Raw genomic sequence first — 72,089 nt, forward strand, 5'->3', positions numbered from 1 at the left:
TTTCCCTCCCTCCCTTCCACCCATACCCCCACTCCCTCCCCGCTCCGGGCCAAAGAGCCATCAGGTACCCTTCACTATGTTAAGTCCAAGTCCTCCCAACTCCCCCCAGGTCCAGGAAGGGTGAGCAACCATCTGACAAGGCTCACACGAGCCCATCCATGCCATAGAGTCCAAGCCCATTGCCATTGTCCTTGGTTTCTCATCATCCCTCCACCGTCAGCCACATTCAAGAGTCTGGTTTGGTCTCCTGTTCCATCAGTCCCATTCCAACTGGACTTGGTGAGCTCCCGTTAGTTCTGTGCCACCGTCTCAGTGGGTGAACGCACTCCGCACGGTCCTGACTTTCTTCTCATGTTTCTCCCTCCTTTTTGCTCCTCATCAGGACCTTAGGAGCTCAGTCCGGTGCTCCTATGTGGGGCTCTGTCATTTTCTCCATCCAATGCCAGGTGAAGTTCTATGGTGATATGCAAGATATTCATGAGTATGGCAATAGGATCTGGACATTTCTGGCACCCTCTCCTCAGCTGCCCAAGGAACTAGCTGGGGGCATCTTCCTGGACACCTGGGAACCCCTCTAGAGTCAAATGGGGCACTGAACTGAACAGAGAATTCTCAACAGAAGTTCGAATGGCCAAAAGACACTTAAGGGCATGCTCAACCTCCTTAGCAATCAGGGAAATGCAAATCAAAACAATGTTGAGATACCATCTTACACCTGTCAGATTGGCTAAAATCAAAAACACCAATGATAGCCTTTGCTGGAGAGGATGTGGAGTAAGGGGTACACTCATCCATTGCTGGTGAGAATGCACACTTGTGCAACTACTTTGGAAAGCAGTGTGGCGGTTTCTCAGGAAATTTGGGATCAACCTACCCCAGGACCCAGCAATCCCACTCTTGGGAATTTACCCAAGAGATGCCCAATCATATTACAAAAGCATTTGTTCAACTATGTTTATAGCAGCATTATTTGTAATAGCCAGATCCTGGAAACAACCTAGATGCCCTTCAGTGGAAGAATGGTTGAAGAAAGTGTGGAATATATACATATTAGAGTACTACTCAGCGGTAAAAAACAATGACATCTTGAATTTTGCATGCAAATGGATGGAAATAGAAAACACCATCCTGAGTGAGGTAACCCAGGCCCAAAAAGATGAACATGGGATGTACTCACTCATAATTGGTTTCTAGCCATAAATAAAGGACATCGAGCCTATAATTCGTAAAAAATCCTAGAGAAGCTATATAAGAAGGTAAACCCAAAGAAAAACATATAGTTATCCTCCTGGATATTGGAAGTAGACAAGATTGCCGGACAAAAAATGGGAACATGGGCCGGGCGGTGGTGGCGCACGCCTTTAATCCCAGCACTCGGGAGGCAGAGGCAGGAGGATCTCTGAGTTCGAGGCCAGCCTGGTCTACAAGAGCTAGTTCCAGGACAGGCTCTAGAAACTACAGGGAAACCCTGTCTCAAAAAACCAAAAAAAAAAAATGGGAACATGGGGATGGGGTGGGATGGGGGGATGGGGATGGGGAGAGAAAAGTGTGAAGTGGAGGATGGGAAGAGCTTGGGGAATAGGATGGTTGGGATATAGGAAGGGTGGATATGTTGTTACATTTTTTAACAGGTTATCAGGTGTCCCTATGGGCCTTGGAAAGAATGATTTAAAAATCTCTCTTACTCCACAAGGCTTGCCAGGTTGAGGAACACTAGTCCACATAGCCCATGTGTCATGGCTGTCCAGTACATCCTGTGTGCTCACTGATTTATGCACCAATAAATGTTTCATACATGGTTAGAATTCCAAATGAACTTACGACAACCAGATCACAGATGTATTGGTTCAGTCTGAGAGTACTACAGGATGTCAGTCACAGGAGGCTATAATAAAAATTTCATTAGGGAGGATATTGAAGATCTGAGGGTGATGCTGCTATAATAGATGTGATACTGGATTAGAAAGAAGGAAAGTGAAACTTTCACCCACAGCTACTTGAAATCAAGTTCAAGTGCCCAACTCTTCCATTTCAACTTTTATGTTTTAGTGAAGCTACCACCATGTTATCTTGTATTCTCTGACTTTACTGGAGAATAGGCCAATATATTGAGACAAAGAGAATTCATAAAATATTGATTTATTTGGAAGCTTTGTACATGTTTCCTGTTATACTAGGATAAGCTAAAGTTGACACCAACCAAGGCATGGTGTTGAGGATGCACCCAGCACGATGACTTCTTTGAGACCATTGGTTCAGTGATGCTCACAGAATCAAATGATTTTGATTCTCAATCATGGTTTTTCTTCTCAATCCTTTCAGTAGAATGCACTTCATTCACTTGTGGAAGAAAGATTGGAAAATGCAAAGTAAAATGGAAGAATATGAATGTTATTTCTAAATACCTTTAACAAAATGAGCTTTGTTAAGGTAATTATCTCATCAGAATGTCTCAAGGTATCTTTTAATATTCATAGAAAATGAGATTCATCTTACCTTGGCTAATTTTGATGACTTATATTTTATCTTCCTTCCTCTGTTGTATGTATAACTGCTAAGTGAATTATAGTCAAATCCATCACTAGGAACATGAGTGGGATTTATGCCTGAAAAATCAAAATCATCTGTAAAACCCCAGTACTTACATGGAATATTTCAAGTGGGAAAATACTGCCTTTAGCAAGGGCAGAGAATACAATAAGAGTTTGGGCTATGGAAGATGAATCATTTTAATAGCATGATTTTGGTAAATATAATTGTTTAAATATAGATATATATGCATATATAACAGATATAAATATATGTATATATAAAATATAAATATATATACAGAAGATCAAAATGAAGTCTCTAAAAAAGAAGTTTATAAATGTGAAAAATAGCTTAAATAGGATTCTATGTGAAATACTTGAAATAAGTAGTTTCTGAGCAATAATAAGATTCCTATTGGAGGTGTGTGTGTAGTGGACAGATGTTAGATTACTAAAAATAATGAGGTACAGGAGTCTGGAAAAGAACTCAGTAGTAGAGCATTTGCCTAGTATGTGCAAGGCCTTGAGTTCAATTCTAATATCCTTCCCCAAATGTATGAATAAAACAACGCCTCCAAAACAAAATTTAATTTACCCAAACCACAAACAAAATGACAAATACAGAAAAAGAAAAGATAAGAGGTACCTGGCAGGGGAAGGCAAAAAAATTAATAAAAACGATCTTGTTAAACTAAAAATTTGTACATCAAAAAGAACAGTTAATCCAATGAAGAGACAGCCTACAGAATGGGACAAAATCTCTGCAAGAAAAACCTAAACAATAAATAAAACCTGGTCAATATATGGTTTGACGATTTGAGCAAACATTTTAAAAATATAGCATAAAAATAGCCAATAAACATGCAGAGACATTCAGTTTTACTAGCCATAATAGAAATGCAAATACAAATTACCTTGAGACTCCATATTATCTGGTCTGAAGAGAGTCACTAAGCGACAAAATGACAGCAAATGCTGACCTAACTGTAGACGAAGTGGGACCTTTGTATACTGATGGTGGGAATGAGTTAGTCTAGCCACCAGGCATTCCCTATGAAGGTGCCTCAAAAACCCAAGTAAAAATCTTCCACATGACCCCACTCGAGTAAAATACAAATAGACAAAAATGCAAGGAAAGATTCTTCTAAGGAGGAAAAGAGGCCTGGGAGAAAGAAAGCTTTCTGGAAAGTCTGATAAATTCCTTTGCCTCTTTGGAATTGACTTTCTCCAACAATGCCAACCTCATTAGGATCTTATGAGAACTAAATGAGCTTAGATATTGCAGAAGTGATAAATTGTCAACTCTTATGGATTTGAGATATAAATGGAACCCCAAAAGTCAACAATTATTGCTATCTGGATGCTCAATGGCATCCACATCTACCCATTTATGTTTTTGTCTGTCTGTTGACCTACTGTCTGTCTGTCTGTCTATTCATGAAAATCAATGACTGTTTTGGCTAAACCCCACTTGGGAACAAGAATGTTCTTTAGTGCCAACTTCCCTCTTTATTTTATTCTGTGGCTAAATCCCAAGAATTGCAAAGGAGAAACGGGGCCAAACAAGGCTTTCTATTAAAATAAGAGGTCCAAAGTGATGAATGGCGCCTTGGAGCATGTTTTAATGGCAAATACGGAAGCCAGAAGTCAGCTTTAAATACAAGCTTACGAATTGGGGGCATGTACTGAATCTCAAATAAAATATTGGTACTAATTTTGTGAATTAAGATGCATCTTGTCTTAGACAGTCATGATTCTTGTTCCAGAAGAGTTCAACTTGCTTCTGGATTGGCCTGTACATTGCTGCCTACTAGCCTTGAGTCATTGAGAAAATGCTGACGAGGATACGCTAGAGGGTAGATCCCGCATTAAAATTCCTCCAAGTTGAACCATTCCATTAATAAATCCTCTTTGGCACTGCTATTTAAAGAATTATAGAAAACCACTTAGCTATACTGCACTGCTGTTTTCTTACTTCATCTGGTCTTTGTGGGTAAGTAGGAAACTGTTAAACTCTCCATGAATTTCAGGAAAACTGTGTCCCCCCCCCCCGCCCATCAATGATTCTATCAATGAAACCTCAAAATGCGTGTTTGGAAGAAAACAAACAAAACAGACTTTAGGTCTGTGTGATTAGTTTGAAGTTACTGTGTTTCAGATGAGCTAGAGCGGGTCCCATCAAGAATGCCCTTCATTTTCTGAGTATTCAGTAATGACCTCAGTAATGCTGGGGGGTGTGGGAGGCATTTATATCAAACTCAAAGACTTTTTAAAATTAGCATCTTGTAGTCCAGCTGTAAGTTGTTTAAAATGCCTTGAATGATCACTCAAGCATAAAATATCATTTAGAATGTTATCTATTGTGTGTGTGTGTGTTGTGTGTGTGTGTGAGAGAGAGAGAGAGAGAGATAGAGAGAGAGAGAGAGAGGTGCAGACACACGCTTAAAGTTGTATGTGTGCACACACGTGTGCGTGCGCGCATGCGTGTGTGTTCAGGCCTCAGCCAAACTTTCAGCACACCTAGATTGTCAGAGGACATCTTGGTGAGTCGCTCCTCTATTTCCACTCCTGTTAAGTAAAAGGTCTCTTCTGCTCTGTGTAGAGCCCACGCTAGCTTGTCTGAAAGCTTCTATGTTCTTCTGTCTCTGGTCTCCACATACCTTTTATTATTGCCTTTATTCTTTCTCTCCCCTCTTGAAGCCTTAGATTGTAGTGCTCTGTTTAACACTGTATTTTATGAAATGAAGAAATCTAAATGGTTTATGTAAGATTTGTCCCTAATGAAGTTCAGCCTTCAATCTCTGATTCTTATTAGTCACCTCAACAGAGAACACTGGTGGAGAAGTCAAATTGGATTTCATCTGTTAGTATTAGAGCTATCTGACCCAAGTCTTTGGCCTGTCTCTTCCTTTTTAATTGTTAATAACCTTAAGATGGCCTGAGTCTCTTGTTTATTCTAAACAATTCTGAGGTGCCTCAGTCACGTATCTACAGCCTATCAGTTTCTCAGACTAAAGTTTCAGAGGGATCCCTTCCCAAAATCCAGTTGTTAAACCCAAACATTTTCTTAATACATTCTTTCTGCTATCAGTTTGTATTGAAAACACTGCCATCCCTCCCAGTCCTTAGATACCACACATAACGACGTAAACTTACTGCAGAGTGTTGGACTGTGGAGAGGAAGATCAAGAGTCCTGTCCCTTCTTAACAAGATAAAGTTATTGAAACAGGCCTTGAATTCATGAGCTCGTGGCCTCTGCCTCTTGAGGGTCCGTATTAGTTATTGAAGGGTGCTCCTATGCCAACTATGAGATGTCATTTTTCAAACTACTTTGTGTCATTCTAACTCTTAAGGACGTCTATCTGTCCCTCTTTTTATTGTGTAATATATGCCTAGTTTGTAGGGGAGCACTCATTCACGAGTTATAAATAAAAATTAGAGGCCAGGCGTGGTGGTACATGACTGCATTTCTCGCTCTTGGGAGTTCAGTTTAGGAGGATCAGGAGTTCATGGTCAGCCTTGGCTACACAGCGAACTCAAGGCCAACCTGGGCTACGCAAGAAGCTGTCGCAAAGATCAAAACACCAGAGCTTAAAAAGAAAAAGAAAATTAGATTTTTCTCCTCTGTTGACACATATTCATAGCCTGATGAAAAACTGGTGACTAGTCAGTATACTTGTGTTTGTGCCCAAACTCAAGCCATTTGGTTACTCAAGTAAATGGTTTAACAATGATGCCAGTAATAAGGAAAATGGATGTGAATTAGGGGAATTTTCTGAGTTTGAGTATTTTTCTTGCAGTCTCCAATTCTGTTGTGATTGTTTTTGTTGGCATGCTCAGTGATCTTCATGGGAGATGTATTTTACAAATATAATTAAGAAATATAATTGAGGAATATGATTTTGAAATTCTTGTCTAGCACAGGGGTAAACAACACAATGTCCTGTCTTAGTGGCTCTTTTTTATCATGTCGCTTCTTATTAATTATATCTAGAAGCAATTTTATTTTGTGATTAGTAATTGTTTTACTAGATAGCTGGGTACAAGCTTTCTCTGGGGCTGGTTTAGTGGCTAAGAGCACTCGCTGCTCTTCCAGAGGACCTGAGTTCGATCCCCAGTATCTACCTATATTGGGTAGATTATAACCACTTCTAACTCTAACTCCAGGGGGTCTGAGATCTGTTCTGGCCTCTCACATGCTTACAAAGACACATAAAACAAACAGGCAAAAAAAGATATATATATATATATTTACACACATATATACATACATACATATATACATACACACATACATACATGTTGTTGAAATGAAAGAGAGCTGCTTCTTTTTGTTTTTAAGACACAGGATAAGTTCTAGAAATATTTGAAAACTTTGGGAAGACTAGACTTTGAGTATACCCAACTGTCTCCAGCCACCATTTTCTTCTTAAATATCACAGTTGCTTGTCTGTTTTTAAGGAGTCATGCTGCATATAGATGATTAGGCAAGATGTCATTTGATACTAACAGTTGTTACACTTAATAAACACCACTACCACCACCAACAGCAGTGTGCTTGCCACATACTGTCCAAATAACTTACTCCTTATTCTAATCATACAACAGCCTCATGGATTTTATTTTGTTCTCTCTATTTAAGACAAGCAAGCTGAAAGTTAGGTGTTAGAAGACACATAGTCGTTAGCAGAGGTGCAACTACCTCTGTATTTTTGTGTTTCCCAATCAATTTTATATTCTGCTTTTACTGGGATTCTTAAGGGTAAAAAAGCGAAGGATAGCACATGGTGTGACTGAGGCATTAGTATGAATCCATATGGAATGTTTGTAAATGAGGCACTTAGCGACAGTCTGAGCAATCACTTTCCAAACACTGGTAAGGTTGGCAGGAACTTCAGTATGATAGCTGAGAAAGGAAATCATGGTGGTGCCAAACAGAGAGAATACTATCATTTTTAGCATTTAGTCTCTGGAAAGGAGGCTAATTTTGCTGCTCTTTGCTCTTTCGGTCACTGGGGGAGTAAATACTAGCTGGAGTTTAGGATTCTGAAAAACAAAAATGGACATTTCAGCCGGTCGGCACTCTTGCTGGATGGGAATATGGCTGGAAAGAACAAATCCTGACGCACAGCACGTGGGGGCTTCTGCTAAAAGCACCACAAAGTCCCTGTCACTTTTACCATCCTCCTTAAGTGCCTGTGATCTTGCAGGGGCAATAGGACCACGCATGGTCAACAACACCCGGTGGCTTTGAACACTGGTGGCAGCGACTGTGAGGGCTGGAGGAAACTGAGGGGAAGAAAGGTCACTTTTCTGACAACTTATAACTTGATTCCACTTACAGCCATTTGTTTTCTGAAATAAGTAATGGGGTGAGGACATAGGCCAGGTCTACAATTTGTGCTCTTGAGGAGATTAAGGCTCCCTGAGATCAAATTACTACAGCAAACAGACCAGAGCTACTGGGGGATGTTTGGGAAGGATACAGGCAGAAGAGGGAGAAGCCAGAGACCTTAGAAAAGAGACAGGAATAGATTTTGATGGAATTACTTCCCACTCTGCACCCTTGGTGGAACAAAGAGGACAAATAGGCAGGATAGGAGGGAAACTAGCTTCACTTAGAAGAGCTCGGTTAGGTGTGGACTGCTATTGGTGAATACACGTAGCAGGTTGGCCCTGGTCAGCTTGTCCTCTCAAGGAGGGAAGCATGCCAAATGTCAGGTCTCACTGGGCTTCCTTCCAGTACATAGCTAGAAAGTTACCCAGGGGAGAGCTATGTAGCACAAGGATACTGAGAGATGAGGGGAAAAAACAATGTTTCAGCGAATGGAGTTTGCACAGGCGGATGTAGTTTCAAGCCTTCGTGGGAGAGATGAGAAGGCTGGGAAAGCTGACTGTTAGGAAACCGGGAAGGCAATGACACAGCACAGAACGGCCTTCTCTACTCCTTCAGCTTTCTTGCTCACTGAAGAGCAATTTAACGGGAGTCTGAGGAGGGCACAAAGGTACAGGAGCCCACCGGAGTCGTGTATTTACAGAGGATGAGGTGTAACACAGTGAAAATTTCTGCTACTGAAAGATAAATCCCAGCTGCCTACGTTTTGCTTAATAAAAGCAGGGTGGTATCTTTTATTTCTTTCTGCGAAGCATTAACGAATTCAAATTCCAGCATGGCTGGGCAGACCGAGAGAAACTCTCCCGATTTAATGGCTTTGTAGGCTCTTGACGACATTGTCATCCATTAAAGAAAAAAAAATTAATCACTTTTGAAAGAAAATGTCTTGAGCGATAAATGAGAAAGGGTTGAAGTAAGATTAGAGAAAACACGAGGGAAGAATCGCCTGAAATTTTACTGAATTTTTTTTTCCTACTGTGATGGAACAGCTTGAATACGAGTTTTTTTTCCTGAAGCTTTACGGAGTCAGTTGTATAAGAAGAGAATTTTAAACCCTGAAATATTGGTTAATTGTCAAAATACACACTGAAAGTTAAGGCACGTGGCTAGGAGCGAGACAGAGTGCTGCATTCCAGGATGCTTGCTTTAGACTTGCTCCCCAGAAGACCGGCACCAGTCACTTCTTTGCCCTTTGGCCCAAGGAGTTAAAGGCTTTCTGTACTTCTAAAGAACCGTGGCTGGGAAGGTGAGGGGGTCAAGTAAACAACGGGTCTGCATTTCAAAAGCCCCAAAGCACCTCCCCAGCATTTACTCCCCCCTGACTGTTAAGGCACCGCCCCGTCCCCCAACAGTTTATTTTCCTGGATGGCGCTTTGAAATCTTGACTTGGAGAGCTGACAGAGTTCTAAGCTGCTTTTCTCAGGCTAATCTTAAAAGACGCGTTAAGCCTTCTGGGGAGCGTGGAGACTGGATGAACAGGACCGTGGGGGCAGGGAGAAAGGGAGTGGCCGTGTTCCCGCGGTCTGCTGGGATTCGGCGGATGGAGGATGAAGGAGATGGGGCTGGAGTAGGTGGAGTGGCAGGGCGGTGCACGGTCGCAGTCCGCCGCCACTTGGGTGCGGAATTCGAGCTGGACTTGCTGAGCACCCCCTCCCCCTCCGCTTCTCCCTCCCTCTCCTTAAAGCATCATCTAAAGCATCATCAGCGGCGGCGGCGGCAGCGGCATAGTCGCAGAAAATCGAGATCCGTGGAGCGCCTGGAGGCGAGTGGAGGAGCTGGGGATATGGGGAGTCAGTGGGGGCGGCAGGGCTCGGAGCCCTTGAGAACGCCTGGGAGGGGAGCGGCCTCGGGCGTTTGTAGCGCGTGAGCCGTGAAGAGCCGCGAGGGCGGAGGCGGGGCCCGGCGAGGAGCAGGCTCGCCAAGCTGCTGCCTCCTGCCCTGCCCCGGCTGCCTCCGCCAGGGCCGGCGGCTATGGAGCTGGCGGGCACCAGACCTGGGGCGACAGAGCATCCGCGACCCCCTGCGGCCCCTTGCCCTGGCTGTTGTTTCTGTCTTTTCGGCTGGCTGCTGGTGCTGCTGCCAAGCCCAGCGGCCTCCCAGCTACGATACTCGGTGCCGGAGGAGCAGAGCCCGGGCGCGCTCGTGGGCAACGTGGCCAGAGCCTTGGGGCTGGAACTGCGGCGCTTGGGACCCGGCTGCCTGCGCATCAACCATCTGGGTGCGCCCAGCCCGCGCTACCTGGAACTGGACTTGACAAACGGAGCGCTCTTCGTCAACGAGCGCATCGATCGCGAGGCACTGTGCGAGCAGCGGCCTCGTTGCCTGCTTAGCTTGGAAGTGCTGGCGCACAACCCGGTGGCAGTGAGTTCTATCCAGGTGGAGATACTGGACATCAATGATAACTCGCCGCGCTTCCCGCGGCCGGACTACCAGCTTCAGGTAAGCGAGTCTGTGGCACCTGGAGCGCGGTTTCACATTGAGAGCGCACAGGACCCCGACGTTGGCGCCAACTCAGTGCAGACCTATGAGCTCAGCCCCAGCGAACATTTTGAGCTGGACCTTAAACCCCTGCAGGAGAATAGCAAGGTGCTGGAGCTCGTGCTGCGGAAGGGCCTAGACCGAGAGCAGGCAGCCTTGCACCACTTGGTTCTCACTGCGGTGGACGGGGGCATTCCACCTCGCTCAGGCACGGCTCAGATCTCTGTTCGCGTCCTGGACACTAATGACAATTCTCCTGCTTTTGATCAATCTACTTACCGTGTCCAGCTGCGGGAGGACGCTCCCCCAGGCACATTGGTAGTGAAGTTGAATGCTTCGGATCCGGATGAGGGTTCTAACGGTGAACTCAGGTACTCCTTGAGCAGCTACACATCTGACCGGGAGAGACAAGCTTTTCAGCATAGATGCCATTACAGGGGAAGTCAGAGTAAGTGGGACTCTGGATTATGAGGAGTCTTCCTCTTACCAGATCTATGTGCAAGCGACTGACCGGGGACCAGTACCCATGGCCGGTCACTGCAAAGTGTTGGTGGACATTATGGATGTGAACGACAACGCTCCCGAGGTGGTCCTCACAGACTTGTACAGCCCAGTGCCTGAGGATGTTGCTCTCAACACTGTTGTGGCCCTTCTCAGTGTGAATGACCAAGATTCGGGCTCCAACCGGAAAGTGAGCCTGGGTCTGGAGGCTACACTGCCTTTCCGGCTCAATGGCTTTGGAAACTCCTATACACTCGTGGTGAGTGGCCCACTGGATCGGGAGCGTGTAGCTGCCTACAACATCACAGTGACAGCCACTGATGGGGGAACTCCACCACTCACCTCTCAAAAGACACTGCAGATTGAGATCTCTGACATCAATGACAATCCGCCGAGCTTTCTGAAGGACTCCTATTCTATCTACATCCAGGAAAACAATTTGCCGGGTGTGTTGCTTTGCACGGTGCAAGCCACAGACCCAGATCAAAAGGAGAACGCAGAGGTGACTTACTCACTCCTAGACAGGGAGATCCAAGGGCTGCCAGTCACCTCCTATGTCTCCATTAACAGTGCCAGTGGCAGCCTTTATGCTGTCAACTCCTTTGACTATGAGAAATTTCGAGAGTTTTTTGTGACCGTGGAGGCCCAGGACAAGGGGAGGCCACCACTAAGTAGCACTGTGACCGCCAATGTGTATGTGGTGGACGTGAATGACCACGCCCCTCATATTCTATACCCTACCTCAACTAATTCATCAGCAGCCATTGAGATGGTGCCTCGGACTGCCCCTGCTGGCTACCTGGTCACCAAAGTCATAGCCATGGATTCAGACTCTGGGCAGAACGCTTGGCTCTTCTACCATTTAGTCCCAACTTCTGACTCAGACCTCTTTAAAGTAGAACTTCACACTGGAGAAATTAGGATTACCAGAAAGATAGGAGATGAGAGTGGTACCACTTTCAACCTGACTGTGGTGGTTCGCGACAATGGAGAGCCACCTCTATCAGCTACTGTGGCCATTACAGTAGCTGTGGTGGACAGGGTTTCTAAAATGCTCCCGGACACTCAGAGACATATAAAGAGTGCTCGGACATACTCTGAAATCACACTTTATCTGATAATAGCATTAAGCACAGTGTCTTTTATATTCCTCTTGACAATCATTGTTTTGAGCATCATCAAGTGCTACCGCTACACTGCCTATGGCACGGCATGCTGCGGAGGCTTCTGTGGAGTGAGGGAGCGGTCCCCGGCAGAACTGTACAAACAGGCCAATAACAATATTGACGCCAGAATACCACACGGCCTCAAAGTACAGCCTCACTTCATTGAAGTTCGAGGCAATGGCTCCCTCACCAAGACCTACTGCTACAAAGCCTGCCTGACAGCAGGCTCAGGGAGTGACACTTTCATGTTTTACAACACAGGGGCCCAGACAGGGCCAGGGCCTGGGGGAGCCCAAGCCTCCGTGACTGACAACAGGCATCTCACAGGCCAAAGTGGGCAGAGTGCCGGGAACCTGATTATCCTAAAAAATGAGGCTGTCTCTCAAAATGAGGTGAGATAGTGATCAGGGTGTCTTCCAGAAAGGCCTGCATTTGTTTGTTTGTTTGTTTTCACATGTCCCTTCCCCCAGCCCTCTGTGTTTGGCATTATTGACTTATTATCACCAACAAGGTTTATCTGGTAGATTGAATAGTAATGGTATCTCTGATCTTATTATAACCTGCTGTTTGCTCTCTAGAAATAAGCCCTGGAGAATTAGTTTACTTACCACTTCCTAGTGGCACATTGAAAAATTAGCCATAAAAGTTCTTGAGGAGTGAGAATTAGTTTTAGGTACTTTTGGTTGAAGCACAACTCTGTAGAAATAGAACAGGTCTGGGAATAAGGGTGCTCTGCTGGGAGGTAATGTGAGGTTTGAGGAGAAATGACCTCTGCTATATCATCTACAGGCTAATTGCTTTGGGCTTTAACATAATCAAATATATACGCCCTCAGACCTCCAGAGGTGTGTGGCTTCCTCTGGGAACTGTTGCTGTTTTTATCTTAGAGGTCCACAATAAAAAATTACTGACAGGTGGATCTCTGTGAGTTGGAGGCCAGCCTGGTCTACATAAAGAGTTCCAAGCTAGCTGGGGCTACATAGTATGAGACCTCGTCCCTAAAACTTACTGAACTAATTACACAAGACTAATGTGATAGGCTTCTATGGACATTCACATTGAAAAGGGAAAGTGCGGAGTGTGTCCTCACTCTGAAGCTCGAGTTTGCTGCGGCTGGATGATGTGGTCACTCTTGTGGAAGGCCGAGAGAGGAAATGAATGGTAGTGAGCCAGGTAAAGGAGTACACACTGGGCGGAGAGAACCCGGAGAAGGAATGGGCGAGGAGTCTGTGGAGAAGGTGAAGACCAGAACAATCTGAGGCTGGGGAATAAGAGACAAAGACCTCCAGCCTAGCCCCCCTTCCTTAGCATGCTCTGATGTCATCTTAAGATCAGGTCTCAGCATTTGCTTTAAATATCTTTAAGATCAATAATCTTCTGGTTCCATGTTAATTCCTGTGCTTTTGATGAAATGTAAAGTATAATTTTTAAGCCTTCCATGTCTTTAAGTTAAATGACAACACTCTGAAAGTGTGTGTTTATTTTCTAGATCAGAAATTAGTCCTGCAATAGTATAAAAGGCTTAGAAAGTGGCTGGTTTACTGTACATGATGGTCAGTATATGTACTAGTTTTGACTTTTAAGTATCCACAGGCCATATTGCTCAATAAAATGAAGAATGCATAGAAATTATTGAGAAGTACATTAATGTGTAGGTATATTTGGGTATTTGGGTAGTAACTCTCTCTGCATGCTGGAAATAATAGAGGCCTGCCTTGTGAGCCTTTAAACTTGAATTTCAAAGCAAAATCCTGTCCTATAAATAGGGAGGCATTTACTTTCCAAAAAGCTACTTTGTAGCTAGAATTCTGAGAGTCGGCACTAAATGAATTAATAATATTTGTTTTTCCTATAGCTTGTGACTTTTCATTAGCATATTGGTATGGTTTACTAATGTCTATATTTCCACATTCAAAGTTCACGCAAGCTTAACGAGTAGTGCATAAGCCCCAGAATCTCCCCTCTCGATTGCCAGGAGATTGTATTTTTTCCTTTTCCTCTGGCTATTCGTCACTTATCAGAAGAGCCTGAAAGTAAGTAGTCAATGCTGAGTCGCCAGGGAGGCAGATTGCAGAGGAAGGAAGAGATCGGGAAAAGAAAGAAGGAGGGAAGTGGAGCAGAGCATTTCTAGAGTTGTTACATTGTAGGATTTAGAAGCCTGTAAAGATGATTTGTCTTTAAATAAGGATGCTCTTTGACATTTCTTTAATAGGTTCAGGTGGTGTCCTTTGGGGCTGGGGCAGCCTGCAGGTGGTGAAGAGGCATGGATAGTCAGCTAGGCCAGCTCAGCTCTGCCACCAGCTGTGTGCTGGAAGCTTAGGGAAATGACATGCTTGTACTTTCTCCATTGATCCAACGCTTGGGGCACTTTGACCCATGAACTGTTTCCGTCTTACACTGACCAGTATGTTAATAGTTACTGTGGTACACAAACCTTCAATGGAGGGCTAAAATTATGTCAGGAAGTATTTGCTTTTGTGGGACTTTGCCAGGAGAGTGCTTGAATTTAGTAAAGGCAAATGAATGCTATCTGATAGATGCCTCTCAGAATTCAGTGACGGTCTACAGCTCCTGAGTTCATTGCAGTTATGGAGAAAACGTCAGTCCCATTGCTCTAGCATGGCAAAATGGCGACAGAAGTCAATCTGTTTGGAAAATCATCATGGCTAGGTCAAGCTGGCTTTCTCAGGTAGGGTTTTCTCTTTCCTCGCCTATTACTGCAGATGGCAGGAAGGTGCTGGAATGCTACTAATGCCACGTGCCAGCACTTAAATATCTGAAGACTGAAAACGAAGAGTGAAGGAAATTATACTCATTGATCACTCTGCTGCATAAGAAGTGCTCTGCGTTGCAGTATGTGTTTATGGGATTTCATTGCTTCTTAGTTTTATACAAACAAGCATTATCAGAGAGGTTAGATAACATAGCACACTGCTAGTTGTATTTTAAGTCACATCTGTTTGACTCCAACGCCTATGTTTTCTTCAACAGAAGGAGTAGACAGAAACCCCAGTTGTATTTTTTTGCATGGGCTATTCGGGCAGAATGCTACAACCAGCTATGTACTTATTTACTGCTGTGCTATTGGCAATGCTTACTCAGAGCTTTTTTATCTTTGTCCTTCACCAAGTAAGCTTTCTTTCGTTGCTTATAAAACATCAACACTTAGCAGCAGACTTTGGTCTTTTGGTAGACTTTGCAGGCTTTTTGTTTGATTGTATGTTTTGTTTGTTGTTTTAATTTCCTGAGTTGTGCTGTGACGGCTTTTTGGCACCAGGGCCTAAATTCTCTTTGGAGCCTTCTAAAAACCTCAAGGGAGAGTAGTTGGCACCTCTTTCAGCGTCTCCATGAAAAGAGACTGCATCTAAGATTGATTGCTAATGAGTCACTTTGAGTGCGCAGTGAAATCATAAAGGAAGCGCAGAGAGATTTAAGCTTGGCTTCACTTTTACGTATAATGAAGCAATTTGCAGTTATCAGATCCTTAGTTATGTATCCACTGTATATGCATGACCAACTTAATTCAGACATGGAGACCTGGAAGAGTTAATGTAATCTTTCAGTGTTACCAAATACAATTTCCTCTAGGACTGACTTTGCCATCTGGTGGCTCTGTCTTGGCATGATTTACATTCAATGTACAGTAACGTGATGATGTGTTTTTCAAACTGAAAAATGGTCAGAATAGACAAAACTGCTTTGTTGGAGACAGGGTCTTCTATGGTCTAGACTGGGCTTTAACTCAATATGTAGTTGAGAATGACCTTGAACTTCTGGTCCTCCTAAGTGAGTATATGAATGTGATACCACAACACACAAGACCAAGAGGTTTTATTTTGTATCCATTATTTTTTTGAGTATGTGTGTGTGTCTACAACTTTATTTGTACCACAAGTGCCCACGGAGGGCAGTAGAAGGCATTGGACCCCCGGGAACTGGACTTGAGGCAGTCATGAGCCACTCTGTAGGTGCTGGGAGCTGAACTCTGATTCTCTGCAAGAGCAGCAAGGGCTCTAAACCACTGAGCCAACTCTCCAGCTCCAAGGCCAAGAAATTTTAATCATTAATTTCTACTCTAGTATTTCATCTTTGATGACAAGTTTTTAGTGGGTGGAGCTGTTTAGTGTTGCCATTTTCATATGGACTATAGGGGCTGCCCTGAGGGAAAAAGGTTATTGTCCTTGGTCTAATAGTACATACGGTGTTTTCTTCAAATAAATCCTTCCTCATTTTCCCCATAGAGACAGTTGAGCATAAAGGATTAATGAATGAGTTCTCTGTCTGTTTAGCCATATTTTTTTAAATGAAGAAATGTTTCTTGTGGTCTGATTGCCCTTGACCTACCCTCTCCTCTGACCCCACCATGAGCTATCACATGGGCATCTGGTCTTACTCAGAACACTGCAGGGGCACCACTTGGCATGTTATACACTGTCTATTGGCACTCTGTCTGCCTGACAGAATAGCAGGTTCGTTTCTGGATTCTTGCCCTGGTTGGCTATGAATTTTTGCTTTCAATGAGAGGTCGAAGGATGGAGTTTGTAAGTAGTTTTGAGGAAAATTGCCATCACCAAGATACTTTTAGGAAAATTTAATGGAATTCCTAGACGAAGAAGAAAAGAAGAAGAAGAAGAAGGAAGAAGAGCAAGAGAAGGAGAGGAAAAAGAAGGAGCTCTTGCCTCCCCTTCCTCCCTCCCTCCCAAACTCCCTCCTCCCTCCCTCCCTCCCTCTCTCCTTCCTTCCCTTCCTTCCCTTCCTTCCTTCCTCCTTCCTTCCTTCCTTCCTTCCTTCCTTCCTTCCTTCCTCCCTCCTCGATATTCTCTTCGGCTTAACCTCCTCTGTTCGCATACAAAATGATAAGTTGCATGGCATTTCTTACTTTCTTTTTATTGGTTCTCCCCCACCATGGGTCTCCTCCCTCCTTTCAAGTAGAACCCATCTGATTTCATGTCACATGTATAGTCTATTATCACAGGTGCAATATTTGGTTTTGTTTTGATTTGGTTTTTGGTTTTTGAGACAAGATTTCTCTATGTAGCCCTGGCTGTCCTGGAACTCACTCTGTAGACCTGGCTGGCCTCAAACTCACATAGGTCTGTCTGCCTCTGCCTCCAAAGTACTAGAACTAAAAGTGTGCACCACCACTGCCTGGCATTTTTTGGTTTGTTCGTTTGTTTTTACAGGTGTTTTTAAATGTGGCCCTCACTTGGATCAGAGTTTTCATGTATATTATAATATGAAATCATTTAATATTAATATATTAATATTATATAATTATATATATTATTAATATAATACTTTGACCAGTATAACCTATAGCCATGAATTAAAAATTCAGAGGTTGAGAGAATTCTTTAGCAGTGTTTTAAGTCTGCTAACCTAAAAATTATACACACTCTTTTTTTTTTTTCAAGAATTTGAACTTGGCACATGCAAAGAAATGTCTGACATTGTAAAGGTGGAGAGAAATGTCCATTTCCTTCTGGCCTCGCTGGCTGCAGGGAGATGTAACTGTGTGTAAGAGAGTAGCCACTGTTCTAGCAGGCTGTGCTTCCGGAATAACCGACCTTGCACTTTCTGTTGTACGGGAATTTATCACGCATATTTTAAAGTCATCTTAGTTTCCTTTCCCGCCCTGTAGCTTGGAGTTTACATGTTGTACTTGGAAGGCAGTTTTTTTACACAGAATCCTCAAGTTTATCCCCTTTCCAATTTTGATTTACTGAAAGACCAATATATCATATAGCCGTGATTATTCTCAGTGTTATATTTTGGTTTTATTTTAATGCATTCCTTTCCCATTGCTTTGTAACAAATTACCATGAATTAGTGGTTAGAACCTCATCCATTCAGTGTCTCATAGTCCGGCACTATGTGGTTAAGTTTTTCACTTCAGTTTTCATAAAGCTAACGAACTCAACACATTGGATAGGTACTCTTCCGGAGGCTCTGAAGAAGAATCTACATGGAGATCCATTGAGGTCGTTAGCAGAGTTCAGTTCCTTGGGGACAATCCTAGCTGGCTTATCTCTTTTTGCTGGGGCCAAGGAGAAGCATTACTCTCAGCTCAGAGAGCTTTCTTGTAGGTCTTGTCATGTGACTTGTTCTTAGGACTGGCCTTAGAGAATTTTCTGTCCCGTGGAGTCTCTCTCATGTTTCACATCTTTCTGACTTCTGTCTGCGACTTCTAGACTCGAATGTAAAAGCCTCTTGTGATTAGGGTAGTCCTCTCCACATAAGCCCACTTTTTAAAAAAAGACAGCTAAGCTGTCTAAACACAATTATGGGGGTAAGTCCACCACAGTCTGAGTCTTGAGATTACACAGGGCATGTGCCGTCCGTGTGGGGGTCTCAGCACTATTCCTATAGCAATTTAGATCAATGTTTATTAGATAGCACTGTGAAAAATTGGCTGTGGAGACGCTCTGAATGAAAAAGGAGATATTGCATCTAGTTTCGGGTTTCAAAGAGCAGTTTACTGACAAATTAAACAGCAGTTTGCATGGTAAGAAGACAGCAGGATTTTTTTTGTTGCTTTGTTTAGTTGGTTGGTTTTTAGAGACAGGATTTCTCTGATTAGTTCTGTCTGTCCTGGAACTCACTCTGTCGATCAGGCTGACCTCGAACTCACAGAGATCCACCTGCTTCTGCCTCCTGAGTGCTAGAATTAAGGGCATGCATCACTACTGCCTGGCAGAAAAGACAGCCTTTTATTTTACTGAGTATTCATGTGAGTTTATAAATAACAGGATATTTTAAACCTGTTTTACTTTAAACCATCTTAGGAGTGATTCATCCTTCTGTTGCTTAAGTTTCCTATGGCATAAATCACAAATAATTCATAACAGGATAAATTAAACTTTTGCTATAATTTTAGCAGGAACTCAAGTTGGTACTTGTTTCTTCAGTAATATTACATCACCCACATGGATTACCTAATTGACTTTTTCTACATCTAGAGTTCTGCAACTATTATTGTTTTAGAAGACTAAGCTGGAGTACTTCACCAATGGAAATTCAGCACACACGGGGTGTGTCATTAGTCTACAATCCTAGCAGTTGACAGGTGGAGCTGGGTGAGTCAAGAGTTCAAGACCAGCCTTGGCATAGTGAGTTTGAGCCAACCTGAGCACATGATTCCTTCTCTCAAATGAACAAACATGCGAACAAAACCAAGAGATGTGATATTAAAATATTTTAGAGGCAAACCATCATAGTTAGTCCAAGGCTTTAGTGTCTTGTAGCAGATCCATCAGTAGTCAGCCTTTCAACCTGAACTTTTTCCAAATTTAAATCAAACTTTCTGTGAAACCCACATACATTTTTGGATGTCAATTTTGTATTCTTTTAAGATGAATCACTATTGTAATAGTGAACAGGAATAGGAATGTAGATGTAACTGTATATTCACCAACCAGGCAAATTTAGTGTCTTTAAAGATTACTCTTTTTATAATTTAAATGCAATTATCACAATTTGTGTGACAGTTTGTTTATTCAAAAATACTCTAAAAGGCTGGACGTGGTGGCACAAGCCTTTGATATCAGCACTTGGGAGACAGAGGCAGGCAGATCTCTGTGAGTTCAAGGACAGCCTGGTCTACATGGTGAGTTCTGGGACAGCCAAGGCTGTTTATGTAGAAAAACCTGTCTTGGAAAAACCATAAAAAATAGAATAAAATAAAATAAAACCCTCTAAAAATCTATCCAGTGTCAGGTTCTAAGGATATAGCCCTGCATTCATGAATATTGTGAGAATATCTATGTGTTTTATGAGTAAAACAGATACAGTCAGTTTCACAGAATGACTGGTTAGGAGAGTATTAGGATAAAAGTGCTTATTTCATTGTGTAGCATCAGATTGCGAATTAAAATAACTAATTGCTTTCTTCCTTTCTTTGTCCCTGTCTGATATTATTGCCATAAAAAATCTTGCAACTATCATTCTGGCAAATAAATCTGAGAAGTATGTTGTTGCTGATCGACTGTTATTGAAAATAGCAACATGACAAATTAATTGTGTTGTTGAGGAAGTGAAATTGTGTAATAAAGTGAGTCTCCTGCTCAGTTCTGATAGAATTGTGCCTTTCAGCAAATTGAGCTTAGTGATTTCATCTCGAAGATCAAGTTGCAGAAATTTTCATCATGAGTGTCAGCCAATCATAGAAAAATAAGCAAGTTACTCAGCAGATGTCAGAATCTTTCTGAAAAGGTTTTCTCTGTGGGCAAGCTGACACTGGTCCTACCAATGGCAGGAGAAGACGGTGATGCTGAAAACTTAATCAGATGTATTTTAGTCATGTTTTCAGGTTCATAAAATCATATGCAAACATTCTCTTTTGTTGCCTCTAACAATACTAGTAAAAAATGGAAAGTTGTTTTGTTTTGTCTGTGGGTAATTTGTTCTACTTTATCTGGAACAATAATAGCATATTATAGATTTGCAAACCAAGGATGAAACCAGTTACACATATGTTTCTTGCCAGCAGAATACAAGGGAATGAGGTGACAGCTTGTATGGGGTGAGAGATTTTGATAATAATCAGAGTCATCACTTTTCTAGGCTTTGATTTAGGTTCTCTGGTACCACTTAGCCATCCCTAAATCTGTTAGAAGGTTGGGATTCTGGCCCCATCACTTCTCTGGGCATTTGAAGTGTGTTTATGAGAATGCTTCACATTGCTTGCATGGACTATATGAACTATGGGGTAAGAATGGTTGATTCTTTGAAATAGTTTATTGGCATTGCTGCAGCTTTATGTTGCTAACTATGATCAGGTGATCCAGAGGAAAGCACAAATTACAACTGCGTTCCATTTTCGGGCTCCACCGCACCTTGCCTGATTTTTTTTTCTTTAGCGATTCTGAGTATCTTCTAATACATAGTACGTAGCACCCCACCGGGTCTTCAGGTGCCCATATTTTCCTCTTTACCAGCTCTATGTTGGAATGACAGTTTGTGGGCTGAGGGCACACAAGATCTCTTTCTGGACACAGGTGGTGCAGAAGCGTCAGAGTCTTCATGGACTTCAGCTACTTCCTGCTAAGCAATCAGGGCCGCGTGAAGAGAAGGGAAAGCGTGAAAGAGGAGCAGGGAGCCAGTACAGATTTATGAGAAGGTTTAAGCGGGCAAACAAGGTCAAACTGCAGTGGTTTGTTTTCTTCTCTCTACAATCCCTCCTCCATCAGTAGAAGAGGCTGTTATCAGTGTCTAGTGTTATGACTGGGCCCATCCTTCCCGGGTCAAACACGCTGCAGTCTGCAAAGCCAGCAGTAGATTGCAGCCCTCTACAGTCCAGCCAGGTAGGCAGAATTTGTGTAGCCGTGTATTCTTTATAGCTAGACTACAAAATTGAAGGTGTGTCTTGGATGAGGCATTGGAGGGTAAAACAACGAAAGTTTTTCCTGACATAAGACAGACCGCTCTAGTGTTTTAAGAACATAGACTTTTATTGGGCAGGGCAAAGCTAAACCTGACGCTCACATCACCCCTAAATATGGACTTTCTTGATATTCAGTCTGAGTCATGTAATTAATGTGTGTTATAGTTTCATTTTAGCATTCCGTATGAAATGTCCCATTTGGTATTTTCGATTGGATGCATGAAAATATTTAAGGGACAACTAATCGATTAATACTCCCCTGGGAGCACATTGATCTGCCATGCTAACAGTAAACTCCTTTTGTGATTTTTGCAGCCCCGACAGCCCAACCCTGACTGGCGTTACTCTGCCTCGCTGAGAGCAGGCATGCACAGGTATGTCTGTCTGTCTGTCCGTCCTTTCTTTCTTCCTTCCTCCCTCTCTCCCTCCCTTCTTTCCTTCACTTGGGAGTAACTTGAAGTGGGGCTCTGTTAGATAAACTGTATCTCCTCAGGCCAGAAGCAGCTGCTCAAATTGAGACGCTTTAGAAACTCTGCCCAGCGAATGCAATTATTTTTGTCTCCATGATTATTTCTTGAAACATTGGAAGTAATTAGTGCCAAATGCTTATTGAGTGCTGGGAAATGAAAATGTCACTTGGAATCATCGGCAGGTTTCTGTGCTTTCATCAAAATTCCTACGAGGATGTGTCAGCTTAAAAACTTTTATATCAACTTAAAACTATTTTAAATTTCCTGTGACAATTCCAAGCCCTTCATCCCCTCTCACCTATACTTCCCGTCTCTCCCTCTCTTAAAAATTTAATTAATACAAGTCAGAAGCTTTCAGATTTTAGTGCATTATAAATGTATACATTTAAACTACATTATAATGTTTATACATTGTAACTGTACATACATTGTTTCCTGTTTCACATTCCTTGTTCTCCTGTCTCACCCTGACTATTACACACTGTTAGCCACAATAACTGATAGCTATTGTTGTTTGTGTTTGCCCCTGCCAGAATCTTCTGTCTTCTCCACCAGTTTGCTCTCTTATTTTTACCAATATCATGGGCTCTTTAGAGAGGAGCCATGTTCAGGACTTTATTGAATATCTGGAGACCAAATCTAGCTTGCTTTAGATCAACTTAGAGTAATAACATTACTCAAGACTCGGATTTAATATAGTTTTGTCTTGTCTACTTTGTCTCTTTGACAGTAACTGATTCCCAGAGCTGATGTGTCCATGCCATGGGGGCCAAATGAAAGATTCATTATTTGTGACTGTCTTTGGAAACCAGATAGGGAGGCTCAAGAAACTAATGATTGTATTAGCAAAAGGATTTAGCTTTGAAGAAGTGAACTGCAGACTTTAAGCCCCTCAGAATATCTGGGCAATTATTAATTGAGTCTTCATCAAACCTAGGCCAATGTCTAAAGAGAAAGCTGTAGAGTAGTATGTGTAGAATTAATGAAAATATAATTTTAGCTCATTAAACATGCATTAGATTAAAATAAATTAGTGCCTTCTCAAGCTTACAAATGATCAGAGATCATTATGTGGGTGCTATTTCTGAAGCAGGAGCAATCAGGGAAGGACTGAAGATTGGAGCTGGCTGGTTGAGATGTCATGCTGGAACCAGGGTCATGATTTCAAGCTAGAAGCACTCACGCAGAGGCTGTTCTGTGAGGCATCAGAGGAATTGTTTCTACTTATTAGAGATGAGCTGTGCTTTTGTCTGCAGCTGAGATGTTTGTGGAGCTGGGCGTTAGGTAAACTGAGCTCCTTTTTACAGTGTCTGCTTTTATCATTGCAGTTGAATGAAAGTTTTGCTTGAAAGGTACCAAAGCTGTGAGGTGCAGCTTTTTAAAAACCGTTTAAAATAAAATATTAAAGGAATTATCACTTTAATGTCCTGGGAGGCAGAAGCAGGCAGATCTCTGAGTTTGAGGCCAGCCTGATCTACAGAGCTAGTTCTAGGACAGCTAGGGCTGTTACACAGAGACACCCTGTCTCAAAAAGAGGGGATGGAGGGGGCATTTAAGTGGGTAAGGAAGGAAATACAATTTGAAACTAAAACATTGTGTCTTTTTCACAGTGCAGTGCACTGAACGTGTGGTAGAACTGTGAACGGAAAGAATGCCCCTTCTTCACAGCCCACTGGCTGCTTGGCCTGTCTAACCTCGGTCAGATGTCACTCTTAGTTTCTTTGTTAAATCTGCTTTGAGCTAAACTGGTTGCAGGGAAGTTATGTTTTTATATCCATATAATTTGCTGGTAGATCAAAAAGGTCACAAAGGACATAAATATTTGCAAAAATCAAATTAGAAAATTCCAGGTTAGAAATGAAGGATAACAGTGTTAAGTCACAGCTCAGTCAGGAGATTTCTACTCAGCGTGTTTGGTGTGAAAGAGCAAGGGACTGCTGGATGCATAGATTCCCATTCTGTTCTACTTATGATCCACTGTCTCATGGGACTCCTTCAGTCACTGAGGTTTTAGTAAAGTTTTTGTTTGTTTTGTTTTCGAGACAGTCTCTCTGTAGCTTTGGAGCCTGTCCTGGAACTAGCTCTTGTAGACCAGGTTGGCCTTGAACTCACAGAGATCCACCTGCCTCTGCACCACCACCACTGGGTTGAGGTTTTAGTAATTTAATTTGAGGATAAACAAAGGTCTAATTTAAAAGTGTCCTCCCACTTTGGAGGATTTTTCCAGCTACTGGGTTGGGAGCTTCTTTTCCTTCTTCCTCTGTCTGAATATATATGAAGCTCTTATATGCATTAGCTGTAGACAAACATATATAGATACAGTATTTTTCCTGCCCTTGGATAGTTTGTTTTCTCTCTGCTAGCCTCTAAGAGTCTCTCAGGTTGTGTGCCAGCAGTGTTTTATGCTGAATTAATCTCTTCTGAATGTGGATCTATGAGCCACTGGCTTTCTCTTGTCTTAGGATATGTTCGGGTAGGTCACCTATTTGTAAAACAATACAGAAAAAAATCAAAGTAATGCTAACAATTAATCAGGGCTGGTGGCAGGCTGTAGTAAGGAGGCCTCTTGTTCATCCCGGCCGCCCAGAACCAAAACAGAAAGTGTATTAATTAAATTACTGCTTGGCCCATTAGCTCTAGCTTCTTATTGGCTAACGCTTACATATTTATTTAACCCATTTCTATTAATCTGTGTATCACCACGAGGCTGTGGCTTACCTGCTGAAGTTCTGGTGTCTGTCTCCAGCAGGGCTACATGGCTTCTCTATGACTCTACCTCCTTTCTCCCAGCATTTTGTTTAGTCCTCCCCAGCCACCTAGCTCTGTTCCCCTATAGCTCTGCTATAGCCCAAAGCAGTTCCTTTATTAACCAATGATATTCACAGCATACAGAGGTGAATCCCATCAGCAGGCGATACTTTTGTTACTGTCTGTCTATTTTATTGTCTTGTAGTATATCAAATAAACTTTTCTTTCAGGAAAAAAAACTAACAAAATAGTTAGTTGGTCTGGGTATGGTAGCATCTGCCTATAACTCCAACGACTTGGGAGGTCACTAGAGAAAAACAACAACTTCAAAGCCAGCTTCAAAGCCAGTCCTCTCATGTTGTCTTTAAATTATGAAGGGATGGGAATGTAGCTCAGTGATAGAGACCTTGGCAAGCATGTATGAAGCCTAGAGTTCAGTTCTCAAGCATGCCCACCCACCCTCCCAGGAATGAGTTGAGTAGCCAAACTGATATTACTGCTGACGGTATTAGTGTGTTTAACCTGAGCAAGGGTTGGGAGTTTGGAGAACAAGCTTCCCTCATCAACACTGAGGGGCAGAAATGGCATTTATCCTCTTGTGGGAAGACGTTATTATCACTGTGGCACAGCAGGCGGTATGTCAGCAATGGTACTGCAGTTTTGCAAGGTGACTGCTCAGCAGTAATGGCTGCAGTTTAAGCATGAGCAGTGTTAGCTGCAGCCCTCCCTTCATAGTGGAGACAATTTCTGAGGGTGGGAGAAGAGTTGGAAAAGCAGTCGTGGTCTAACTGTTATCTGGGTCTCTATGTTTACTCAGCTCTGTGCACCTGGAGGAGGCGGGCATTCTTCGGGCTGGCCCAGGAGGGCCTGATCAGCAGTGGCCAACAGTATCCAGTGCAACACCAGGTAAAGAGTCAGGATCTCTCTCTTCTTGCTTGGGTTCTGGAAATTCGTCAAATACCCTGGTTTTGTAATAGATGGCTCCCTTTTGATTTCTCCATACAAACACTATCTCTGTCTATACACAACTGTTTTGATTTTCTTCTTGGAGTTCTTCGAGAGTTGAAAATAGATAACCAAGAGCCTATTACACTTATTTTCATTTTAAAGACTGAAAAACAGAAGTTCAGGAACAAACCCACATTCACACAGCTTCTGAGTAACAGAGATAGGGGTCAAACACAAGGGTATCCAGGCATATGTAACATGGCTGCAAAGCATGGTGCCTTGTAATAATCTGCCCAAATCAAAATGCGTATATGCACACATACATAACAGGTGACGTAAGAAGGTATGTATAAGGACTTCTTTCTAAAAATGACCTGATGCCTTTCAAATGATTAGGCTAAATAGCATGTGCAGCTAAGGGCCTATTTTTTGCTGGCAACTCTAAGGATTTTTCATTTATTCTAATCAAGCAGAATTTGCTACTTATGAGTGTTTCACAAGTCAACTAAGAGTAAGATTTGTTAAAAATGCACAAGTTGAAGCTATTTATCAGACAGCTAATATTACCAGATGGCAAGGATAAGAACACGAAAGAGTTCATTGGGCAGATCTGCAACCCCTGTTCATAAGAAATGAGGGAGGAGTGTGTTCTCCGAATACTAAATGTTGTAGGATGCGGAGACACCTAGACACATCAGAACTACTTGAAGTCATACATAAAGTCATGCCTGGTCACCCTCCCTACCTTTAGTCCTACTTATTGTCGTGGAGACATTATAGGTTAGTTTGGCGAGCTATGAGCTAGCTTTAAATATATCTTCTCATGAATGACATTGGTTGGTGTAAATTTCGAGTCACATGTGAAACGGGAACATTTATGGGTTATTTCAGGTTTCTTCTTCAGATTCAAAAAGATGTTAGGAATGTATGTCCCTAATGCGCGCGCGCACACACACACACACACACACACACACACACACATTTACCATTAGTCAGCAAGTAGAATGCATCTAAGTTCTTTTTTTCTTTAGTATTTTTTTATTTTTGAGCATTTCATACATGAATACAATGAAATATGATTGTATGTAATCCCCATTTACCCCTTCCAACTTTCTTTATACCCCCAACATATCTCTCCTAACTTCATGTCATTTATTTTGGTAACCCACTAAGTCCAGTTAGTGTTGCCCGTATGTGCATGGGTGTGGGGCCAGGCACTGGAGAACTGGAAACCTACCAGTTGCCACATCCTCAGGGGGAAAAAAATCTCTCTCCCCCACCATCTGTCCGTTGTCAATAGCTTCTTCAGAAGGGGTGGAACCTGGAGGTCATCTAGCCCAACTGTCCATGACCCATGTCTTTGATGGAGATGGATGATAAATTTCCATTGCTCTCCTTCCTTCCTGGCTGCTGACAGATGACTCATAGCCCTCGTGAACTGGGTAGGGCTTACATTTTCCAATTACTCCGTGGTGACCTAACCATGCTTTTCAAAGTGCCTCCCCCCAACAATTACACAAATTTAAAAGGGTTCTTCTCTGCCTCCTGCCCTGTCCTTTGTACTTTTAGGCATTAGAACTCAAAATACGTTTTTTGTTGTTTGGAGAGAAATGGTGTAAAGATCAAGATTATGATTTAGAGTGAGAGGTGAGCTGCATTCCTAGGCCAAGACTATTGAGTGCACAGAGACAAATATCCTGAACATGTATCTTTCAAATCGTTCTCTCTGTAAGCTGAGTATAACAACACCTTTGTTGTCGACTTGTCGTGAGAACAAAAGGAGAAAGAACGGCTGAACACAGCGGTTGGGAGGCAACATCAATGCATAGGAGTCAGTTTACCCCTTTCTGGTAAAGGACTTCAGTGGCGTGCAATCTGCTGTCTGGCCTTGATTTATAGCCTCCTGATTAGAACTCAGTGGTTTCCATTTGGAGGCCCAGATGCGGGTCCTCTGCGGTTACCTGGGTCATGCACACATGGACATTGTTCAGTCACCCACTGCTACCCTCCCGGACATGGGGTGAGGAGGGCTTATTCGTTGCTCCCTGAAGAAAAGGAAAATGCTTCTCCAAACTTGGTTTTCAGTCCCAAACAAATCCTGCTTTTTTGCTGGTTGTATCATTCTTAGTGGTGCATGGTGAAGGTGCAGTTGCTTCTGGAAGGTTTGTTTCTTGTGCTGTGGCCCCTTACACTTATGTCAGGGTTCTTCTTGTGCTTTGCCACTGTCCTTTTTATGCCAACATGGGCAGTGGCTGTGACCATATGCATAAAGGAGCCTGGCCCTGCTGAGCCCTGCTCCTTATTCATGTGTGTGCTTCTTGGAGTTCTTCTGCTTTGTTGGTAAGCTGTTCGTTTAATTTCACAGTCCTCAGAAGCCTAGATAAAGAAGCTGTATTCTGAGGGGGGATCAATGGAGGCATCATAGGTGATGTTTTCTGTAGGATAAACAAGTCAGGCATTAAATTGGTTAATTCTGATTACTGCCCCTGTTCTTCAGCCTTGCCTTTTGCGTAAGCAGACCTGGATCATATGCCTCCTTATTTCCCTCCAGCTTCCCATGAGACTGAGCACAGAGAAAATTAGCTCACCAGTGAATGCACAAAATACAGTTACAGCCCCTGCAAGGGTGGTGGAATGTGTTTTAGAGAGAGGGACATTAAAGGGCCAGACACAGACAGGTGGGACAACTTTGGAACTTAGCTTGGGCGAAAGCCCTGAAAAAGACTTAATGAATATTCTCTTGTGATTAATTCCCAGAGGAAATCCCTGCCTGCCAGGAAACTGGTTTGGCTGTCTGCAGCGGGTCGGGCTGCCCTTACCTATCAGTTCTTCAAGGCTCCTCTTTGTACAGTTCATAGAGTCTCAAGATGTGTGCTACCAGATGTGTGCAAGTGGACGTGATAGTGTACACATCAGCACGAGGGAGGCAGAGGTAGTAGCAGGATCTCATTCCAAACAAAACGACAATAAGAAAAAAGCCAACCCTACCCACTAAAGCAAAAGTAAACTGTATTTTAGAGTGGGAATTCCGTCCAGCTGAACGTGCAAGGGCCGCGTCCACGAAGTCAGCCGAGTCCACGGAGTCAGCCGAGTGCACGTGGAAAGTGGGCGGTGACGATGCATCTGCACCTGGCACAGACAGGCTTTTCCTTCCTCGCCACTCCTTCCTACGTAGTACGAGGTGAAAACGTGGAGAGCGTTTCCACTGTACTAGGCATTGCCGGTCATCTGCAGAGAGGACTACGGAGGGACTGGGACGTTGCGGACAGTCACTACACCATTTTGTCTGTGACTTGAACACCAACTGAGCTGGGTGTCTGTGGTGGTCCTGGAGTCCATTCCCCCATGGGTAACAGGGAGTAATAACTGTTCTATCAGAAGAGCTCAGGGAATGCCAAGGCACACAGCACTGCCAAAGATAACGTTGGAGCTTGTGAAGCAAGGCCCAGGGGGCCTGGGACTAAACAGTGAAAGATTAATTGGGCGGGATAGGCTCTAAGGCCGTGAGGCTTAGCTAGAGGACTCGGGGTACTAGACTACTCAAAGTGTGGTTCTTGGAGAGAGTACCAGCACCTATGGACTTGTTAGAAACAGAGAGTGTTCAGAAGAACCCTCCATATGTTCTCAGTGCACCCTAAAATTTAGGGATTGGGCTAGAAGTGGGTTTGACAATTCAGGTCTGTAACCTTGCCTACTCAGGGGGCTGCCCACAGGGGGCTGCAAGTTCAAGGCCAACATGGACAACTTAGAGAGACAGACTCAGCATAAAAAGTAGAAAGAGCTCTAGAGTGTAACTCGGTGCTAGGGCACTTACCTGTCACGTGGCACGTCCTGGGCTCAATCCCCAGTGCTGAAGTCACAAATCAATAACAGCAAAAATAAATTGGGTTAGCGTAAATATTTCTGATGTGGCCTGTATGTTTAGAGGCTCGGAAACTGTGAGGAAGCCATCTGTTTATGATTCTTGTGGGAAGCCAGGGCCTTTCCCAGACCCGAGACATAATTGCTAAACACTGAAGCTCTGGCCTCTGAGCAACCTTCCTTGGATTTTTTTGCCGTGCCAATGGTTGTCGTATGTCCCCAGGGCCTCTCCATGCTCAGTTTCTTTCTCAGAAAAATGGACATAAAAGTAGTGACTTCTTATGACGTCATTAGAAGAATTAAGTGACACAGTACACAGCGAAGAGTCCGTAGTCCATAGTGAATTAGATGACATAGTGAAGAGTCCAAAGAAAAACATTTAGTAAAAAACAATTTCTAATGATTTTTTTATGATTTCCCATAAAAGAAATGAATCTATCCTTTCTTTACCTTCAAAATGTTGACCCGAGTTTCTCTTCAGGGAGGCTGTGCTGCTGGGATTTTATTTAAGCGCCTGACTCTCTATTTCCTTGTAGGATTGCTTTTGTCCTGGTTTGTCACATCTCTTTACTCTGTGGGAAATGGACACGGTTATGTGTCCTAGTTTTACAAGGGGATCCAAGCGCTTATTCATTTTTATAGATTTTTGCCTTTCTGACCAGGCCAAGTTCTCAAGGAAAGCCTCCCATCTCTAATCAGTCCCCCGAAAGAAACCATGTCCTGTAAGTTTTTTTGGAGTCCATTTAGGAGCGCTGTCAACATCTTTTATGTCATGAGTGAGTGCAGCCTTGGGCCCTTTGGGGAGACTTTAGAAAGCAGGCTGCTCCACTAACCTGCTCACCCTGGACTTCAGCTGTTGTCATGGCAATGCCGGCCCTGGTAGGTGTGTATATGTCCTTATTAGGCTAAAAAAATGATTTCAGGGATCTCGTGAGTGGGGCAGCTCCTCTCTGTGTCCTTTACTGTCACCTTCCGTTTGACAGTCCAGGAAACGAGCTCTGTGTAGTGACCTCTAGCTGAGGAAAGCAAACCCCTGGAAGATGCAATTTCATTGTCTGGGAGTGCAAAGCCCATTATTCTTCGTGGAGTTTTCTATGTAGCCCATGATACACAAAGATGTGCTTGTTCTGGGCTGGCCTGGAGGATAGTATCAAGGTGGCACGGGAAGAAGGATTAACCCAGGAGAAGCCAGGAGTTAAGTCTTTGCTACCTCTGTCTATACGTCCTTTCTTCATCTCCTGCTTGGAGGGATCTGCACCTTCCATTTTTATTGACTATGTAGGTTAAAGGACGAAGTTGGGAATGTGCTGGTGTTATGAAAATTTTATTTGTATAGTAAGTAGTTTCTTAGATAGTTCTATACCTCATGTTTTCGGTATATTTCCTTTATACCAGTTTTTCCAGGATTGTTAGCTCAAGACAAAACACAGCCAGGGTTGGAACTCTGACATACGCTAAAAGAAATTCTTCCTTCTCAGTGACCTCAAATGGAGACCCTAAGTTAAATTCTCCCTTTTTAAGGCTCTTTACAACATTAGGATCTCCCTAGCAGAAACCTGACCTTGTATGGAAATCACCCAACCTTGTATGTACCCACGTGTGCTTCTTGACACACATTTTGAGGACATACACAGAGAGGAGAGATGGACATCAATAACTGTTCCCAAAGGCTGCAGTTTCCTTTGGATCCTGCAGATGCAAAGCTGGGCAAGAAACAGGACCTCATTATAGTTTCTTTGGTTATCCTTGATACATTTAATGTGGTGATTACATTGGAGCAATAGAGTATGGTACCTGAGGAACTTCCTCCTGATAACTTTTGACTATGATTTTGGGGAAAAAATCATACATTTTTTTCTCTTGTTCAGTACTTGTGTGGAGCCAGCTGTGATGATACACACATGTAATCCCAGCACTCAGAAGGAGGCTGAGACAGAAGAATTGCCAGGAGTTCAAGGCCAGCCTGGTCTATATACTGAGTTTCAGGCCAAGCTATATAGCAAGATTTAATCTCAAAAAAAAAAAAAAAGAAAGAAAAGAAAAGAAAAAGAAAAAAAGAAAGAAAAAAAAAACATGAAATACTCTTCTTTTTCTTGTTATGTTCTTTCAATGTTTTTGTTGACTTCTTAAAGCCCTTTATCACCAGAGTCAGGTTTCTGCTAGGGAGATCCTAATGTTGCAAAGAGCCTTAAAAAGGGAGAATTTAACCAATTTTCCTCTTGACTCAGCTCAAAGACCAAAGACAAGAGGCTGCTTGTTGTTTGAGAGCTTTGTGGGGAAGAGGAAAAGAAGGGTGGAGTCTGCACTTCTTTCTGTGAGGAAGATCACTAGGATTGTTTAGATTAAGGGTCTGGGAACTCCTGTTTGGAAGGCACTTGGGCAAGAAAGGTCTGCTTCTGACCCGGTTTACAGTAGAATTCATGACAATTCTACTGACCATTCAGACTGACTTTAAGCATTGCAGTTCCAGAGCCTCTTGCTTTTGGCCTCACCCACACTGGCAGGCTACAGACTAAAGCCTGCCATGGAGATAGCAAGGGACTTTTGTGGCAAGAATTTTTGGAGACGGTCAGCCAAAGGAACTTGAGAAATTTATCTTCCCAGAAGCAGTCAGCTTTGCTGTTGAAAAGGTCACTGCCTAATCTGGAGAAACATATGCAGTTCAAGCATTGGCTGTAGACCAGGGGTCTCTTGGGAAGGGTCATCAGGCTTCCGATAGCTGGAAATGAGCATGAGGATTGTAGAGGGGATTTTCTCTGCCTTGGCACTCGAAGACTCATTGCTCTCAATCAGGAAAAGGGGAGGAGGCGGGGCTGGAGGCTATTCTACCCTGTCTACCTTCTGAAGGCAGGCAGGGCCTCAGCAGCAGTCTTGGTTACTTCTAGAGAGAGGACTCGGCAAAGGATGGAGGAGCAAGTACTAGAGGTGATATTACCAAAGGAAATCCAGGCAAAGGAATGTTTGTGCTCCTGCTTAAACAGGAAATGGAGAGCTTTGTAGAAGATACACCCAGGAGATGTAGCCAATGAAATCTGAGGTATGCAAAAGCAGCTTTGGGTGGCCAGATTTGTGTCTGCAAGAGAAAAGAGACAATGAGAAGTTGGTTGTTACTAGAGTCGTATCTCTTACCTGATGTACCCCAAACCCTCAGATCAGAGGTTAAAAAGAAAAAAAAACTTAAAAATGAATGAGGGTTGCTTTGTAGACAAAATCCTAAACAAGCAAGGGCAGTGTTGACGATTCAAGAAAATTCAACAGTGAGTTTATGTCCAACGAAAGTCTACCCTGTGTTCAGAATTGTTGTTCACATGGCCTGCTAGACCAAAACTAAGTAATGAAGTGCCATTCCCTAGGTCTTCTCATTTGTGTTTTTTTTAACTCTACAATGTAGATACTGTCTTGCTTAAGAACACACCTCTCTCATTTCTGTTCCCATAATTACCTGGAGTCAGATGGATACCCTAAAACCCCTGAGAGGGTGAACAACTTAGAACAGATGCTCATTTGCCAACCTGCATGAAGAGAGCCTGGACTTGCGGGGAGATCACTAGTGTGAAAGCAATTCTGAGGAAGACCCATGTGAGTCTGTAAGTTTGATGATGAGCCACAGAATACAGAATTTCCTCTCCCCCCCCCCGCCCCGCTCAAGTCTACTAGGAGAGCAGTTCCCTACCCCCCCTCCTAGGACTGAATATAGAACTCAGCACCTGTGTGTGCAAGGCAAGTGTTCTGCCAACTGAACATATTAGCAACCCTCTTCTCAAGAAAACAAAATGAAACAAACAACAAACCGCAACAACCCGGAGCCACAGAAACAGCTCCAGGGAGGTTTTCCTAGTGTATGTATGAGTAGGAGGGTGTGTGTGTGTGTGTGTGTGTGTGTGTGTGTGTAGGTGTACGTGTATGTGGAGGCCAGAGAACAACCTCAGGTGTCATTCCTCAGGTGCTTTCCACCTTTATTTAGAGACAAGGTCTCTTACTGGCCAGCAAGCTCTAAGGATCAATCTGTCTCTGCCTCCTCCGTGAGGATTATAAGCACGCAACGCCATGCTTGACTCTTTTTCACTTGACTTGTTTTTTGTAGAAGGAACGGCGGGGCTGTGTCCCGCCACCCGGCTAGCTTTACCCAAAATAATTATACGGAAACTGTATTCTTTTAAAACACTGCCTGGCCCATAGTTTCAGCCTCTTATTGGCTAATTCTCACATCTTCCTTTAACCCATATTTAGTAATCTGTGTAGCACCACGATGTGTGGCTTACCAGGAGAGATCTTAACCTGCGTCCATCTCGGAGAGGAGAAGCATGGAGACTCACTATGGCAACTGCCTGAAGCGTCTCCCCACTCCTGCTACCCAGCATTCTGTTCTGTCTACTCCACCTACCTAATTTTCTGTTCTCTTAAAGGGCCAAGGCAGTTTTCTTTATTAATTAACCAATGAAAGTAACATAGATAACTCTCCTCCATCAGTTTTTAATAAACATCAGTCTGGGGATCAAACTCTTATCTCTGTGCCTGTAAGACAAGCAGTTTACCAATTGAGTGTTCCCCAAGTCTTTACACAACTTTCAGACATGCATTATCATCCCCGTGCTTCAGAGAGGAACCTGGGGGCCGATGTGAGGTCAGTGATGTCCTTACCTCGCACAGCTGATTAAGGTGTTCAGCTCACTTTCATAGCCTCAGAGTCGAGTAAAATGCCTACACACACCAATGCTTAAGAAAAAATTGTTGAATTCATTAGTGAATACAGTGTCCCAGACATATTTCAGCCCACATCTTCCTGCTGCCAAATCCTGTTCACTTACCATGTTTCTGTCACATTGTCCCCATGGCAGGTGAAAAGAATAGTTTGATGGCGTCATTGTCCGAGCTTTAGGCCAGTCAGTGGCCTGTACTGGTTTCATGTCACTACTATCTCAAGTTAGCATAAGTTTTGTGGCTTAGGGCATCACAGATGATTACAGTTTTGGAAGTCAGAGACCCAAATTGGGCTAAATTATGGTGTGTTCTAGACACTCAAAGCAGGGCACACTTCCCTCCAATTGCCAATAAAGCATTTAGTCTTTCCATCTGAGTACCCCTCCCCCCACACATAATGTCTGTATCTGCACAACCATTTAGGTATTCTCTAAGAAATATACAATTCCTTTGTCATGTTTCCAGTATTTTTATGTATCTTCCCTGGCAGAGTAATAATAGCCTTTCTATTACCGGCCTGTCTAAAGTAGCTGAGGACCTTTCTGTCCCATCTCTCAAAATTCTTCCAGTGTCTACCCATTGCCCAATCCTAAGACCCCTTTTACATTTTTAGTTACTTGTAACAGCATCATTCTGCTTAGGGGTACAAATTACCCCTCTATATCCAAAGACCACCATAGCAAATGAACACAAAATAGGTAGTTTATAACAATGTAAATTGATTATCAAATAGTTTTGAAGATCAGAAACCCAAAGTAGGCTTCACTGGCTAAACTAATGAAGTTGGAAGGGCTACATTTCTTTTAGAGGCTCTCTAGAAGGACTCCTGGAAGCTGGGCATGGAGGCACATAGCTGTAATTCTAACGCTGTAATGCTAACCACTGGGAGGCTCAGGAGGAAAGATGTGGAGTTCTAGGCCAGTGTGGGGGGCATAGTATGGCACTGTCTCAAAAGTCATTAGAAGAATAAATAAGAGGACCCGTGCTTTTAGAGCTTTTAGAGACTTGTTTCAGCTTCAAAGCCAGCAATGTGGCATCTGCAAACCTTTATCTTTAATTTCTAAGGACATTCTAAATGCACTGAGCTTGCCTTGCTAATCCAGTATAATCTATCTCAAGATCTTTAATCATATATGATTAAGATCACTTTTATCATGCAATATAATATATTCACAGGTCCTGGACATATGGACCTCTTTGGGATATGGGCACAGCGTTTTCCCTACCATGGGGTCTTTGGTGTTCAGGCAGAGGCATCTCTCTGTGTGTGTGCATGTGTGTGCTCATAGTTTAATAAAGGTGAAAGTAAATTAAGGTGCATATTAGGAACATAAAGTGGGTATAGTAATTACAGACTAGACTTTAAATCCTTTCTGAAAGCTGCTAATTGCACTTGAGACCAATTAATAATCTTTCCCCTCCAAATCTTAACTAATTAAGAACAGATATGAGGTTGGTGTGATGGCTAATCAGGTGAAGTAGCCACCTTGCAAGCCTGACAACCCAAGTTCGATTCCTGGAACCCACCTGAAAGTGGAAGGAGAGAACCAGCTCTGCAGAGTTGTGCTTTGATTTCCATATGCTCACCATGAAATGGGCGCTACCCCCCACATCATACACACAATAGTAAATAAGTAAATATATGCAATTTTGAAAACAGATGCAAGGAACTGAATGATTAAAGTTAGTATGATTATTGCTGACAAAGCTAGTCTGAAGACTATCATCAGGCCTCCTTTTTCCAAAACAAAAGGGATGAGAATTAAAAAGTTATCTCTCTTCCCTTGTGGGAAGAGAGAGCTATCCTGGTTGATGGATTACTCAGCACAGGTTGGGAGACTAGGAAAGAATTTAGGTGAGGTATATTGTGACTAGGTAGTAATCGCTGATACTTGGCACAATCTATTTAAAATCAGGCTCTCCATGCCCCTCCTCCCCAAATGGGAGAAACAGTTATGTCCTAGGAACAGTAAACAAAGGAGTAGCAGTCAGGGTCTTTTCCTCCCCTGTTCTTTCCCATGCACATCACCCAAAGGATAAGAGAGTTTACCTGGTGGAAATTCCCCTCCCTGTGGACATGGAAAGGGAGTCGTTCCCACTACATTTTCATGTTAAGACCTAAGTCTGACTGCTGTGCTCCTGGATTAACCCTGTTCTAATGACTGGGGAGAGGCAGGAGAAGACATATCCCAAATCATCTGAAAGCTTGTCTCAAATCATGGGGCATGGTAGCTGCTGAAAGGTCACTGTCCACGAAGTGATGCCAGGAAGCAGTCAATGCACGTGGCCTGTCTTCCCTGCTTTTACCATCTGTGCCTAGGAGGAAGGAATTAAATGTACGATCAGGATTTACTTGAAGAATGGAAGAGTAGCCAGGCGGTGGTGGCGCACGCCTTTAATCCCAGCACTCGGGAGGCAGAGGCAGACAGATCTCTGTGAGTTCGAGGCCAGCCTGGTCTACAAGAGCTAGTTCCAGGACAGGCTCCAAAGCCACAGAGAAACTCTGTCTCGAAAAACAAAAAATAAAATAAAATAAAATAAAATAAATAAATAAATAAAAATAAATAAATAAAAAGAATGGAAGAGTAAGAATTAAGAGCCTGATGCATAAGTGTGTGTGTGTGTGTGTGTGTGTGTGTCGCGCACACAGTGTGTGCATGTGTGTGCACTGGGGGCCTGAGGAGTAGGAAGTGCTTTTGCCAGTATTCATTATCTTTCCGGGTTTTCCTCAAAGCTATTCCCTACATTAGAGACAGGAGTGGGGTAATTTGATCCTAATGCTCTGGGTTCATATGTGCCCCGAGGTTTGATTCTTAGGTGTACTTTGCACAAGAGCCTGGGTTGACACCAACTTCCTCCTGAGATGTAGCAGGCAAGGCACTTCCAGAGTCTCTCTTCAATACCCCATCCTCCCACTGCTGATGGTGTTAAGGCCTTGGGGCCCAGGAGAGAGCCTCCTCAGGGGCAGTATCCCCTGTTAGCTCTGTTGTCCAGTGCTGTCCCTGAGGTCTGCTGTCCTGGGACTGCTTCCGTCAGTGGCCAGTGTCTCTTCGATTTGCTTCTGTTAGACTAAGAATAAGTTGATTCCACATAATTGCCTCTGGGAAATTTCTTTCGGGAGGATGGTCTTTTTGGTGTGTTAATCTTTGAATCTGGGGTTGTAGAGGTATACATTAGCTTCTGTGATCTTTCTCACTCAGGGTCACAACCTTGCCTCCAGGATAATAGCCTCTAAGTGGCTGTGATTTGAAAGGCACTAGAAAGATCTTCACACAAACCAGGGCCCAGGCAGGGTTTTACCATTCCATGGCTGGCCACCAGCATCAGCTCTTCTTCTTCTTGAAACCCTCATTTCTTCCTGTTCTCTCTCTCTCTCAATCTTCCACTGCCCCCACACAGAAGAAGCGAAATATCGCCCTCTTTCTAGAGCTACTTCCCTTGACTTGGTTTCAATATTAAGTTTGGTTGGGACCTTCTGTAGAACCATCAGCCGTTAAGTCAGCCCTTATATCAGAGCGAGTTCTAATTCAGTTGATACGATTAAACTGTGAAATGTGTAACGGTTCTTCCCTCATAGAGCAGAAATGTGAAAAATAAGATAGTGATGTGATACAGCCCTGTGGAGCCTGGGGGGGCAGTGCGGAGTGGGGGGGGGAGCTGGGCTCTCAGAACGCCTGGCTCTGCCGTACTCAGTGAGCTCACCCATCTTCTCTGAGAGGATCCCCAAATTATTTACAAAGCCGCCTTCTACAGCTGCGAATGACGGGTGCGTGGGGGCCTGGAGGATGGCACTGGGAGTCTGGAGACTGTGTCTGATATTATTTGGCATTTAATATGATATGTAGCAGAATGGAAAGTATGATGCAGAAAGGAAGAAAATTCCAGGCAAAGGAAACAATACATGGGAAAAAAAAAATAACAAGACGTAAATAATCTTGGTGACTAGGAGGCCTGCACGTGGTGGGTGGGGTAGGAAAGCGAATGGGGAATGATTTCAGAAAGGCAAACTACAGCCAGTTTTTACAGGTCTTAAATACTCTGATTTAAACAAAACAAAACAAAACAAAAAACCTGGTAGTTTTACTCTGGCAGCAGAGCCCCGGGGGTTGTTTTTTTTTAGGAAATGCTTTAAAGCTCGTTCAGCTCTTCCAGATCTTCAAATGCCAGCCTGTGAGGTGTGAGGATGAGAAGAAAAGCCTTTGGCCTCTCTCAAACTGTACTGGCTGGGTTTGTGTGTCAACTTGACACAAGCTAGAGACACCAGAGAGGAAGGATCCTCCGCTGAGGAAATGCCTTGGATCCCGTCAGGTTTTCTCAATGATCCGTGGGGGAGGACCCAGCCCATGATGGGTGGTACTATCCCTGGGCTGATGGTCCTGGGTTCTCTAAGAAAGCAGGTTGAGCAAGCCATGGGGAGCAAGCCAGTAATCAGTACCTCTCCATGGCTTCTGCATCAGCTCCTGCCTCCAGGTTCTTTCCCTGTTTGAGTTCCTGTCCTGACTTCTTCCTTCAATAATAAACAGCAGTGCAAGCCAAATAGACCCTTTCTTCCCCAGCTCAACTTTTGGTCATGGTATTTGGTTGCAGCAATAGAAACAAACCCTAAGACACAAACCAAGTTTAGGAACTATAAGATGGGGAAGTAAAGGAGAGGAAAAAAGCAATATTACCCCCCTCCCATACTCCCATGCTAATACATAGGGCTGGATTAAGAATGTTCTCAATCAATTTAGGGGAACCTGGTAGATAGTGTCGATAGTGAAGGCAGGTGTGATTAAAGCTGACTTTATATTACCACAGTTTACTGAAGTAACACTTCACAGTGCCAAAATTTTTGTACCACCAAATTGTGCAGAAATATGTAAAATGGGGGAGATTGGATAATGCATGAATATTGCTCTGGATGGTTTGTGTCAAGCACGGAAAAAAAATGCTACCAGCACTAAATTTAAAACTCTTAAATTAGCACAATGCCTGGCACACAAAGTAGACTTGAAATATTTTTTGCCACGTTAGATGGCTGCCGTTGAAGCATGTAGGTCAAGGTGGTGGCGGTGGTGAAGGTCTTCCATGCTCCTGTCATCTAGCTATGGAGGTGTTCTGACAGATTCTCCATTTTATGTCCTCAGTGCAGAGCTATCACTACCCGTCTAGAAATGGTTGCTTGAGGCTGAGAAGTGACACAGCAACACAGAGCCTGGGATCGCTGCCAGATTCCAAGAAGCACAGATTGGGATGCGAGTGGGAGGGGAGAGGAGAAAAGTTTGAAAGTGCAACCAAAGGCAGAGGCTGCTTTATTGGTGGTGGTGGTGGTGGTGGTGGTGGTGGTGGTGGTGGTGGTGGTGGTGGTGTGTGTGTGTGTATGTGCACTTCGGGGGAGGGCAGGGAGTGGGAACACTGCTGGAAGTGATTGACATGGGGCTGAAGGAGGATGCTAGCTGAGGGATCTAGGTCCAGGCTAGGATGGTTTCACTGCCCCCTGCATTTAGGAAGATTTCACTGGCGGGTCCCAAAGAAGACAAATAGTTAACTGTGGTGTTCATTAGCATACCAAAAAGCACTCTTGGCCTCTAGGCTCACTCAGTGCCTGTGGCACCTCCCAGAAATCCCCACCCCACGGCCCCCCACGCTAGCCTCTCCGTCCCAGGCCCTTCACTTCCCTTTCCCCAACTTCTTATTAAATAAACCTGCCAGTTTGGCCACGCGCACTCTTGGCTGGCTTTGACCTCTTTGCCCTTTTGGCTCTCTTTTCCTTCTCTTCCTCTCTCATTTTCCCCCCATCTCTCTTCTCATGGCTCAGTTCAATCTGGACCCTTCCAGATGCCTCTAGCTGTTCTCTCCCTCATATCTCCAATAAAAATTCTTCTCCTCAACCATACCTAGGAGCGAGCATGTCCTCATTTTCATATAATCACTATCTTGAGACTCTTAATTTCTCATTACCTTCCTCTCCTCCCTTTTCATGAGGCACTGTGAGGTATGAAGTGGGTCCTCGCTATCCACTATCATGACATAGTATCTTGAGTTTTGAGCTGTGCTGAACTTGTGTTTGTTTTAATCTTTTTCTCTGTATTTAGCTGTGAAACAAAAATTATGAAAATCAAATCTCTACTGAATTGAAACAATGAGTAATGCCTCTCTCTACCAGGCCCATAACAAGAACCATCAGAAGCATAGTGGCCATCTCTCAGAATGCCCGTAAAAATTTTAAAGATAAAATATAATTATATTATTCATGTATAGTAACCAGTATCGTACTATTTGCATAGAAATGTCATTCTCTCAACTATTTCCCTTCAGTTAGGCAGCCATTGTTAGCAATTTTGTGCACATCCTCCAAATAATTTTTAATTAATAATTTTTACTTATTAACTTAATACAGGATCTCTTTATGTAGCAAGGCTAACCTAGGATCTGCTGCGTAGCCAGGGTGAGCTCGAAGCTGCTTCCTGAGTGCAGGGATGATACATATGCATCACCATCCTCAACTAATAGACTTTATTCTTTTAAATCAGTTCACAGCAAACTAGAACAGGAAGTATGGGGGCCCCTCCCACATGCTCAACCACTCCTTCCTGTGAGTACTCTGGTCCAGGGTGGTAGATCGGTTACTGTTGGCAAAACTAGACTGGTTAATCCTTATCACCCACAGTCAGTAGTTCATATTAGAGTTCACGCTATCAAACCTTTAAAACACTTATCTCGTTCTATAATGTATACAGTTTTCATAAATCAGAATGGGATTTGCTTTGCATAGCTGTGTATAACTAGGCATATGTACACTTTTCAACTTTCTTTTTATTCTTTGCGTCTTTCACATCCTGCATCATCCCTTTTTATCTACCCTCTGCCCTTACAAACTTTCCCCCCAAATAAAATAAAATTTAAGAGAAGAAAAAAAAAGTCAGAAGAAAAAAAATCTCGTCATGGAGTCTGTGCTGTGACACAGTGAGTCACACAGTGAACCCTTTCATCCATGTATCTTTACTTGCAAGTGTTCATTGCAAAGAGTCTTTATTCTGGTTCGAGGCCCCTGGTTTCTGTTTCATTATCTATACTGGGCCCTCACTGGGACTCTTCTTAGTTATCCTGTTGCTGCCCTGTGTTGTGGAGATCCTGCGGCTTTAGGTCTATGGTAATGGCTCCTTCACATACTTTAGTAGATCATAGATGAGGGTAGATGCTGGGGTGGGTCAACCATAACCCTGGCTCTGGGCCTGGATAGTGGCATGGTTGTTCAGTCCACCAGCTGTTCCCTGTCCTCACCACCAGGGCACCAGGGCACGCTCTCCAGCAATGCCCTGGCTAGTTCACCTCTTGAAGGGATGAGCAAGGGGTGGGACCAGTGCTCCTGGTTTCATACCCTCAGGGTAGGCTCTCCCACACCAGCATCAGCAGAGCCAGCTCTCCTGTGTTGCCCAGGTGAGGTACAGGCAGGTCCCATCTGCCTGTGGCAGGTGGGGTGAGGGTGGGGGATCATTACTCCCTATATGGTAGATGAAGGTAGAGCCAGATCTCCCATGCTCATGGGCTGGTTCACCCACCCACACTCCCAATATTACCCCTCCACCCCTGTCAGTCAGTAGAGTCAGCTTTCCTGAGATGTCCAGATGTTTTTTTATACTTTTGTTTTTGTTTTTTTGTTTTGTTTTTGTTTTTCAAGACAGGGTTTTTCTGTGTAACAGTCCTGGCTGTCCTGGAACTTACTTGGTAGACTGTCAGAGACCAGCTTTGACAAAAATACTACTTACCTGGGTAGGGGCATGGGATTAGAAAAATAGTAAAAGATACCAAGATACAAGCGAATAACAAAAAACATAAGATAGTACCGGGAGGGAGTTCCAGTGAGTACTGAAATCACCCTCATTTAACTTCCAATTGCTTAAAATACCCCTGACCTCAAAGGATAGGAGTAAGATAAAAAAAACTTTGTTAACACGATACAAGGAAATGAACATACCAGTTGAAGGTTGTGGGCTGCATTCTTAGTTAAACATTCTGTTGCTTGAACAAGACAAGTCATGCTCACATCCTAGAACAAAACATTTTGTAGGCAAATCACTCCCTGGGTGGAATCCATTGTTATCTCCTTAAGGGAGTAGGAACTTTGGATCCCTAGACTTTTGTTTGGGGTAGAAATATATCTACTTCTCTATTCCTGAAATACAGGTTCTGGATACTAGCCACACTTGTTGACAATAACCTTGAGAGGCCCAAGCTCTCTGTTCTAAAGCTAGGTGGGACCTCTGTTTGAAGTAGAAACAGACAATAAACTTGAATGAATAGAGGTAAGTTCCAACTCTCTGACCTTTGGTCAAGGTAGAAACAGGCTCACATTTTTGGGCCTCCTCAGTACACCAGGCTGGCTTTGAACTCACAAAGATCCATATTCCTCTGCCTCCTGAGTACTGGCATTAAAGGTGTGTGCCACTACCACCTGGATGGTTTTTTTTATACTTTTTAAGACGTGTTTGTGTTTAACAAACACTAAGGCAGTATAAATTGACCTATGTCATTCTTTAATAAGGCAGATAGCACTAAGCTGTAGGCCTATAATTCAATTTATTTGTATCCAGTTTTCCTTTTAGTATCTTCATTTGTAAACAATGTAATATACGTATTTTTATACATACTATGTCTTATACATTTTCACTAATATTTGTGTAAGTTGTATTTCTAGAAGTAGGATTGTGAGGCCATAGGGAATGAAAATAACAACTTAGTGTTCTCTTATCTGTGGTTGTACAGCAAATGTGACACCTTTGCCTCTGACCCCACCCCCTGCCTGTCCTATATGTCATTTAATACAGCAACACTATCATTAAGAGTCTTAGCCTCCATACTGAGAATCCCAGAGCAGAAAGAGGAGAGAATTTACTTGTAAGCGACCATAGTAATTGTTAAAATGTACTCAATGTTTAAACCGTGTACTAGGTACTAACCTAAGCGTTTAGTCCATTAAGCCCATTATTATGACTGTTTTTCCGCTTAGGAACTTGAAATAGTTAGAATTTGTAAGGCCACACATCTAAAGAGAGGAGTACAGGAACTGAGGCATGGCTGTTTCATGTTCTGAGTGCTGTTTTAATGCATCATATCTACTGTCTCTAGGAAGGTCAGCGCTAGCATTATGCCAGTTACTCAAAATTCATTTACTTGAGGGTTGGGGATTTAGCTCTGTGGTAGAGAGCTCTTGCCTAGCAAGTGCAAGGTCCTGGATTTCTGTTCTCAGCCCCTGGGCTGATCTCTGTGAGTTTGAGGTCAGCCTAGTCTACAAAGCAAGTTCCAGGTCAGTCAGGGCTACACAGAGAAAAACCCTGTCTTGAAAATCAAACAAAAAATTCATTGACTTAGCTATCTACTTTATTGTAACTCTTCCACCTACCCATATTCACTTTCCTGATTTATATCCATACACACACACACACACACACACACACACACACACACACACACACGCATTAGCTTTTTGAGACAGGGTTTCTCTGTGTAACAGTCCGGGCTGTCCTGAAACTCACTTTGTAAACCGGACTAGCCTGAACTCACTGAGATCCACCTGTCTCTGCTTCCAGGTGCTGGGATTAAATTCGTGGTGTGCCACCACTGCCCGGCCTCCTCTCCATATTCTTAATGCCTGCCATATAATGGCTATTTTGTTGTAAATAAATAAATTTAGTGACGTTGAGTAATACAGCTCCTGAAGAGAAGGTATTCTATGCATTTCACAGATAGAAACCAATGTTAGCAAAATAGTATACAAGAAAGGAGAAGAAAGCAGACACTGGAGATGATGTTTGAATCCAGGGCTTTTGATACCTAATATAGGGTTAGCTTTCTACCATGTCTAACCAGGTTGCCTCTTCCAGCAGCACCAAGAATCCTTCCCTCTCTCCCTCTCAGCCACTTCTGTGCTGTAGCTTCTCTGTGGGTGGCCCACAGTGACACCTGGGAAGAGTGGACCCGCTGAGAAGAGGTCCCTAGAAAAGAGATTTGCTGGAAGTACTGCCCACAGAAATAAGTTAATAGCGGTTCTGTGGTCCTAAAGGAATTGTATGTACAAAGATAACTATTCTTTATTTCAGAGTCTCCTCATGCCAGGCGTTATTCTCTGTATTTATGAGTCTTGACTCTTTTTAGTGCCTCCAACCCCATTAGGTGGATACTGTTAGGGAACAACATTGTTAGGTGACTATGTTTTGCATATGAAAAGATAGGTGCCAGGAGGCCAAGTGAACGTGCAGGGTTTCACAGCGGGTAAGCAGTGGAGTAAAGGTGGCCTTTCAAATCTGCGACCCCTCCTGCAGAACCTGAATTCTAAGCATCCTGTTTAATTCAGGTGTCATCGCTGCCACAGAGGAATGGGGAGTGGGATTTTTGAGAAGACTGTAAAGGGAAATTCCTTTTTCTGGAGGACGTAAGCAACCAAGAAATAAAACAGTAAACAGGCAGCTTGAGCCCTGGCTGGGTTGTGGGGGGCACTGAAAGAAGTTTGCTTTGTGTTTTCAAGCTACAAGGTAGGAATGAGACCAGTCATTCCAATGTTTGGATCTGGGCTTGCAGCACATGCTGCCTTTATACTCTTAACCTAGAAATGGCAGAGTTATTTTGGGCACAAAGCGAGAGCTGTGGCTTTAAAAATATGCCAACTGTATTTCTCTCTTCCGCTCCAAGATTACTGAAAATTAGCCCAGCTGCGGCCCGAGGCACCAGACAGTCATAGAATCTTCTCCCAGATTGGCTCATCCCACCCAAAGAGGGTGAGACACCAGGAGTAGCAGTTCTGGTGACCCCTGGGGATCATCCTTCCACTTGCCCAGTTTGATTTCCAGTCAGAGGTGAACCCTCCACCCCTCATCTACCCTCCAGAGCAAAAGCTAGGCCAGCGAATCTAGAGCAAGTCTACCCCTCTCCACACCCCCCACCCCCGCCAGACTTTCCAAGGTGCCTGTGTTGGGGGAGGAGTAACCGTTGTCTTACTGACTGAGCCAAGAGCCTATGAGAGAATAATTCTTCAGCTTCATTATCAAATCCCTGTGTGATTCCGAGCAAATCAACTTGCTGTAATTTAAGCCTTCAGATTTTTATCTGAAAAATAAAAATTATTTAAATCCAAATTCAAATAAAGTTAATTAATTATAATAACTTTAAATTAGTCAAATAAATATACGTATGAAAAATATGCAAATAATCTGCCTGGGTCAAGGTAAGCATTCAACAGTCCTTTAATAAATGAGTGAATCTTCCGTTACTAGGAAGTAAGCTAATGAGGTTACTTTGTGCTAGGCAGGTGCTCTTTAAGAAGAATTACATTTAATCTCGTAACAACTGCTATCACCTGTTTTATACATGAAAGCAGGGGCCTAAAGATATTAAATGTTATGTGGAACATTGTAATTTACACCGTGTAACTAGGCTTAAGCCTTGGTATCCTGGTAACAAAGTTTCAAGCCTTGTAGAGCTGCGAATATATGCTGACTGTTGTTCGATTTTATGGGAATTCTTTCTGTGCCCGGTGTAGAATCAAGAAGCAGCAAGGAATTGAAAAGCGTGGTTGGTTGGGCCCCACGTAGTTGTAGCCTTTTCTGTTGACTTTCTGATCCAGGGCAGACCCGGTTTCTTGTTTTGTGAACTGCGGTTTAGGTTTGTGCAATTGATCAGAGGCTGAAGGGCGGTGCTTCTCCATTCAGACTACAAACCCAAGGAAAGGTGGGAAGAAGCAAGGTGGGCAGGACAAGGGGGGATGATTTACTTCTGTAGCCTGTTTTTTGTTTTTTAGCAGTTTGGTTGTGGATTTTCTGTTTTGTTTTTCCCTTTAGCCAGAACGAACATGTATGTAATTCTAAACTCTTGCTAAATTCCGATTTAAAAAAAAAAGACGGGCAAGGGGCCGTTTCTCAAAACTAGAAAACACAAAGGAAATCGGAGCCCCTAGAGAGAATACAGTGGCACGGGTGGCAGAAGCAGCAAAGGAGAGGCCGAGTGGCGGTGAGCAAGCAGCAAACCTCTGGATGTGCACATGCAAACCCAGAGCCTTTGGTGACCAGACTCTTCCCTCAGCAAGATCAGCAGTAGCAGCAGCAGCAGCAGCTCCACCGCCCCCCCCCCCCCCCCCCCCCCCCGCCCCGCGCCAGCAGCAACAGTCGGGGGAAGCTAGCTAGCTGGCTGGCTGGGCCGGAAGCGCCTGTAATCATTTAATAGCCTTTGCTGGGTGCACTGACGGATCAGAGTGGGCGGTAGGCAGTCTCCAAAGTGCTGTCTGGCAAGATAGTCCTCGGCTTTAATCACAATGATGGGTTTTCTGGAAGCTCTTTATTAACCTCGGCACTGAATCCCAGAGATGGTAACAAAGGGATGAATGGGGAGGGAAGGGGGCGGGCCTGAAACCTGGAGGCTGAGCTGTGATTTTCCTGACTCGCGCTCCCATTCGCGCCCCTCCCCCACCTCCGTTCCTTTCAGCAGATTCTTGCTCGGAGGCCTCATCCTGCCTCTCTGCCTTTTCCAGAGGGCTACAAAGCGGATAGCCGAAACAACTCCTGTACTAGTATCATATTTTAGGTTTCCAAAGGACCTTGATACACAGTTCAAGATGTGCTCCAGCAGTCCGCCTGGATCCTGGTTCCAGACGGCACCGGTTAGTAGAAAATTGGTCCTTAGGCCCCTCATCTACAAAACAGACACACATGTTAGCAGTTTCTGTTTCTTAGAGTTCTCTTTGCCTTTTATTTCTTGCGGCTCGGAATGGGGCATTAGAGAGCCGTTTACAGGCCTACCATTTACGGAACCATCTTCAGAACCTCCCCTGGCGTTGATTCCGCAGTCATTCCTAGTCCCTGAAGCACATCCCGAACCCATGCAGCCAGGCATAGTTTAGCCAGAAAGAGGAAAAATAGGAATTTTTGCTCAAAGACCCCTGGGTAGTGCCCAAGTGACTTAAAGGATTACATGAAGTTGCCAACCAGCTACTTACAGAAAGCAGTATTGAAAGTGAAAAGTGAAGGTTTGTATTTTCGGAAAATGCACGCTGTTCTAATTTTTAAGTTTAGAAGAAACTGGCCAATACAAAAAGAAAGAAAAAAAAACAAAAAGCATTTTTTCATAATTGTGATCCAACTTTAGTAAAACTTCTAAATCTTGAGTTGTCATCTGAATATCTGGAAGGGCTCTTCCTAAGGACCCAAACTCTTGTGGGCTTGGTATTTCCTATATCCTCTTCCTAAGAGCTAAGAAGCCCACTTATTTGCATTTGTGGGGTGCACCTGATCCTGCGGATTGAACTCAGGGCCTTCTGCATTTTAGGCAAGAAATCTATCACTCATCTATATTCCCAGACTTTTCCCTTCTTAAAAACTGTGGACAGGGTTTCACTACATGGCCCAGGCTGACTTTGAACTTGTAATACTTCTGCTTCAGCCTCCAGGACCAGCTCTTGATTGTGTCTCAGTCCCTGGGAGTATTGGGAGGGGCCTTTGGGAGCTCTAGGGAGGAGAGGAGGCATCTCTTGAAGGAGAGAGATTTCCTCTGTGAACCATTCGCTAGGAATGGCTTGCTGCTGGAGCTTGTCGCATCTTCCCTTACCATCTTCTTCAAACGGAATTAGATCCGTGGATCTGCTCAAAAGGCAGAGCATTTAACAGGCAAAACTAGCAGTCTTCAGGTCTCTTAGTCAAAGAACAGTTCTGAGTAGGAGGCCAGGAAATGCTGTCTGCTCAGATCCCTAAGCTATGCTTTCACTTCAGTGAGTCACAATGCAGATGCAGCTGAAGCCCTCAGAGGTGTTTTGCAGAGACCAGAATAGGTTAAGCAGCAGAGTGTCTAGGGAGTACTGGAGAAACCACACTTTCTCCTGCTCCACAGAAGCTGAACATATGGGGGATGTACCTGGATGGCTCTCTCGCCGCCTCTTCAGAGTTTAGCCTGAGTCAGGTAAAACCAAGGCTGCAAGCGAAAGCCAAGGAAGCTACCTGACCTTTGAAAGGTCACTTAGCTGCTGGCAGGTGGGCCTGCTGCAAGGCTTCCCTAGGTGCGTGAGGCCCCTTGTGTTCTTTTACTTCACAGAACGAAGGCCCTCTGAGCTCTGCATCTCTGGGTGACGACTGCAAGAGGGCCCTCATGTAGAGTCCAGACAATGGTCAGAAATTTTTCTGTTCTGAGCTTTAGTAAGGGTAACTAAAGCGCTCAGGTGGTGCTGAAACCTAATTTCACCAATCCTGAACACCAAATTCTAAGTTTTTTTAATGATTTATTTATCTTTATTTTATTTGCATTGGTGTGAAGGTGTCAGATCCTCTGGAACTGGATTTTTCATGAGCTGTCATGTGGGTGCTGGGAATTGAACCCGGGTCCTCTGGAAGAGCAGTCAGTGCTCTTAACCGCTGAGCCATTTCTCCAGCCCCAAATCCTAAGTTTTTAAACACTTTTAAAACATCCCTTAGGGCTTAGGCTATAGCCCAGTGGCAGAATGTTTGCTTAGCATGTACAAGGTCCTAGGTTCAATCCCCAGTTGTTCTGTTCTTTTTTTTTGTTTTTTTAATTAACATAATTTTTATTGATTCCTCGAGAAATTCCTGTCATGCGCCCCAATCCTGCTCCTTTCCCAGTCCTTCCATATCTGCCCTCACCTTCATAGTGTCCCCCCAAAAGAAAACTTAAAAATATATTAATTAAAAACAAAACAAAATAAAGTCCACCTTGCTCCTCTGTCTTTCCTGCCTCTCCAACAGCTCTTCATTCGTCTTAATGGCATTGGGAGCTGCGGTGTGTCACACAGTACACCCTTTGTCTGTTCAGCTTTACTTGCAAATGTTCATTGAAATAAATTTGTTGGTCAGGTTCAAGGCCTCTGGCTTCTGGAACATCATCAGTACTGGGCCCTCACTGAAACTCTTCTTGGATATCCTGCTGTTGCCCCAGTCATGGAGATCCTGTGGCTATGGTACTGCAGGACCAGCCAGCCCCTTCACACACTTCTGCAGGTCATAGGTGGGGTAGATGTCGGGGTGGGCCAACTCAAAGCTCTGGATATGGGTCTGGGTGGTAACTGATTTGGTCATTCTGGGCTGCTGGGACCAACCCCTCCCTGCCCACCAGCTGAGGGGCAGAGCCAGCTCTTCTACTGGCCCATGCCGTCAGGGCCAGCTCTCCCAACCCCTGTTTTTTCTTTTGTTTTGTTTTGTTTTGTTGTTGTTCTTGTTGTTTAAAAGTACTACAATTGCCCAACTAAAATAAATGAATAAATGATCAACAAATTAATAAAGCAGATCATGTGTCCCATTTGTAGAGCACTTGCTAAGCATATGAAGGGCCCTGGATTCCAAACAAAAATGAATACCTTCCCTGCTCCCCCTTTCTTTATTCTAAGTCTTTCAGAGTTGGAGCCTGTATCTGAAAGTTTAACAGCTGGATTCTGACTGAACTAAGCTAAGGATTGGATTATTTTATAGGAAAGGAATTAGTTTTAGCCTCAGAGGGGGAACAATGTCTCTTGCCCTGGAGTGCTGTAGCATTAACTCTGCCAAGGGAGTTGAGCTATGAGAAAAGGGGCTTAGGAGAGAAGGACATTTTCTATCCCTCTCTTTCCTGCTTGCTGTAATCTCACGCCTTATCTGCTCCCCCGTTCCAAGCACTGTATATATATAGTTACCCATATGTGGTACCATTTATGGAGCTTCCATTGTGCTGAGCATCAGGATTGCCACTTTGTATGCATTGCCTCACTTCCTTTTTGTACTTCAAAAGCATCATCAGTATAGAGTTGTTTGGTCTACCAGAATGGGTACCACTTCTACTTTTCACAACAACCCTTTCATCCATCAGCTTAACAAATATTTCTATACATGAGTGGGCTGGGAGTTATACTAGGCATTGGTTATACTGGTGAATGTATCTTTGCCTATATACCTTGCCTTTGAAAATCTTGCAGAATTAGATTCAACTAGGTGAAGAAGATACTAACTACTAGGTGCTTGGCCAGAATGATTATAGAATACTTCTTTGTAGTTGGAATTTTCTTGGGTCATCAGTGAGCTCCCAAATAAAGATATGGAGACTTATTATTAATTATGAATGCTTGGCCTTAGCTTAGCTCTTTTAATTAATTTAACATGTTTCTATTCATCCATGTTTTGCCTTAGACCTGTTTACCTTTGTTTTATTCTGTATGTCCCTCTTTCCTGCCTCTTCTCTGTCTGGCTGACTGCCCCTGGTGTCTCCCTGCCATCACTTCTTTCTTCCTGAGACTAAATTCCTTCTTCTACTTAACTGTTCCTGCCCAGAAGTCTTGCATATCTGTCCTCCCTTGCTATTGACTGTTCAGCTTTTTATTTTTATCAATCCAGGTGCTTTAGGCAGGCAAGGTAAAACAGCAATATATCTTTATATAGTTAAACAAATGCAACACATCTTTACATAAACAAATATTCCACAACAATGCAACATATTTACATTGTTAAATGCAACACATCTTTGCACAGTTTAACAGATATTTCACAACATTACCCCCTCCCCTTTTGTCAAAATAAAAAGAAAGGCTTTAGCTTTAACATATATACAGTAAGAAGAATTATCAAGTAAAAATTACTTTTACAATATCCAGTCCATTTGCATTTGGCAAATTTGGAGAAAATACTTCATTATCTATCCTATCTTGGTGAGTCCAAAGTTGTGCACCTAATTTGCTTTCTATCCTAACTTGTATTACCAACAAAAATAAATCTTTTTAGACCTCAAAACATTTTCTTAGATTAAAGAATTTAAGCTTTCATGTTTTCCAACCTTATAAACTTTACATCTCTTATATAAGTTTATTTTCTGAATTTGGTAAAAAGGAAAACTATAACTATCTCATCTTCAACTCCATCGGAGACCCAAGAAAGATATACTATTACCTGAGTAAACAGGAAGTGCAGAGCAAACAACTTCCAAAACTATAGAAATGACAGAAGCATCTGACTGCCTGAACAGCCATCTAAGGTTCCTCTGCAGCATTGGAGCATCCATCTTCAGGCTATATGCCTATACTTCCTGACAGACTTTTCTGTGAAGCAGGCATTTTGAAGGACTGTCTCACTTTACTGGCAAAGTTCAGCAGTCTATTTCTTTTGTGTCTTGCGTGTCCAGTTTGTACAGTATACTGTCAGCAGTCGAGGCAAGGAGTGTTTCTTGTCCAAATGACTAGCTTTGCACATTGAAAGTGATCTCCATATGGAGTTTTTTGGTGCCCATCATCCTTTTATGAAGCAGATTGGTGCTTCCAGGAGCAGATGTGTCTTACCTTCATGAAAAATCTTAGGTTATTAAACATCTTAAATGCCATATTATATAGGTCTCTGATGCATTTGAAAATCACCTATCTATCTAAAATATGTCTGTTTAGCCTTGAAAACATATCAACTATGACTATAAGTCCTTGAGAACCAAGCCTTAGACACAGCACTGACTGAGAGCTTTGTTTAACTGAGAGTTGCATTAACCTCCCCAGCTCTAGGAAGTTGGTGCCTGCACTATGGCAGGTGTTTTTACTTAGCTTGCTGTTTCAACTTAGCTTGCCAGCTGCTCAAGTGCTCGGCTGCATAGCAGTGCCTCTTTAGGAGCCGTATTTGCTTTTGTTTTGTTTTCAGCTTTCTTAGGCCCTATGTGGAAATTCAGGCCCCATGTTGGGTGCCACTTCTCTGAAGAGATAACATTTAAATATAGACTAGAAGAATGGGGACATGATAAGAATGGAGGGAGGGCCTAGAGAGATGGATCAATAGTTAACAGGAGCAACTGCCCTTCCTGAGGACCAGTGTTCTAGAAGACCAGATTCCCAGCATCCACATGGCAGCTCATTCATAGTCATCTGTAATTCTAGTTCCAGGGGATCCAACAACCTCTTTTGGCCTCCCCAGGCACCGTGCACACACATGATATACAGACGTCCATGGAGGCAAAATACCCATATACATGAAAAGATAATTTATAAGAAGAGAATGGAAGCCGGGCGGTGGTGGTGCACGCCTTTAATCCCAGCACTCGGGAGGCAGAGGCAGGCGGATCTCTGTGAGTTCGAGGCCAGCCTGGTCGGTCTACAAGAGCTAGGTCCAGGACAGGCTCTAAAACAGCTGCAGAGAAGCCCTGTCTTGAAAAAAAAAAAAAAAAAAAAAAAAAAAACCAAAAAAAAAAAAAAAAAAAAGAAGAGAATGGAAGGGAGATCATTAGAGATGCTCTGGCTTCATTTCTAAAGTAACCATTACATGTTATGGTGTGTCTTCCAGCTAGAATCTTGGAGAAGTTTTGCATTGAAAAGCCCTTATTTTCCCAAGGCTTACTGCAAATCTTACACCTTCAGAATCTACCTAAGGTTCTCAAGAGCTTGAGGCAAAACAAGCCCAGGGATTTTTCGAAGAACTGAAAGTACATCTGTGAGTCTGGAATAGAGTGGTGTGGGGAAGATTTATAGAGGATGGAGAATAAGGACATCACATTACCGGCTATTCATGGTTCTTATATACAATAGTAAAAGAATTTCTCTTTTCCCTCTCAAGATGATAGAAAGATTTTGGATAATTTTAATTGGGAGAATGATCTCATCTGATTTCTATTTTAAAGAATTTTACTTCCATTTTTAAAACTTTAAAGAATAAAGATAATTCAGCTACTGTGTGGGGAACTAGAGAGAGGCCAAGAGGAAGCAGTGAAGCAATGGGAGAAGCGATCGCTCTGGTTTGTGTGAGAGATTCTGATGTTCTGAAAAGAATGAACATGGGGAGAACACAGAGTCAGATACACATAAGAGGCAGAAAGAAATAGTCAGTCTTGGCAGTGTTGTAAACAGAGAGTAGACAGTAAAGGAAAACAAAGGATAGTGTTGTACTTCCTGACTTGAACAACATGGTCAATGAGAGCTCTCATGGGCTGGGACTGGAAAGATTTAGACAGAACTAGAAGAAAGGAATCCAAAGTTTGATTTCAGACTTTCTCAGTTTGTCATTTCTGTGAAATTAGCTATTAGAGGCATCAGAGAGGCATTTGGATATAGGAGATTATAGCACAGAAGGATAGGAACCTTAAATACAAATCTGTATCTCATTGGTGTATTTATTTATATGTTTATATTTTATTTTTGAGATGGTTCAAGGCTGTCCTTGAACTTGTTATGTAGTCCAGGCTGTCTTTGAACTTCTCCAGCCTTCTGCTACAGCCTCCCGAGTGCTGGGATTATAAGCTTGTGCCACCATGCTCAACTTTATTATCACATTTAGATGGTCATTTATGCCCTCAAACAGGGCTGAGACCCTGAAAGGAATATGTGGAGATAATAAAGAGAATCACAGGCCAAATCCATCACACACATGGGTGAGGAGGATGGCATAAAAGAAGCTGGGCAAAGGCAAAAAGAAAGGGCAGGAGAACGCCGACTGCCTTGGCCCGGTGACACCTCTGCAAAATATAGAAGGCAAGAGGAAAAAAAAAAATCTCTGACTCCTCTTTTGCTTTTCTAAAAGTGAAACATAGATTTACAAAAGCAAACAAAAAATGTTCATACACACACTAAGGAGAGCAAATTGTAGAAGGCAGCTAACTTTGCACTAGGCCTGGACTTGAGTCTACAGTATCTACAAAGTTTCTGCACCCCATAAGCCTTTCTGTGGAGGCAACAATCCAAGCTAGAGCAAACCTGTACCAACCAGTTGCCATCTGCCATTTAAGCTGCTGTCCTTGGGGACTAAAAAGTTCATTCCTTTGTCTTATCACTTGTCTGAAAATTCGCTGCTCTTCATGGAATCCTATGAAATCCCACGTAAAGCCACCACTTTAGGAACTGTCCATTCCCGTGGTGTTTCTATGTGTATATGAAATGCCTACGCTGTCAAGCTGCTTCCTTTCAGGTTAAGCTGTCATGTTACAGGAGCCTAGTCCTACGTGGAGATGGGGGGGGTTATTATTCTCCTGCATGACAAAGAACTCCTGAGTCACTGCTTCAAGAAGGAAGTTACAACAGTTCTGAGGGTTTGGGTAGGATAGGAATTGAAACATGACCATTGGTTTGGGAACCCGTATAGATAACTTGGTGCAGGCATCGTTCAGAATGGCAGTACTCAGGGACACCTAAGAAACTGTAGGAAGCAAGGCATGGAAATACCAGATGTGAGTGGGAAAGAAAGCCTCGGGTGCAAGTGAACCCAAGCAAGCTGTCTGGCTGAACTTTCTGCCAGTCTACCAAAAAGCACAACCGGATGCATAAACCCTCTTATGCAGTCTAAAGGTTCCAGTGTGATGGCTGCTGGGGTCACTTTTTCAGGTAGACCATCACTCTCATTCTCCAGCTATGGCTTCCCCTCTAAAGTTGCTATGGCATCTTATGGAGTATCTTCCAACTTGAGTGACTCTTGGAGAAGTTTTGCAAAGGAGCCCCCTGTGGATACATAATCATCTTTCGCGGGCTCAGTGCAAACGTCACCTTACCTCTAGAACCCCATATAACCTCCACTAAAATGGATAATTTTCTCCTTGGTAGTTCTACAATACTTTGCATATGCCTTAGTATAAATAGACTGTGACCACTCTGGAGAAGGAGGCTTAGTTTGGAAATGAAATCGACTTGGAATGCTTTATCCATACAAATCGATTCAATGTGCAGCGGGAGTCTATCCTCTTCTATTATGGAGTGACGATCTCTGTACCCCACTCCTTCCCATCTCATCTCTCTTCTATCCATAGAATTAAGACGGATAATTAGTTCAAAGAGTTCATCTGTAGTTTGACATGAATTAAGGGTGAAAATAAGCTGGGCTTCGGTGGCTCACGCCTTTGATTCCAGCACTCAGGAGGCAGAGGCAGGTGGTTCTCTGTGAGTCAGAGGCCAGCCTGGTCTACAGAGTTAGTTCTAGGACAGCCAGGGTTACACAGAGAAACCCTGTCTTAAAAACAAAACAAACAAAAACGAGTGAACATCAATGACGATAATCCATACACTGAAAGTAGCTTGTCTATTCTAAGCCTGTATAGTTCATGCCTTGTTCCCTGGAAAGCTACCACAGCTGCCTTATTCTTCACAAAGAGTTAAAACCATGCCATTAGAGAACTAGATGTGTGGGCTTTGTGGTAAGAAGATCTGCCCTGCTGATTATTTCCAGACACCGGCTTCCCCCTCAGACTTGAGGGCAGTTTGTCTCACTTGCGTGTGTCGTAAGAGAAGGCATACATTCGCTGTTGTTGACTTGTGATGTTTTGTCTTTCAGAACCTGAGGCAGGAGAGGTGTCCCCTCCGGTGGGTGCTGGTGTCAACAGCAACAGCTGGACCTTTAAATACGGACCAGGCAACCCCAAACAGCCCGGTCCCGGTGAGTTGCCAGACAAATTCATTATCCCAGGATCTCCTGCAATCATCTCCATCCGGCAGGAGCCTGCTAACAACCAAATTGACAAAAGCGACTTTATAACCTTCGGCAAAAAGGAAGAGACCAAGAAAAAGAAGAAAAAGAAGAAGGGTAACAAGGCCCAGGAGAAAAAAGAGAAAGGGAACAGCACGACCGACAACAGTGACCAGTGAGGCCACCAAACGGAAACAAGCCACTTAGCCAGTTTTTGTAATAATGGCAAATCTCTCCCATGTAGCAACTCCCTGCTCCTTTCTCCTATGACATGAGCCCTCTTAGAGACCTCAGAAATCTGCAGAAAGTTCCCTGTGTCTGTCTTGATCACATTGAACAGGTTTTGTCTTAAAAGCTTTCCTAAGTCTGGTGTTAACTCTTTCTCTCCACTCTGGCTTGTTTTCAGAACCTAAAAAGCAGACCCAAGTTTCCTTTCTCCTGCGCCGCAAAGGAGAGGCTTCCCAGCCCCGCCAGTGAGAGTTGGACTCTCTGCCCTGTGCTTCAGGCATCTTGATGACATTTGCAGGGCAGGCTGACAGGTATTTAGGTTGAGCAGCCTGGGTGTTTGTGGTCACTGGGTGTTTGTAGCTACCATGAGTGTTCAAGAGCCTGATACTGGCTGGGGTGGACCAGATTAGACTAGTTGACACAAGATACAGAAACAAAGATACAGAAGCATCGGGAGTCTTCGGTCTGGAGGGGGAAATGTGAAGTTAAAAGGGACCAGACTTTCTCAATTTCTCAACACAAGGTGTGGTGGTCATCTTCTAGCTGACGAAACCACCCCCACTGACAAAGCTTTGGGAGCCCCTCAAGTCTGTTGGCTGTAGTATCTCTGTACTCCAAACCTGCTTTACTTATGCACACAAGCCAGCAGCTCAAGTGTTGAATGGAGGGCCAGCCAGGGCAACAGAAGCAGATCTGATGTGTTTCCTGTACACGTCCTTGTGCTCACGCTATTAAAAATTCTTTTGCACACAATGTTTATGAAAAGGACATATCCTTTTCCAACAACACATATGCAAAAGCAAAAGAAGAACCCCAGCACCTCACTTTATGCTCTTTGTTGTTTCATAGATTTATTAAAAAAAAGAGAAAGTCTATAGCTATAAACCTTTAAAGAAATAAGATGAATACAATTTCCCCCAACTCCCCTCAAAAGAGAATCCAGTCTACAGCCATTGAAAATGATCATTGCTGCTACAGAAGTGCTTTAAGAGAATTGCCTGGAACATCTGTATTATACCGGCCACCTGCCAATCACAGCTTTACTCTTTCAGGTCACTCTGGGGCTGCCTCTTTGCATGTAGTAATTACTAAATAAAAGGATCTTTCTCTCTCTCTCTCTTTTCTAAGAAAAATGATGTGCACTTTGATTACACAACCTTCTCTAACCCACTATCTCAAGGCCCAGAAACTGAAGAAAAATATCATTTTCTCATACAGACAGTGAGCAGACTTTTCATTCCTTTGATCCTGTGATTGTCTCGGTGTGCTAGCCTACACCTTCGCCTTGTTTAGTTTTCCTTTTCTATAACACTCTGAATTGCTAATCTTACTAACACCTATGATGTTACCTGAATCGATCTCCCATATGTATGCTGTATGCTATTATAAGACTCCTGAGATATACTTACTCTGTGCTTGTGTATGTGAATGTTAATGCAACTATTACCTAGAGTGAACTTTAAGCTTTATTGTTGAATGTAAGCCCATTATATTTCCTTTTGTACACCTGTGGAACAGTGAAATAGTGTTTTTTTTAAACCATTGTTAATCAGCTTTTTCTGTATGAAAGACACAGTAAAATTTCTTTCTTAAATCAAGATGCTGGTGATTCAAGGAATTTTATTTATGGTCAGCCAAGGGCTGTCTCTTGCCAAGATTCCTGCTGGCAAGGGAATGGATAAAGCTGTTTTTTTTTTTTCTAGTAACAATTCTGGAATAAATGCCGAAGAAAGTCCCTGAGGGTATGCAAGCACAAAATTGTACCAATCTGACCTCTTTGAATTTGCAGATTGCTTTGAAATGCTATCCGGAATATCAGCTCATAGAAAGTAATAAAATTTACTGTTACCATAAAGAAGACATTTTAAGTTTGTTGTGCACAATTTAGAAGTTTAATTATATTTATCTATTTAAAGTTACTATAAAAAAGGTAGGAGTCTGTTTTAAAAGGTATAAAATCTAAAAAAAAACAAACAAAAAACAAAAAACAAAAAAAACCTGTCTTGTCTACTTTTAGCTTCATTCTCCCATATTTTGAAGGGTGTGTAACTTCAGCTCTGCAGGATTGCATGGGGTAAAACTTGTGGACAACACATGTGAACCATTGCTGCATTGTAGGTTGTGATCATTTTGCCCCACTGAAGCCCATGTAACTGACCTTACGTGCCTTTTGAACTAGGAGAATCGGGCTAATTTATTAATGATGATGACTATAATGTATATGTACAGCACTTTTAAATTTATGAAGTGCTTTCCAATTCATGTTAGTTACTAGTTATTACAGCTGTAAGGATAAAACACGTCATGTGGATTCATTTTCAATTGGTGCTATTGGTATTTCTTCTGTTATTGCTAATAAATGGACATGGTGGTGTGAGAGCAATGGTGGTCATTTCTAAGTATAAGAGGAGGAGAAAGTGGGGCACCACTGATCCTTAGCTGTTAGCGCTGAAGGGCATCTGGCTGTCACCCTGGTTTTTGTTTATCACTGGGGCAAACAAGGATGGAATAGAAAAATCACTCACAGCCCACTTTACTATGTTAATCTGACGAGAACTGCAGCCAATCAGTTTTTATCACTAGAGCCCCTACCCCAGCCATCTCATTTGCTTGTTTAGCTTTGTATCTCACTCTGGTTAGGAAGCCAAATAATGAGGCTCAGGAAGCCAAATAATGAGGCTCACAGGCTCTCTCTCTCTCTTTCTCTCTCTCTCTCTCTCTCTCTCTCTCTCTCTCTCTCTCTCTCTCTCTCACACACACACACACACACACACACACACACACACACACACACACACACACACACGCCCTGCTCCCACAAATGAACTTTTGTTGGCTGTAGGGTACCCTCCTGGGCAGGTTCTGCCCATGCAGGTATGTTCCGTAAAGGTAGATGATGTTATTCTTTTGAAGTTAAATTTTGACGAGCATAGGCTTTAGAGGTGGTATTTCTCAGTACGGAGTTTTACCTCCGGAGGACATCAGTTTATGTCAGGAATCATCTTTGTCTTCCGTACTTGGAGGTGAGGCTGCAGCAGCTTTTAGTGGGCAGAGACCAAGGACACTGCTCAACACCCTACAATACACAGGAGAGGACCCCACAAGAAATGAGATTTCTAGCCCTGAATGTTAATAGTAAAAGAGAGGGGAAACTTGAGAGAGGGGATGACCACGTAACTTGCTTAGCTCACTTTTAAAGTGGAAAGGAAATAAACCCCTCCAAGGTTTCCCCAAGGACTGCAGTTGCTGATTGGGGTGTGTAGGGACTATGCCTGTTAGTAACACAGTATTTCTCTGTAACTAGACGGGTGGGGGTTGGTAAGACCCTGCTCTCAGTTTTCCAGCCCCAGTTCCCTCACTCCCAAAGCCATGAGCTCTTAGTACAAGCCTTATATCTGTGGAGACTTTCTTTTTTTAAAAATCAAGATCGTCTTCAAAAGGTTTAGTCACAGTTTCTGGCACATTATGTGCTCACGAAATAGTCACTATCATCAACAATCCTTTTCCTTACCTCTTTTTCTTAGACCAGTTAGGCAGGGTTGTGACTTATCTTATTCCTCAAAATGTAAATTAGAGACAGTAAAATAAATCAACATGGAGTTAGCATTAAAAATACTCACTAGCCAGGTGGTGGTGCACACCTTTAATCCCAACACTGGGAGGCAGAGGCTGGTGGTTTGAGGCCAGCCTGGTCTACAGAGCGAGCTCCAGGACAGTCAGGGCTACACAGAGAAACCCTATCTGAAAAACAAAATCTAACTCGTGTGGGATGACTTAGCAGGTGCAATCAGCCACTTGTGATCTGAGTTCAGTCTCTGGAATCCACCATGGAAAGAGAAAATTGACTCTCCAGAATTATTCTCTGACCACCCATGAGCTGTGGCACGTGCATGCACTCACATATACAATGATAAACACAAATTAAAAATGAATTTACTCAGACACATCTTTGCTCAGCCTTGGAGGAAAAAAAAAGTCCCGTAGCACTTCCCTTATTTCTGTCGGGGATAGAAACCAGTTCTTCATGTAAAGGGTTGAGTGATCCATCTGTTTACATCTGTTTCACTTCAATGATCTGTAATCTGGAGACACCCTGGGCTTGAAGTCACCTTCATGTTCAAATGGATCGAACGCTGTGAGTCTAACAGCGTAAGAGAGGTGAGGCTTGGGCTAAGAGCAGAACCAGAACATCTTAGAGTCGCCTAGACTCATACAGGAGATAAAAGACAAGTCAGGATGAGTCCCTTAAGGCTGCTTTGTAAGGGTCTCCTGTGTAGAGTGAAGGATTTACCCATTAAGATAGCAGTTCTCAACCTGTGGGTCATGACCACTCTGGAGGTCTCCAATAAGATATCTTGTATATCAGATATTTCCATTATGACTCAAAACAGTAGCAACATTGCAGTTATGAAGTAGCATAGTTTTATGGTTGTCACAACACGAGGAACTGCCTTGAAGGGTTGCAGTATTAGGAAGGTTGAGAACCTCTGCAGTAATACTTGAAATTTAGCTGGGCGCAGTGGCCTTTAATCCCAGCACTCTGGAAGCAGAGGCAGGGAGATCTCTGTGAGTTTGAGGCCAGCCTGGTCTAGAGAGAGAGTTCCAGGACAGAAAGAGCTACATACTTAGACCCTGTCTTGGAAGGAAGGAAAGAAGGAAGGAAGAAAAGAAGGAAGAAAGGAAGGAAGGAAGGAAGGAAGAAAAGAAGGAAGAAAGGAAGGAAGAAAGGGAAAGAAAATAAAAATGAATTTCACTCTAAAAGATGAGATACCCCTGTGACCATCTAGAGCTTGGCTGCTGGCTCTTAGGCTCCTAGGTAAGATTCTGAGTCCTGGATCTCATGATGATGATTTTTTTTTTCTTTAAGGTCAAAGTAGCTCCAAAGTACAAATGTTAACTGACCAAACATAAATTCAATTCTTGTGTTAAACTTAGATTTTTAAATCTATTTAAACACCAAGACATGTACTAAGACAAGTAAACAAAACAAAGCAAAATAGACATACAAAAAACTATGACGATATCAGGGCAGGAAAGCAGAGGCTCCCTTAGGAAATAGCCAGTTGGTCACTCCTAGGCCTATTTAGTCTCCTTTTGACGTGTTTCCTCCCTGGGTAGAAATAATCACATTATTTTCCCTGATTAGCTTGACTGCTGACTGGCACAACACAACACAGCTTTTTACTGAGGCACGAGTGTGTGTACGCACACTCATGAATACACACATGCACACACCTTTTGTTATTAGATGCACTGTAGTAAATGAGTGTGGTGCTCGCCTGCCTTTGGTACTTGGCAGCTCTATTGCTACACTAGTTGGATAAAATTCTTGTTGATTTTCGCCTGAGGCTGACCCATGGAGATCCCTTTGGCGCTGCTGAAATATGAAACCCTGAAAATCTTTTTCCCAAGACAACTTCCATGCTTGTGGCTTTTTTCCTTTAGCTCCTTTGAGCGGTACTAGAAGATTTGCTTCCATCACGTCGTCTCTAGTCTGCATAAAGAAATGGGGAGTTAAAAATGGAGAAAGCTAAACGAAGACGTGAGATAGTGAAAAATGGGGCCCAGCATTTCATTGTTACAACATTGTCATGTCATGTGACAAGCAATCCCTATAAACAACCAGTTTAAGAGAAGAGCTAAAAGAAATTAACAGCTGATATGTAAGTATGTGGGGGATTGGTTTCATAGCTCCCATTTTTAAGTTTGGCTTCTGCTGTGTTACATTGGTTTTATGTGATATTGAACTTCTATTTTGAAAGTCACAATGTTCTTTTTAAATAAGCCAAGCAATCCAGAGGTACGTTAAGAACGTCAGAGATTCACTAGATGGTTCAGGCAATCGATGTGCCTGTCACCAAACCTGAGACCCTGAGTTCAGTCCCCAGTGCCCTGCGCTAACAGGAGAGCGCTGATTCTCGCAGTTGCCCTTCAGCTGTCACAAGCACGCTGCTCATGGATAAATCGTCACATTTTTAAAAGAAAAAAACATTACACAGATAACCAGTGCAAACAGTTACTGCATTTTTCCAAACCACATTTCCCCTCTGTGTATGCATCTGCGCATGTCACACACACCGAGTTGTTTTCTTTTTGAAGTAAAAATAAAAAATACTGCTATGATCATTCTCCAAAATAGTTAAAAATAGAAATTTTAACTGATAATAGCAGAGGTTTCCTCAAGTCCCATAAAAATCCAGATCTTAGTGTATTTGGATATTCCTTTATTAATGTCTGGATTGTGCCTAGATTCCTTGCTATAATGAATAAAAAGAAGCATGTGTTTCCAGTGATAAATTCAGTGCCCGCACTTTGTAAACCTTTGTGTATTCTGCAGAGGAAGTTTGCAAGGTTGTTAATGAACTTTAAGCATCTTCCTCTACAATAGTCACATCCCTCTACCTGAAAACAAATTTATTTTTAGTAACCAGCAGTATATTTTAGCTTTGTTTATAGTTAAATGATGAAGGACAGGAACAGACATTCACAAGAAAAACAGGAAAAAGCAAGGGAGGTTTAACTTTGTTTACTTATCCAGAATAATGAGGTGGGGGGTTCCACTTCTGCTAAAGACTGATACATAGGTGTGGAAAAAAAGAGCCTCAGAATTAAAATACCTTTTTAGTTTTAATATCATCTGGCTTAACATTGAGGAATGAGCACTCTGATTTTACATCTTAGCTGGAAGATAGAACTCGGTGCCCAAGGAACTGATTTTACTTTAAGAAAAGTAAATTGCTTGTCAAATAATAAATTTGACAGCGAAGATCAAGGCAGCCATTTGCAAGTTAAAAAAAAAATCTCAATTGCAAAACCATCTGGCTCAAAGCTTCAGACGATTTTCCTCTTTAAATTGTTGGTAGCATTCTCTCTCACAAACCAGTCTTTCAAAAAACAATTCCACTCCCAAGTCCTTAGGCTTATTCCATTTTCTATGGCTGACAGCATTCGCCATTCAGACAAAGCTCACTTCTCCGCTGTGCTGTAGCCGCTCTCCTGAGCTCCTCCTTCATCACTTTTAGGCCTAGGGCCAATTTCTCAGGGACCTTGGGTTTCAGCTACCCTGTTTCTCTGTCACACCTTTCACAGAGGTACAGCAGGATGAAAGCAGGACTCAAACATTCGGCAAGGCCATTCTAGAGCATCAGTGGGTGGTACACAGGTTTGTACCTGGTGGTTAGAATAGGAAGGGAGTGCTAAATCTCCCTCAGGCGACTGAAGGGTGGGAAGGGCACTCTTGTATGTGCTCAGCACCGATCAGGTAAAATTAAAATCACAGGTATTTGGTTTTGTGCAGCTCTAGAACGGCAGGCTCAGTGGACAAGACAAGGTCATTTCAACTGATAGAGATGAATATTGTAGGGTAGATCCTTAGATGACAAAGAAACCAAATCTATTTAGGTTAAGCTTGGGACACATGATTGTTCCGTTGAAACTATGGGTGGGAATGAGGCTGGACTTCCAAAACGAAAACTAGTAATTGAGAAGCCAGAATTACTGTCTTTATCCTTCCCAATTATATCTATCTATTTCATTCTTCTCTGTGCTTCTCCCTTCCTCTGTTTCACAGGTTCCAGAAACATAAATCCTTGGCCATCGTGATCCATAAAGTTACCTTGTATTTCAGATTCCCAGTTCATGTGTTCCTGATCCCACCAGCCTTGAGCTAAAGGGCTGCCCTTGGGGATGGGAATCACAAGAAAAAGAGGCAAGAAGATGCTTAACAATCTGATAATAGCTGCCATTCCCTGGGTGTGCACTAAGCACAGAAAGGGCCCAAAGAAACTTCCTTAATAATGAGGAAATCGAGGCCCAGAGGGAGGAGAGAGCTGGAGAGGTCGTTTGGCTGCTAAAGGTTAGGCACACATTCAAAAATGTAAGAGGAAGCAGAGCAACTTCCCCCACGTCACACGAGTGGCCAATGACAAAACAAATTCGTTCTCCTATTACCATGTACCACAGGACCCGAGGCAACCAGCAGTGAATGACAGACAGCACCCATTTCTTTATTATGACCTTGGGAGCCATAAACAATGTAACCTAGAGAGGCAGCGCTAATATTAAAATATTCCACTATTATATCTCATTTCTCCTCTTACTTGGAATAAAATATCAATGTTGCTTTCCATCCGTCGATTCTAAAGGTAACACAAGCTTTCTTCTTAAATAAGTTACCTGGAAATCGACAGAAGTAGTGAGTGAAGTAGACAGGTACCATTAGGAATCTAAAATGTGTTTTTCCATTCAATTTTCAAGGCATATATAACTCGATAATTAAAGTAAAGCCCTGATAAATAACAGTCTTCTTCCTTGTCCAGAATTCTGAATTATTATTAATTAATTAATAATAATTAATTAGGTGACTAAAGAGTAACATAAAAGTCAAGCATATTCTTTTCAGTAATGACAATGATGAGTTAAAGCACGGGCCGTGTGAATGCTAAATGTGGCCACTAAGAGAGCGTTGGAATTATTCACCCCTCCCCTCGTAGTATCAGGCACCAAAGACAGCAAGGAGAAAGAGAAATGAATGAGTATTCCTGCTCCAGGTTCAAGCGTGAAAAGAGACAGAGCTGAGCCAGCTGTTTTAATTATTTATGCTTCCTCAATTTTCCAATTATAAATGCTGGGTGTGGTGGTGCACACCTTTAATCCATTGACTCAGAAGACAGAGACAGGTGGAGCTCTGTAAGTACTAGGCTAGCCTGGTCTACAGAGCACGTTCCAGGTCAGCCAAGGTTACACAGTGAAATTTTCTCTCCAATTAAAGAAGTCACCGCAGTTTCACAAGGTGTGACGGAGTTCCCTTTGCCCGGTAGGAAGCATCAGGAGGCAGAACATACATTTTAAACAGTTTTAAAGGATAATGCTAATCTTGTTTTCTATTATTTGCTTTTTTTCCATATATATGTAAACCGTTTAAGTTATGTGTAGTAGTCTGTGTTATAATCTGCTGGCCTGGTCTGTCACCTGGGTACCCTGTCCTTTAAAGAGACAAGCCCTGCCAACTCCCAATCTCCCTCCCACTTCCGCTGAAGCAAGGGGGCCCTCTCTCTGCCCCCTTCTTCTGGAGAAGCAGCTTCTGCCTCTCTCCCTTCTCCTCCCTGCTTCCTCCCTTACTACCCCCTTTCCCTTCCCCCCCTCCATAACCCACTAAATAAACTGTATATTCAAGCTCTCTCTACATGATGTATCTGTCTGACTCTCACCTGCCTTGGTCTCCCACCCACCAAGGGGTCCTGTCAAGGCCTTGGATGACCCACTGCTGCCCCTCGTGGAACTGCTGCCCCTTATGGGACTAGTCCCCCACCACCTGTTTATAAATGATAACATTGATGTCCCCCATGTTTATAAATGATAACAGTCTGTGATATTGTAATGCTTTATTTTATTTAGTCAGACCTCTGGTAATAGAAATTAAAAGTCTTTTAAACTTTTACTGCAGTAAAAAACTCTGACTGTATTTGGTACATTAGTCTAATAATTCTCTTAAGATCAGTTCCAAAAAGCAAAATAAATAAAACCATATGCACACATATACACAAACACACTTACACACATACATACACATGTGTACATGCACACACATACACATATACATACTTCAAAATTAGCTTTATAAAAGCAGTGTACATGTACATGAAAATTTCTGCATATTGTGCAATACTACATATAATCACTCTCACTTTTGCATCATAATAAGCAAAGAATGATGATTTAATTTGTATATCCTTCTCTTTGTGCAGCCGAAGGCACTGAACTCATGGCCTCAAGCCTGCTAGACAAACATTCTACCACCGAGCTACATCCCCAACTGCATTTCTTTAGTTACAATAAAGCTGCACATTTTTGTTTTTTCCATCTCTTCCATTAGAAGAATATTATTAACTGTCCTAACATATGGAGCCAACTATTTATCAGAGTATAAGACACCTTTAAGTATCTAAGCAGAAAATTTGGCTTTAAGACATTGTGAAAAATTGATGTGCTATTTGGCCCAGTGGATATACCAGATAGATCACAGTGTGTGATCTCCGAATCAATGTTCAGTCTATATATATGCAGTGGATAATTACCGCAATAAATGCAGACTTGACATTTCATAGAAGGAACAAAATGCATTAGGCCTGTGTCCCAGAGGCCATGTTGCATCAGGAATTTAGAGACCATGAAACAGAGCAGGCCAACTGTGTTGGCCCTGGAGTTCCACTTCCCAGAACTCATACGAAAACCAGAGGGTGCAAGATTTTGTTTTCCATTGTTCCAAGAAGGAGACCACGTGTTGTTATTCTTAGTTTTATAGGTACCTGAATAGCAACATGGCCAACTCCCACAAGTGCCTGCTTCTTACAAGAATTAGAGGTATTGAAAGGGTTGATGAGCCGGGCGGTGGTGGCGCACGCCTTTAATCCCAGCACTCGGGAGGCAGAGGCAGGCGGATCTCTGTGAGTTCGAGACCAGCCTGGTCTACAAGAGCTAGTTCCAGGACAGGCTCTAAAGCTACAGAGAAACCCTGTCTCGAAAAAAAAAAAAAAAAAAAAAAAAAGAAAAGGTTGATGGCCAGCCAGATGGCTCAGCAGGTAGAGGTGGGAGGGAGGAGCCGCGTTGTCCTTTGATCTCCACATAAGTGTTGTGATACATGTCTCCCCGGTCATGTACATCCACACACAATAATAACAATAATAAATAATTGTGCTAACAATACCAACAAAGCAAACATTGATGCTAATGTCTCACTGTACATCAGGAAAGAGAACAGTGAAGGGACTAATATCTGAGATGAGCTTAGGAAAATGCTGGGTGCAGAGGAAGCACTTACAGTATTTGAGCCTGTGTTTCTTTTTTTAAATATTTATTATTGTGTATGCAGTGTTCTATCTGCATGTATGCCTGCACACCAGAAAAGGGCATTAGATTTCATTATAGATGGTTGTGAACCTTCATGTAGTTGCTGGGAATTGAACTCAGGAACTCTGGAAGAGCAGCCAGTGCTCTTGACAGCTGAGCCATCTCTCCAGCCCGAGCCTGTGCTGCTTTTTCTGACAAGTTCACCTTATGGCTCCTGATCCCATTCTGAATGATTCTTTTTTTTTTTTTTTTTTTTACCTCATAAAGGTTTATTACGAATAGTAATACTAATAGTTAAACATATAATGTGGTATCAAACGCCGGCCTGCTCCACAAGCTGATGGAGTTTTTTTTTTTCTCATGGTTTTTTTTTTTTTTATATTTAAAAATTTCCATCTCCTTCCCTCCTCCTCCCCTTCCCTCCCCTCCTCCTCCCCCTTCCCTCCCCTCCTTCTCCCCCAACTCTACTTCCTTGTTCCCACAATTCTGTTCTGTCTACTCCACCTCTCTTAAAGGGCCAAGGCAGTTTTCTTTATTAATTAACCAATGAAAGAAACATAGACAGATAACTCTCCTCCATCAGTATGATTGGGCATCTCTTGGGTAGATTCCCAATAGTGGAATTGCTGGGTCCTGGGGTAGGTTGATCCCGAATTTCCTGAGAAACCGCCACACTGCTTTCCAAAGTGGTTGCACAAGTGTGCATTCCCACCAGCAATGGATGAGTGTACCCCTTACCCCACATCCTCTCCAGCAAAGGTTATTATTGGTGTTTTGGATTTTAGCCAATCTGACAGGTGTAAGATGATATCTCAAAGTTGTTTTGATTTGCATTTCCCTGATAGCTAGGGAGGTTGAGCATGACCTTAAGTGTCTTTTGGCCATTCGAACTTCTTCTGTTGAGAATTCTCTGTTCAGTCTCCCTCTCCCCTCCCCAGCTCCCTCGAGACAGGGTCTCTCTGTGTAGCCTTGGCTGTCCTTAAACTCTCAGAGATCCACCTGCCTCTGCCTCCTGAGAGCTGGGATTCTTTAATCCTCCTTGACACTCCTTTGAGTGTGCCACCACCGCTGGCTCTCTTCTCCTTATCCCCCTCCTCCCTACTCTTTAATCCGTCTTTATCTTTCAGATATCTGTTCGCTTCCCTGGTGATTCTTCTCTGTTACTCCTCTCCCCTTTCGCTTCTCTCCTCTCCTCTCCTCTCCTCTCCTCTCCTCTCCTCTCCTCTCCTCTCCTCTCCTCTCCTCTCCTCTCCTCTCCTCTTCTCTTTCTCTCTCTTATGTTGTCCTTATTAAGCTCCGCGTTTCACTTTCTCATCTCCAGTGAAACCCTGATTGTGACAGAGACTCCAAATAATAGAAATCTGAAAAGCTTCAAAAATCAATTTACAGCTGGGTGGTGGTGGCACACTAATTACAGCACTCAGGGAGGCAGAGGCAGGCAGGTCTCTGTGAGTTCGAGGCAGTTTTGTCTACAGAGTGAGTTCCAGGACAGTCAGAGATATACAGAGAAACTCGAAAAAAGAGAGAAAAAAATCAATTTACATGAAAATGAATCTACCTGATATTTAATTAGTTTAAAATTTATTTTATCTAGGTTGTGCGAGTTCACTCTTTTCTGAGTATATTTGCTTTTATTAAAAATAGGTTGACATTTTCCTCTTACATTATAGAAGTTTATGCTGAATTTCCTTATTTTAATTTTAAGATAAAACATATTTTAGCCTACTAACCATAAAGGGAAACTGTCTTTTCCTTTCGAATTAAGAAAACCAAACTTGATTTTGTATTTCTTTCCAAGCTCTCTGCCTTTCTGTTTGCTTACCTGGTGTGAGAAGCAGATGTCTAAGAGGAGAACACACGGAACTGGAGATACGAAGGGAGACAAGCATTCTTCCCCACACCATGCCCCAAGCTCCGTGAATAACACCTGATTAAAGAGATCAATATAAATTATACTTGAAAGAAATAGAATAAAAGAAAAGTGCTTATCTATTAAGCTCCTTTTAGGAGAGGAAATTCCTAAGCTTGCAGGCAGTAAATCAAAGCACAAAGGCTAGGTAAGATCCCATAGACTCGTTCTGTATAATCCTAACGTAAAAAAGGCACTTGAACTGTCAAAATTTTAACAGAGAATAAAATAAAAGATACTTTTTATTATATGAAGAAATCGTAAAAATGTGTAAGATAAATGCTTGGGCTTCCAGAAATATGAGCAAATGACTCCGTATGGAATTGTAAATATGGAGGATGTTCAACTGTTCGACGCCATTACTGAGCAAAAGCAATAAATTTAAATAATTACATATTGGGTGTTTTCCATTAAAATTTAAAGTAGGACTGGGGTATAATATGCTAAGGGGTTGTGCCCATGACTAGTGTACCCAAAGTTCTGGGTTAAATCTCCAGTGTGTGTGTATGTGTGTGTGTGTGTGTGTGTGTGTGTCTTAGTAGTGGCAGTAGTTTTTTTAAATATTTATTTATTTATTTATTATGTATACAATATTCTGTCTGTGTGTATGCCTCCAGGCCAGAAGAGGGCACCGGACCCCATTAGAGATGGTTATATGGTTGCTGGGAATTGAACTCAGGACCTTTGGAAGAGCAGGCAATGCTCTTAACCTCTGAGCCATCTCTCCAGCCCCAGTGGCAGTAGTTTTTAAAATGTTAATCAGTTATTTAATGTGTATGGGTGTTTTACCTGCATCAGCTGAGGAGGAAAGACAAACCCTGAGTGTGAGCACCATTGCGTGGACTGGAGTAGGAATGTTAGTAAAAAGGAATGGAGGAGAAGACAGGGGAACACTGGCGTTTGTCTCTGCTTCTTCACCACGGATGAAATGTGAGCCACTCCCTCGTGTTCCTGTTACCAGGCCCTCCCCGCCAAGGTGGACTATATCCCCAAACCCTGAGCCAAAATAGACCCCTCCATCTTACCTTGGTTTTGATTGGTGTTTTGTCAAGACAACGAGAAAAACAATGAATACATCAGTTCTCAAAGATATGGAACCCCTTCCCGCTCTCGTTCCCCTTTTGAAGGAGCTGTAATAATTTGATATTTATAGCTCACATGCACCTGATCCTGCACTCCTTCTTAGAGAAAACTCTGCTTCCTGACAGAAGAATTTGGAAGGGTAAATAGGGCATGCATAAGCCATCTGCTTCTTTTCTTTTTCTTGAATCAAATTCTCCCTCCAGAGCCCATGTATAGGAATACCTTGGTTGGGTTCAGTTCTGGAAGTCAGTGTAAGAATCACATTTTCCTGAATATATAAACACATTCCCTAATATCAGATTTGTCAGTAAAAAAAAAAATCCCCATTTGCCTTTTCTGTTTTATACCTTCATTGCTAGGATGCAAGGAGGGGTGTCTAGTCCCATTAAAATCTAACTCTTTATTGTGATGTACTTAAAGCTTTACAGGTGTTCAAAACATTTTATCCATTTATAGAAACTACAGTTAGACAAAGATCTATGCACTAATAGCTTCATTATATCTTTATTATTAATAAAATAATGGTTAATGTACCTTTGTTACATCCACTAAAGTGACAAAAGTCAAGATGTGAAAGAATATATACATACTTCAGTCATTAAAATGATATTTTATGGAAACTACCATAAACTATGTACTTTGCTATGTAAAATGAGACACAAAGAAAAAAAAAGACTGAAAGAAAACATTCCAAAAGTCTTAACAATGCTTTTTTTCTCAGGTAGGGAGAGCAAATCTGATATCTTCTTACCAACTGCACACCTCTTTGTGTCTTAAAATGGGAGTGCATTGTTTTTAAGACTTTGTAAAAGTGTATGCATCTATCTAGAACACAAAGAAAACTTCTAAAATATAATATGAGCTCAAACAACCCAATTAAAAAATGGGCAAAAGACTTTGTGGTGGTATTTTGTTTGTGTTTTAGCAAATAAAACTTAGCTGAAGATCAGAGTGTGGAGATAAGCCCCTAGAGGTCAGGAAGTGGTGGCACACACCTTTAATCCCAGGACCCAGGAGACAGAGGCAGGTGGGTCTCTGTTAGTTCAAGGCTACCCTGGGGTACGTGAGATTGATTCTGTCTAAGAGAAACAGAGCTCACACAAAGGTGATCCCAGCTCTTGGGATCCCACACCTTTAGTTCCAGCACTAGGGAGGTGGAGACAGGAGGGATATGGCTGGGCGGAGAGAGGAATACAAGTCAGAAGGAGACAGCAGCTCAGTGCAGTCTGAGGCAGCCGTCTGAAACAGTCAGTCTGAGGACAGGATTGCCCCTTTGTTCTGACCATTGGTAGAGGCAAGAACTCTAGTGACTGGCTGCTCTGCTTCTCTGATCCTTCAGTTTTCACCCCTGATAGGTTTTGTTATTAAGAACAATTAGAATTTGTGCTATAAGACTCGAATAGACATGTCTTCAGAGAAGAAATACGAGTGAGAACTAAGTGCAAGACAGTACACATCGCTAGTAACTAGGGTAAGTGCAAGTCAGTGCTACAACAGGATACCAACTTGGAGCCATTTTGATGACTATAATCAAATGAAGCAAAAAAAAAAGCTGTGTGTTGGTGATGAGGAGGAGAAACTGCGACCCTATGCACTGTTGGAAGGGATATAACATAGTACTGCACTATGAAAAGCAGCATGGCCTGTCCCCACATAAAAATAGAATCACTGTATTAGCTAGCAATTCAACATCTGGACACTTATCCTAAGGAGTTGGAAGAGCATAAGCAGATACCAATAAACTCATATTCGTAGAGGTTTTTATTCATAAGTAAAACATGGCAATTAGACCAATCTGCGGATGAATGGGTTAGTATTACATGCTCTGTATATGTATATATACATATATGTGAAATATTTCTTAGCGTTGAAAGAAGGGGATTCTGATATATACTGATATATATATATTTAAAAATAATATGGGTGAACTTTACAGACATTACACTATGTAAAATGACCCAAACAGACCTCTCTCCAAATGTCATGTGGTTCTGCTGTTGAGAGACAGTGGTAAAAATCATAAAGTAATTTTTTTCTATTAGCATAATTAATTGTACAAAATCATGGGTTTTCTTATGCTTTTCACATGCATATCATGTACTTTGATCTTACTCAACTCTGCATTGTCCTCTTGCCCCACCTCCCCTGTTCTCCCCTTCTGCAGATCCCACCTTTTGCAGATCCTTCCTTTCCCCACATATTCCCCTTTCAACTTCTGCCTCTTAAACCATCAACATTTCAGGAGAGAGTACCTGCAACGTTGTCATTCTGATTCTGGTTTATTCGACTTACCATGATGATTTCCAGAAAGCACATACAGAATAGGTATTTAGAAAATAGCTATACACAGAGTGAATAGTTGTCAGGGCCTGTGAGGTAGAAAGAATAGGGAATTGTTATTTATTAAGGCTTCAGTTTTACAAAATGCAAACTGTTTTGGTAATGGATGGTGGTGATGCTGTTAACATGTTAATTTTATGTGCACTTTA

The 72,089-nt window shown here is 42.7% G+C and overlaps 1 protein-coding gene across 1 annotated transcript; it reads left to right on the forward strand.

The window, feature by feature from the left end:
* The first annotated feature begins 9,898 nt into the window (after positions 1-9,898).
* Pcdhac2 (protocadherin alpha subfamily C, 2) lies at positions 9,899-55,711 on the forward strand. Its single transcript, XM_042055053.1, is given in 7 exon segments — positions 9,899-9,952; positions 9,955-9,989; positions 9,991-10,816; positions 10,818-12,464; positions 21,770-21,828; positions 25,490-25,578; positions 55,401-55,711. Coding segments are annotated over 7 exon segments (3,021 nt in total).
* The last annotated feature ends 16,378 nt before the right edge of the window (positions 55,712-72,089 follow it).

The sequence above is a fragment of the Arvicola amphibius genome, chromosome 5 (genome assembly GCF_903992535.2).
Source record: "Arvicola amphibius chromosome 5, mArvAmp1.2, whole genome shotgun sequence".
In the NCBI taxonomy this organism is placed as follows: domain Eukaryota; kingdom Metazoa; phylum Chordata; class Mammalia; order Rodentia; family Cricetidae; genus Arvicola; species Arvicola amphibius.